The sequence below is a fragment of the Triticum urartu genome, chromosome 1A (assembly GCF_056163025.1).
Source record: "Triticum urartu cultivar PI428250 chromosome 1A, HENAU_Tu73, whole genome shotgun sequence".
NCBI classification, from domain to species: domain Eukaryota; kingdom Viridiplantae; phylum Streptophyta; class Magnoliopsida; order Poales; family Poaceae; genus Triticum; species Triticum urartu.
Window position 1 is genome coordinate 31374456 of NC_141873.1, and position 71469 is coordinate 31445924.

Below are 71469 nucleotides of genomic sequence, written 5' to 3' on the forward strand. Positions count from 1 at the left end.
TACTAAGATTTATTGACTCGGTAATTAATAAATGTTATTACAAACAATGATATTTTTCTATTTTTAAAAAGAAACAAACCAATTCTAGAATATAATGTTGATTTCAGACATGTAACTTTGAGCACATCGAGAACAAATTATCTTAACAATGGTTTGTCAATCTTAGCCTACATATATTCTTTTGCTTTAGAGATTTTAAAGCTAAGTTAGGCTTTAGCTGACCTCATAGAATCTAGGAAAATAAATTTCCCCAATGTAATTATATGGGTCAAGCTGCTACTTTAACCGGTGCTGATTGATCATTATTATTTTATAGGTACTAATTGATCTTCAAAGGTGCAATATATCAGGTTTCAAGTTTCAGGATTAACTTGATCTATTTCAGTTTCAATATTGGTATATCTGTTACCAGAACTATTTGTCTTTATACCATATCCTAGTGTTTTCATGTTTCACTTCCACATTGAGTTATATGATTTATCTATTCACATCTTCTTAATTTCCTCCCATAAAATATTGCGGTCATGAATAATTTTTGGTATTGCTAGAATTTTGTATTATAGATCAACCTGCAATTATCATGTTATGATGTAGTTTGATTACCTATTTTGTAGTGAGTTGAAGGAAGCTATGCATCAAAAGAAGACCCTTCGACAAATATCTTTTTGGCCACATAGAGGGGGACATAACAAACTTGGATTATCATATGTGCTAATATCAAAGAGAAGACCGCTAGAAACATATTAACTCTTAAAAGAAAAATGAAATAAGATTCTAGATCCCAAAAGATAAATGAACTAAGGTACATTACCAGAACACATCGATCTAATTTCAGTTCTAAGCACATCAATCTAACTCCGGATGGATCTTCGCTCAAGGATCCCGTATCCATGTTTTGTCCCTAGAACTTGATTTTTTTGGAAAAGGAGGATAACCCCCGGCCTCTGCATCAATATGATGCATACAACCATTTTATTCAAATGAAATAATAAAGTAAAATCAAGTCTGCAATCCAGTACAGCTCGCGGAAGGAGCAAAAAACAACCTCAAAACTAAAAAAATAGCAAGCGACAACCATCAAATCATAGGACTCAGTGACTAAACACATATCCTATTAGTGGACCTCCATCCAAATCGGTTGAATATATCCCGTGCTACAGTCTCCCACCAGTTGCACCCAGTAACCAAAAGCTCCCTGCAGTCCGTATGAGTGAGTAACAACCACGTATGGATCCAAGCAGTAGCTCTAAAGATGACCTGCAAAAAATTAATAAAGTTTTTTTAATTAAAGATCATATCATTTCTGCAGTTCCATATAGCCTAGAGTAATGCGCATATTCCTATCCGGATACGTCCCACAGTAATATGGGCTCCACACCAGTAAGCCACGTCCCAAACAACATTGCAATGCTAGTGGGAGGGTTAATATTGAAGGATATATGAATCGAGTGCCATAGGATATTGGCTAGGGGCTAGTCAAGGAAGAGATGTTGTATTATCTCATCCTGGGCACAAAAATAACATTGAGGGCTGCCGACCCATCTTCGCTTCAAAAGATTATCCTTAGGGCGTGTTCGGTACTCCTCCAACTCCCAACTCCTCAAACTCCCAGCCAGGAGTCCAACCGAACGGCTCCACTCCAGGATTTAGATGAGAGAAGCTGGCTAAAAACATAGTACAAATTTTGTGGAGTCGTGGAGTTGGGAAATCACAGCTCCTCCAAAACTGAGAAGTCAGAGTTGAGAGATAATTACTAGTCCCTGCCACCGCCAAGTGAATCATTCTATTACCGGTTCGCTGCCAGTGTCACGAGTCGTCCCTCCCCACCATTCCCCTCCTGTCCGCCACCAGGCCTTTGGCCCAGTCCATCTTTTCCCAACCCTTTGGATTAACAGCCTGCTCTTGCTGGGCCACAAAGGGGCAATTTTATGCGCTTCAGGTTCGCTCCTTGTGCAACCGAGAAGCGGTGACACCGAACGGACTAGGATCGATGGTGAGAAGCTGGCACTGGATTCATAGCGTTGGAGTTGAGGATTTTCGGCCATGGAGGGCTCCCGAACACGACCTAGTGAGAATCAATTTCTTGTGTACAAACCACATGAAAATCTTTATTTTTGGTGGCACTTTAATTTTCCATATATGGTTTGATCTCAGGATTGGGCCGGAGTTAATTAAATCCAAGTACATAGATTTCACCGTAAATGCACCGTTCTTCGTTAACTTCCATTGAACTATGTCTGGCTGGTCTGAAAGTTGAACATCCATCAACCTTCGCACCAGATGCAACCAGGAGGTCCAGCATTCCCCCACAAGGGACCTCCTGAATTGAATATTCAACAGAGACGATTGTAATACTGTAGCAATATAAGCCTCCTTATGTTGCATAATATTATATAATGTGGGATATTGAAGAGCTAGAGGAACATCTCCTAGCGAAGTATCCTCCTAGAATCTGGTAGTTCTACCGTCTCCAACAATGAATTTCACTCTGCGGAAAAAAAGTGTCTTTCGTTCTCATCAGCCCTTTCCAAAACGGCGATCCGGTAGGCCTTATGGTGACCTAAGCTAGGGATTTAGTTTGGAGGTATTTGTTACGAAGGATCTGTGCCCACATACCATACGACTCGGTAGATAGCGTAAATAACCATTTGCTAAGTAGGCATTTGTGTTTGATTTCCAAATTCTCAATCCCTAGCCCGCGTTGGTCTTCGGGCCTGCAAATGATGTCCCACCTTGTTAATATATATTTCGTCTTAGCCTCATCACTTTGCCAGAAGAATCGGGATCGATAAAAATCTAACCTTTTCTGTACCCCTACATGCACTTCAAAGAAAGATAGAAGGAACATAGGCATACTAATTAATACCGAGTTTATTAACACGAGCTGACCTTCGTAATACATAAGCTTGCCCTTCCAACAGCTTAGTTTTTTTCAAAGTGATCCTCAATACATTTTCATTCTTTATTGGAAAGATTCTGATGGTGAATCAGAATCCCTAGGCATCGAAATGGCAAAGAACCCATTTCACACCGAACAATTGTCTATAAGCATCGTGTTCCTCTTTAGCTCGTCCAAAGCAGAACAATTCACCCATATGAAAATTTATTTTTAGACCTGATAATTGTTCGAAAAGGCAAATGATCTGTTTCATATTCCTAGCCTTCGCGAGGTCATGCTCCATAAAGATGATAGTGTCATTGGCGTATTGTAAAATGGATACCCCCCATCAACTAGATGAGGGAAGAGTCCACCTATCCGCCCTTTATCATTGGCCCTACCTATCAGGACTGCCAACATATCTACCATAATGTTGAACAAAACCGAAGACATCAGATCCCCTTGTCTTAAGCCTTTGTAGATTTGGAAATAATGACCTATGTCATCATTCACTTTAATCCCCATGCTACCTTTTTCAGTAAAGGAGTCTACTTGTCTCCGCCAGAATTCAACAAACCCCTTCATTCGCATAGCCTATTGGAGAAAGGGCCATTTGACCTTATCATAGGATTTTTCGAAATTCACCTTGAATATAACCCCATCTAACTTCTTGGAATGGATTTCATGCAGTCTTTCGTGTAAGACAACAACCCCCACTAGGATGTGTCTCTCGGGCATGAAAGCAGTCTGACTCGCATGCACCACCGAATGGGCAATCTGCGTCAACCTATTTGTGCCGACTTCAGTGAAAATTTTGAAACTCACATTCAAAAGACAAATAGGCCTAAACTGCTTGATGCGCACTGCTTCCTCCTTCTTTGGTAACAGTGTAATCGTACCAAAGTTAAGGTGAAAAAGCTGAAGATGACCATAGAACAAATCATGGAACATTGGTAAGAGGTCACCCTTAATAATGTGCCAACAGTTCTTATAAAATTCTGCTGGGAACCCATCTGGGCTGGGTGCCTTATTGTGCTTCATTTGTGTAACCGCCTCAAACACCTCTTTCTCAGTAAACGGTGCAGATAAAATCTCATTTTCATCTGTCTGAAGTTGTGGTATGTCTCCAACCGTGAGCTCATCGAGCGACACAAAGTTGTCCTCGGGAGGTCCGAAGAGGGTTTTGTAGTAATTTGAAATGTACAGCTTCAGGTTCTCATGCCCAACTACCGTACCTTCATCTTGTTCTAGCTAAATGGTTTTTTCTTTCTTTCTATGTTTCCCATTAGCTATCATGCGGAAAAACTGAGTATTGTCATCCGCTTGGACCACTTTAAGCACCTTAGCTCTTAGGTTCCATTTCATTTCCTCTTCTTTTAGAAGAACTCGAAGTTTATGTTCGGCCTCAGTTTTCGCCTCATGCTCAACAATGTTGAGCAATCTCGATTCAGCTTTCAAGTCAAGATCATTGATCATCTGAATAAGTCTCTCCTTTTGATGCTTGTATATCCCGCTTTTGTTTCTAGCTCAACCCCTCAGGAATTGCCTGAGGTGTCTAATTTATTCTGCCATCGATCAACAGGAGAGTGTCCACCAACCTCCTTGGACCACTCTCTTGCGATGATGTCTAAGAAATCCTCCCTCTCGAACCAACTAAGTTCGAAGGATAAGGTATTCTTATTGCCAACATGTGTTACTTCTCCTGAATCAACCAATAAAGGCGTGTGATCTAGATAATGTGCAACATCCGCACAGTGACAAGAGGGAACTTTTTTTTCCAATCGACACTGGTAAGGACACGATCTAACTTCTCATAGGTCAAATTTGGTAGCATGTTCACCCACGTGAACTGTCTACCCGTAAGTTCAATATCTCTCAAATTCAGACTCACAATAATTGCATTAAACATAAATGATCATCTTCCATCGAAGTTGTCATTATTTTTTTCTTCCCTTCTCCTGATAATATTGAAATCCCCTCCCACTAGGATCGGGGGCCTCTCATCCCCGCAGACCCTTACAAGTTCTGCTAGGAAATCAGGTTTAAGTTCTGGTTGCGCCGCTTTATAAACAGTCACTAAGGCCCATCGAAACCCATCAATTTTCGATTTGACTCAAAACTTGACTGTAAAATCTCCTTAAACGATGTTCAAGACCTCTAAAGTCTCGCATTCAAGTTTGTATTCAAGTGACACTTCCGCAAGAAATCTTCTTTTAGCCAAGTCAGCCAGACCTCTGCTATTCCAAAAGATTCCTTTCATTTGTCATCATGGCATTTTTTCTTGACTTTCACACTCGCGCTTCTACGCACTGCCGAAGTAGGATAAACCTTCCTCTTCCAGAAACATTTTGGTTTGTCCGGCCCCTAACCAATGTTCAAAAAATCTGATGCAGTTTGAGAAGAGCTATTCGGCTGCAAGGGAGCCATATACTCCTTGTGCCCCGATTCAACAATCTCATCTTCTCGTCCCGAATCGGGCACAAGATCCTCGCAGAGACTCTCCCATCTTCTCGTCCCTGGAACTTGATGATAGACACTAATGACCTTGGACAAAGAAGCACACGATACGGTAAAAAGCGGAGTTGGGACCAGAAGCACAGGGCCTCTAGCATAGACAGCTCTTACATAGCCGGCACAAACATGCCTAGGATTGAGCTGCAAACATTTGTCTTGTGTCGCGCTAAAAGGAATCAAGGAAAGCAAGATGAGTCCGAGGTAGCCAGAAAACAAAAGAATACCCCTCGACCAGTATATGTTTGGCCTTGCCGCGGCCAGTGGTGTTGCCGCGGCCAGTGGTGCTGCCTTCGATCGTCTAGACCAGTTGGAGCTGCCATGGACTCCATACTTGTGGAAGAACGTTGGAGCTATTGATAAATCATATCAAACAGTTGAACAGGACAAGAGAAATCATTCGAGGTAAAGCATACAAGTTTTTTTTAATGCGCAAACAGGACCAGAGAAACCATTCGAGGCAATGCATACAATTTTTTTTCATGCGTCCATGTATCAAGGAAAAATGCATGCGTTTATATAGCAAGGCATCAACCCATGTCGTAGTTAGTTTTTTTAAAACGTAGTGCATGATATATATAGCAAGGCTATTCTATGCAGTACATGCATACGCGTCTGACGTAGCATTTTTCTTTCTAGGGAATCCTATGTAGTTTTTATATTTTTACCGCACTTCTTTTTGGACGTAGAGCTTCATCTTATCATTATAAGGAAGTGCAGAAACGTGTTATTATTATAAGGGCAATTCTGGGTAATTTTTGCACTTCAAAAATTATCTAATGGCTATAGTTTTTTAGTCTATTAAATCAACAGTTAGATGTTTCTATTTTTTGTGAAATTTTCTGGTCTATTTTTTTCTGGAGAGGTCGTCAGGTACTTCTAATATGTAATAGATATATGACAATATTATTGCTGGAGCTAGGGTAAGAATGTATCGGGGGTGCTCCCTCTCCCATGACCCCTTGTAGTCTTAATTAAGCTTTATTGAGAACACGCAGGAGATCCGTGTGCCCATATATTAAGACAGAGAGAAAAAGGTCACACACTTACAAGATTTGGTCCGGGTGGCGTGCACCTGTGTTTGGATTTTTGGCCGAGAAAAACAGATTTCGGCCGAATTTCGGCCATCTCGGCCTAGGGAGAAAAGTCTCTTTCAGCCGAAATTGGTCAAAATTGACAAATTTTGATCAAATTTTAGTCAAACATCAGTCAAATATTGGTCAAATTTCAACCGAAATTTTTGAAAACGGCTGAAATTCGGCCATCTCGGCCTGGGGCGAAAAAAATCTCAAACCGAAATCCAAAACCTAGGCGTGCACAGGCAGCCCCTAGACCTAGGCACCACCGAAGGAAAACTAGCTATGGATTACTCATTTCAGACTACCATTACCCACCTTTACCTTCTCATGACATATGCTACAGTTTTTTTTCAAATACAACAGAAGGTAGGGAAGATTTATCCTGGAAAACCCTCTGTTTTTTTGCGGGGTAACCCTCTAGTTCCTTTCAAGCCATATGCATTGGAGAGCACAAAGGATGACTGAGTTTACCCCTTTTCGCACCTTGGGGGCATAGCATGCTGCAACCCGGTCCACCAATTGAAGATTTGAGCGTCAGGTTCCGGGGAGAGCGGTTGGAAGCCAATCCATCGAAGGGTGCGAGTCCACACCTCTCGTGCAAAAATACATTGAAGGGGGAGGTGTTCAATGGTTTCGTCCACTTAGCAGCAAAGGGGGCAAGATGCCTGGTTGTGAAAAAATAATAGCTATTGGTTATAATAGGCTGGCTACATAGCACATTTTAATTAGGGATGAATTTGGATTTGGAATTTTATGACAATGGAAGTCACGTGTTCTGTGTCTATTTTAGACCTGGGTTGGCTCAGGTCCAGTAGATACAATGGAGCTAGCCATTGCTGACTGTTCAAACGTTTTGAGTTGAGTAATATATTATTTCACACGCAAAAAAATGCTGGCTCTTCATTGTCCATTTTCTATGGCGAAGTTTAGTTAATTTCCTGGATCAATAATTCCATGCGTATCATTGCCACCTGCTGACAGAAGTAAGCGGGGTATTGATATCAGCAAAGTTTCTCCCGATCAGTTTTCAAAGGATGATGATAAGAGCCTAATGAAACTTTTTCTTTGGACGGCAGCATAATGAAACTTGCTGATCTCTACTTCTCCCTAAGAATTAGTTACTAGCTGCAAGAGTCAACAACTTAAGAGGTCACACACTCAATGGATTAGACCGTTTCAATTGCTTTCATAATCTATTTCCCACACATTAGAACATATTTTGTGTCGCTCTCTGATTGAGCAGCTACAGTTTGCTACATATGAGCAGTATATGTATATTACATACTAATTTGATACATGCAACTGCAAGCAAGAAGAGTTGCGTTGGGATTTTGCTTCTTGATCATGTACACTTGTTTAGTAAACTTTAGTAGTTTAAGTTTTTTTAAGAGAACTTTAGAAGTTCAAGTTAGTAATTGTAGAACTGCTCCTTGTTGGAGATGACACAACATGACGGAATCATTCATATCTTAAGAAAAAAATCAAAAACCAGGGATGCTAATTTGCACTTGTCAACAGATCGATGTGCTCATGTTATCCCCATAAAGCTTAATATAATCTTGTGGAGCAAGTCCTTAGTGTTGCTTCATACAGGGATGCAGGACATAATTACTACTATGTACTCTTGATAGTGTAGTTCACTTGTATGACATCCCAAGTTATAAAAATACGAGTAAGATGATCGTGTTGTTTTCGCTACCCTCCTAGGTTAATATGAAGGTGTTCTTTTCTAGGAGGCGGTGATTTTTTGCTGTAAATATGGAGAAAACTCGCAATTTCAAGGTAAAAAAGAAATCCACATCCCACCATGTAAAGAGAAGCATGTTATTCTAGCTCATAGTGTCATCATTGCCCGATAGTGGATAGTGGAGTTAGTCTATGCCATCAGTGAGCAACAGCTGCTTCCTGAATCTCATTGCATATAAAGATTTACAAGTTGGCCACTATGATACAGTAGTACACGGTAAAATTCAGCGTCACCGCATATTAATATTTCAAAATTACTACTACTAATTAATTGGAATAATTTGACAAAATTAGCCAATCCTTGATATGTTCTGACCATGTCTCAATTCTCGTATAGAGTACCTCACCTTTATTCTATCGTTGTTGACGAACTATAATCAACGCTAAATGGCAGAAGATGTCTAGTCCCCAGACGGTTTCAAAATAGATATCCTTTTAGAGGTTGGCACACAACTAAACTGAGACAGAGAGAGAGAGAATCAATCAATTAACCTTCAATTCTTTTCATGTTGGTTTCCTTTTTCTCACAAATATATTAAATTGCCTCTTTTTCCTGCAACACATTTTAAGTTCCATAGCATAACAATGTTTTGTTCTATAGTGTTTCCTATGTGCATGCAATTTGGACTATTTTTGGGGACCTCAAAATGCAAAATAGTTTTAAAAACCATGTTGTAATTCATGGAAAATGGTTTCAAGAAACTTTATTGTTTGTTGTAACTAGTATCATACTTTACGACTCAAGTTGGGCCAAACATATTTCATGGTTCGAAGTTCGATAATTCAAGATTTAAATTGTCATAGAAAATAACCATATACTAAAATAGGCAACGTAACCTAGAGAACCAATTGAAAAAAAAACTACAAACTCCATATAGTTCGTACTTTTCCTAAATAATTTAGTTTAACCACTTGACCAAAGGTTTTTTTTGTAAATAATAACCAAAACTCTAGGTCAATTAGCTATGGTTAGCCCCCCCCCCCCCCCAAAAAAAAGAGAAAATTAGTTATACTTATGTGTCTTGCAACTATATTCAAATGGGTTGGAACTATTAATATTTGGTTCACCTCATTATGACATTATAGTTGTATTAATGTTTGCATGGAATTGCTTTACTTGTTTACCATCTAATTACTACTTACTGGAATGTACTTAAGTATTATATGCTAAAGGACGCTAGTCAAATATCAATGGAATGCAATATACTTTGGATGTAAATTGGAAAGATTACTTGGGTATGTTGATAATTGAAAGGGACTAGGTCATGGATTAAGTTATAGCCCTTATAATGAAATGCATGATTAGCGGAGTTTAGACATGATCAGGATATATTGCTTAGAGGTGTGTGTGTGTCCCATGGACTACACAATTTGGATCCTTTAAATGTATCATTGTTGTATAGTTTGATCTGGACTCTGCCTAAAAACTACTCTATGAGGCTAGGATATCTTAATTGTATAAGACGAATACTCTTTAAAATGTCAGTATAAGAAAATTCTTAATGTAGTCTCTTAGTGCGCAACACCACAGAAAACGTCGAAGAATAGATGGTAGACCACAAACCATTTTTTCCCTACACCCATGTTAAGCACAATATGTATTGTCGGGTGTTCAATATGTTGGAAGCAAAAGTACATGGGCAAGCATATGCATCTTTCTGCATATGTCACATGCATGAAGAAGCACCTGGGCAAAATACTACTAGAGATGTGGTATTTGGTTGAACTCCGCCATCAAATATCATGTTGCTACGCTTGCTTTTTCTTTCGTAGGTTATTCCCTGCTTAATTTCAAAGTGTTTTGTAGGGTCATGTATCTAATTTTTAATATATAAATCTCAAGATATCACGATAGAAGACCAATCCCACCAAGGGAGCAACAAGTTTCTCTAATTTACTTTAAAAGAATGTAAGGTTCCATTTTACGTCAATTGTTCTCCCTACGACCTCTTCGTCCGTCCTCCCATCCACCACCGATTTTTTTGGTTTTCCATCCCCTTCTAGTTTTCATCAAATCAATCTTTGGTGACCCAATAAATAAAATCAATCTATGATATACAATAAATTCACGGTCCATAAACAAATTATTTCTTATGCAGATACCGGTCAGACATCTTTTGTAGCTAATAAATAACAATAAAATCATAGTCCCTAAACAAATGAATAGCAGATCAATCACAGGCAGATACCTATTTTATCAGTTTAAGCAATGGCATAAAATTTGTGCTTTTATAATGAAAGCATAATTTATTTGGTCTACCTGGTTTGCATCAAGATTTGTCTTGTATGGTCCTCTTATTGCGATAAAAAATATTTAGCCCCCCTCCCACCGGGTAACACAGGACCACATACCTAGTTCTACTAAAAAATAGGATACCAGCTAGATTTGATAAATATTTTGAATTTAAATTTATTTTGAAGAGCAAGAACATTCTAAAAGAGGCAACATAGCATGGCGCGCCAAGAGAAAAAACAGAAGCTCAATATATATTCTTGAATTGTGAACTATTATAGCTTAGATGGTTAGGTTCCTTGTGATGAAACTAGACCAACTAGGTTCCTAGACTTGGCACAGGTGGTCACATATTTCCTGGATTTATTACAATTTTCTCATCTCTTGGAGGTGCTCATAAAGGTAGGGAGTGTGTGTACATTCATAAGGATGAGTGTGTAGGTAAGCATCTTCATTTGTACTGTGTTTCTTAAAGAAAAAATCTTCAATTGATTAGATTTAGTGTGTTGTGCAGAAGGGGTTTACATTTTGGGTTTACATAAGCAGACCAGGCAAAAAGCCCACAGATTTGATCGACTAGGCTGGAAGACTCAAAACTTACGTCATGCCAAAGGTTATGCCTAACTTAGAGGCTGTTTGGTTTGTGACTAACTTAGCCAAAGATTGCCACAACTAAGATTAGGCAAGTTTGACCAACTTAGATGAGTGTTTGATTCAAGCCACACCTTAGGCAAGCCATACTTGGGCCCCACATGGCATACACATAAAAAGTGTGGTAAGATTTCCTTATGCTTGCCAACTTGTGGCTCTTATTTTGATGAACTAACCTTAAGCAAGCTTGACAAAAATGTGTGGCAAAGTATGGCAATGCTAGTCCTAGAACCAAACATCCCCTTGCTTTCTTGTATGCCCTACGTTCCGTGCATGCATGGAATGCATCATATATGCGTTACATGTATATGCTCTTTCCATGTTGACTTCCTGTATGCCCAAGTTTGAATACTTTCTTTCGTTATTAATCAATTATTCTGCGAAATCATTGGTACCTGTTTTTTTTTTTTTGCAAAAATCATTGGTGCCTGCTGACGCCAGTGACAAATTGATAAGAGCAAGATACTTCTCAATCAGCTATCCATCAAAGGATAATGATAACTGATAAGAGCATAATGCTATCTACTTCCGTATGTTGCGTCCCCAGTTATTTAATTTTCACCTGTCGCAATTGCTCACAAGTTTCTTGTTGCGATGAATATAGCCAACAACTTAACACGTCATATGTCCAATTGATTTGTGATATGCTGCAGCTTTTTCTTTCTTTCTTTCCAACATATTAGAATATGTTTTGTGTCGACCTCTGCAACTCTGCTTGAGCAGCTGCAGTTTGTGTCGACCTCTGCAACGTATAGGTAGTCCGTTCGTGTATATATAATACTTCCTTCGTTTACAGTTATAATATGTTTCAGAAAAAATCTGATTCGGATGCATATATGCGCATTTTAATGTGTATGTTCACTCATTTCAGTCTGTATATTGTTCATATTAAAATATCCAAAACGCCTTATAATTGTGAACAGAGGGAGTACTAATTATACATGCACTTGCAAGCAAGAAGAGTTGCGTTGGAATTTTGCCTCTCAGTTATCAGCACTTGTTTAGTGTAAAGATTCGATCACTTTAGAAGCAACAGCCAGTAGTACTGCTCCTTCTTGAAGGTGACACACAGGATCACGCACGCGAGTAATGGTATAGCTACACGGAATCAATCATTGAGCAATATATTCGTGTGTTATTAGAAAAACTAGGGGTGCTAGTTTGCATTTGTCAGTAGTCAGTACATCGATGTGCTCATGTTAGACTCATCAAGGTCACGTGAGAAAATACCATTTTGTGTGTATTACAAAATTTTTATTCAGTGGCCGAGTTTTCATTGCGTATATATCCAATCTTACAAAACATTAAAACAGATATCGTCATGTCAAGGGAAGCAGTGTTTTTTCATTATGTTTTACTAGGTATTAATGGTGGATACCAATATACCATTGGCCAGCAATAGTTGATTCCTGAATCTCAAAGCACATCAAGGTTTACAAGTTGCCAAGTTGGCCATTTTGAAACAGAAGTACACCGTCAAATACATCATCGTCACACATCAATATTTCAAAACTAGGTAGACTAATTTTCAGAAACCCTATACTACCTCAATATCCCATCACTTTACAACGGTGAAACATCCCCCCCCCCCCCCCCCACCCCGCCCACCCTCCAACGGCATGCATAGCGTCGTGAGGTTGGGGGAGGCTGACTATTTTCTGGTTATTCTTTTAGGTGTGTTTTTGTTGTTCGTCTCGGCTCTGACAGTGATAATATCAGCTTATCAGTTGTCCTTCTTTTCCTTAGATATGGTGACCTTGCTGCTAGGCGCCGATCGAGATGTGAAATTTATGTCGTGTCAATTTGAGGTTCTAGGTCACGTGTTCTGGTAAACCATGGTAATACTTTTCTTCAGCTTATTTAGACTTGATGATCTATGGCATGGATCCCAGTTTCCGAGAGCGGGGAGATGATCCTCAAGCTCGGATGATGCGCCCCCTTGAACATGTGCATAGGGTATTTTCTGGTCCCGCCAGACTCTTCTCCTTGTTGATTTAAACAGACCTACTGTCATATTCCGGCTAGAGTGTGAATTCAAGAAGGTTTGTTACGTTGATAATTAAAGATTTCAACTAGTTTGATTGGACTTAGTTTCGTGTTTTTGCATGTTTTTTGTGGGTCTCCGTGTGGAAATTATTTCGTTTGTCTTATAGATAGATGATTTAGTAGCTCTTGTAATTATATTGTCAATCGGTGTTTTGCCTGGTTTATCAGTTTAATAGAACCATAAAAGCTTTGATAAAAACCAAACCAATATTCTAACCCAATTCCATCTCCTACTTGCATAGTCTTTCCGTTTTTGTCTCAATTCTCAACACACTACACAAGATTGTGTTGTTGTGATGAGCCTTAATCTGTAAACCATTGCAAATTTCTGGTTGCATGGTCTATCTATTTCAATATATAAGGCATTTTAGGATCGTGACAAAAACTAAGAGTGTGAGCAAGAATGTATATATAATATTGTCCGTCAGTTACTTGTCATTGGCATCAACACCTGGTGACTCCCTACGTACGTAGTTACAATGAGTACTTGGCACCGGCGATGCGGAGCTAGTGCCACAAACTTACAGTCATGGTGTGCCATCAGCTTGTGCTAGTAAGAGATGGTAGTGAATTCCCCTCGAACTTCTTTTGTACAAAAATCGTGAGGGGTGTTCTTGTAAGGTTTGAATTTGGTTAAATATGTAGCATTTGGACTTCACAAAAAAAAGTTAATGGTCATGCTTTTTTTCTCTCATTAAGGCAATAAGTTAGCTTTTTTACCTCCTGAAAGCAAAGTGTAAAACATAACACATGTTAAGTACATATTTTTACATGGTGGCCACAATGACTTAAAATGCATGCAATATTGCATGGAAAGTAGTTTTAGAAGATTTGAGGAGGAATTCATCTTGTGATACAAGCAATGAGTAAGATTCCATCACGATAGTAGCAAGCATTCAGTGGATCCGGCTCATTGAGCTCCAAAATTAAAAACACTTGAAATCACCATAAAAGTTCCAAAGAAATTAACAAAACATTATATTTGTATGTGGATGTACATGTCTATGCAGAATACCATTTAGAAATGCCTTACTTTTTGGGCTTGATCTATAATAGCAAAAATGGTAGTTATATATATTATCCATCGTATTATTTTTCTTTCTTTCGTGGCCCACAATAAAAAAATATTAGTACACCTTTATTGGTGCATAGTTTGCGTATATAGTACTTAGATGTTAATTTATTTGTCAGATATTTCTTTCAAAAGGGTTCACAAGAGACAAAAATCCATTTGGGTTTTCCAGGTAATGTGTATTTACTACATCAAATTAAACAATATATTATTAAAGGAAGGAAATATTAACGTATTTTTATCATTAAAAATAGTTAGAGAACGGTGAATTTCTTATATTATCTACAATCAAAAATAGTTCTAAACATGCAACATAATTTTGAACATTTCTTCAATTCACTAGTCGAAGTAAGGAAGACATGAATAACTTTGAAGCATTTTTTTCCTTTAAGAACAGAGCACCAGCTAGATTTAATATGTATTTCAAACTAATATTTTTTTGGAAGAATAAAAATGGGGCACCAGCTATATTTAATATGTATTTCAAACTAAGATTTTTGGAAGAAAAAATAACTTTGAAGCTTTTTTATTTGAAAAATGGAGCACCAGCTAGATTTAATATATATTTAAAACTAATATTTCTCAGATTATCTGTAGAAAAATATTCTAAACATGCAATCTGCTTTTGCATATTTCTTCAGTTCACTAGTGGGAGTAAAGAAGACCCAAACAACTTTGAAGCATTTTTATTTCAATGGAGCACCAACTAGATTTAATATTTATTTCAAACTAATATTTTTGGAAGAATAAAAACATTATAGATTATGCAACATTACATGCACCAGGTTAAAAACCATAAGCCATATATAAACTGCACTCTAATTAAGTAATTACATTGGGTTTGTTGTGAAAAAAATGGAAAGCGGTATAAATTTATGAAATGCTATGGGATTACTACGCGGAAGACTAGTTGTCATATTAATGGATGAGTTTTTGTAGGTACCCAATCTGTAGCATCTGATGTATTCACATTTTTACTGTTCAATTTTCTGAAAACTTTAAGGCGTGAACCCACCCTAAATAACTAGGTTATGGTTTGCAGGGTCGTTTGTCTTCCTAAATACGGGGAATCTATATTCTCTTTAATATGTAAAGCATCTATTACACAAGAAGGGCGAAAAATCAAACAAGTATGATTATTTTTGTTCCATGCAAAAGTATTAGGGATAATGAATTTTTCTTGTCATTTTTTCATAAAAGTATATGGTAATATTTTTTATGGTTTCTTAACCAGTTCGTAGAATTTCCTTTATAAATGAAAATTTCCACCTAATTCGAAAGACCTCAAGTGCAAAGCAGTTTTAGACAAGGATTGAGCTCGTGTTAACTGCTATCAGAAATTTCAATGCTTAATGTCAAGAGATCACTAGCTTTATGTTCATGTTCAAAAATAAAATAATTTAGGGTTAAAATTGATCTTTTTTCTAAAATTAGCTGAGTATACTGGATACTCAACTTTTAGTGTTATTCCGGTAGTGATTGCTGTGAGAGAATAAGAATATACTAGTAGACAAAACCATCAGCTTGTGTTATTAGGACGGACATGGTCTACTACTGTCGGTTCAACTCGGCTTTGGCTTCCTCTCTGCTGGAAGTGGTTCGACCCCTTCCCCGGGGCTCGGGGGTAGTTGGAGGGGCTTATGGCTCTAGGAGAAAGCCTTGGTTCGATGGGAATGGAAGGATACTGGCGACGATGCTCTTGGAGCTACCGCCGAAGGGTTCCTTCTCTCTGCTAGATCATGGCTTGTTGGTTTGATAGTTGTCGTGCTGGTGGTTGGTGTGGCCGAACTTTTCCCCAGGTTTGGTGTGGGTGGCTCTGGGCGAAAGTTTCGGTCTTAGATGGGGGGTCGATGCAGGTGGCGGCGACACCTTTGGGTGTAACTATCCTTGTTGAAGGCGTCTTCGAAGAGCTCGCCCACACATCTTCGGGTTGTGGTCATGTTAGTGGTCGAGTTCGAGTTGGCCGATGTCATCATGGTTGTGGGGGTTTTGCACGGTTGTCCCTTAATCATCATACGGTGTATGATTTTCAGCCTGGCTTCCCTTATAAACTAGGCCACTTTGTTTTTGGTTTTTCTATCTTAATGAAATTGGCAGTGATCCTGGCTTGCATGTCAAAGAAAAAGAAGAGAGAAAACATAACATCCTTACTTGCACCAAATGGAAAACCCACGAGCTCCATGTGTATTTTACAATGACAAAATAATTACATTGGGCCACTTGACCAAAGGTTTTTTCATCAATAATAATAACAGCAAAACCCAAGGTAATTAGTTTTGGTGGGCCTCCAAGCCACCAAATTGAGCAGACTGTCATCTCAAAAGGAAATGATCTATGTGCGTCATGACTTTCCATTAGGCACTCAACTAGGTACTACAAAATGTGGATTAATGTCTTCATCCAAGAAGAAAAAAAGAGAAAAGAGAACCTAAAGTGGTAAGTACACACACATGATATTAACTGTACTGTCTGGCAAAAACCGGCAATAGAGGGAGAGGGGCTAGTAGCCGACGCAGTCCACCGGCATGGTGCCGGCATCCAAGAACTGGTGGAACGTGTACCCAGCGGCTGCGGCGTCATGGCCGCACTCGCCGTGATCGACGTCGCTGCCACCCACATCGTCACACGGCGGTTGGTTCAGGTCGAGCCATAGCCCGGGCTTGATGCCGCCTCCGCTGCCAACAACCACAACGGCGTTGCTGCTGTCGTCAAGGTTGTTGACCGTTTTCGCCGGCGGCCCGGCCGTGACGCCATGGCCTCCTGCAACCATGGCACGGTGACGCCTCATGTGGCCGCCGAGCGCCTGACCGACAGCGAACTCAAGGCCGCAGATGGAGCAGCCGTGCATCTTGGGCTTGAAGTCGCCGTCGCCATCAAGCCGCGGCTTCTTGTGGCTAGCGCGGTGGCCGCCCAGCGCTTGGAACGACGGGAACACGCGGTCGCACGTCTTGCACATGAACGCCCGCTCCGGGGCGCGGTCACCGCGCCCGGTCACACTCACACCTACCGACGATGGCATCGGCATGGGCATCGCCTGCTCGCGCGACACGAGCAGCAGCACGCGCGCCATCTCCCTCTCCTCGAACGCAAATCTCTTCATCATTGCTTGCTAATCACTGAAGAAGAAGCTGAGATGGACAGATGGAAGAAGAAGAAGAAGCAGCTGGGATTGGCAATGGACAGGTGGATGAAGAAGAAGCGCATCGAACTTCGTCTGTATTTATAGACGAGGAATTAGGCCATAAAGTAACCAGCAAGTAGCAACGCAGCAGTGACTCTAACCATCTCTGCATGAGTTTCTGATTAAACAAACAGCACAAGCTACCCCTACAACAAGACCAAGAAGCAGCTGCCGCCTTCTGCAGGAGCACGTAACGCGGCGCCATGGAACCATGCATGATGCATCTCTTCTCTTCTCTTGGGCTAGCTAATGGATAAATATGCAGCAGCTAGCAGTAGCAGATCGTGCATGATGATGATGATGCATGATGCAGGCGGCCAATTAGATTCTGGGTCAACTGTTCCCTCTTCTAGAAACATGTCCCGTTCCAGAGAAACCGAGAAAACAAATTCACTATCCAATATGAATTTGGATAGACACCACTTGCAGATTCTTGCCAAGATTCAGTGAAGCCTGGCACAACAACAATGAAACTTCATTTCACAAAATGGAAGATGATACTACTGGAAACTCATGCATTTTAACTGGAACTTGGTGGGCCCACCAAACTACCTAAGTATACGTTGCACGGTAATTGCTATCTGAGCCCAGGCTCATCTGCTCCCCATGAATAGATCCTGCAGAGCTTACTTGTGTGAGCTCCATGAGTTTGGCCGTGACTCATGAATGACTAGACCAACATCGCAATCTGGAAAGACAATTATGCTTGATGAATAATTAGTTGCTGCTTGATGAATGATGAGCTCATGAAACGCCTCATCGCTGTCCCAAGTAGCCACATGAAACAGTATCTTGAATCTGATACGTAGCTTGTGCACTCACTCAGTCGCCAACTGTGCTGGCTGGCAGTATCAAGAAAAGGCCTCTTCCAGCTTGTGGCTTCATCCAGCCGAAAAGCCACCTTAGTTAAAACTGGCGTTAAACAACCATCGGAGTAGTAGTAATACCTAGCCGGATATATATCTATATCTATATATATATATATATATATATATATATATATATATATATATAGGTAAAATGTTTGTATATATCCCAAACCGCCGTCCTATATATATATAGGGTGGGTCTATTATAATAACACCCCTTAAGAGTCTTATTCTAATAACACCTAGCTTATTCTGATAACACTTGAGCACCGCTGGTCAATGATAACCGGACCGCACAGAAACCCTCCGAAAAACTGTAGTTGCTATAAACCCACCCCACCTTCTACCACGCACGAACCCCACCCCGGTTAACCACCTTCTTTCCCCCACCTACCTTCCTTGCTCTCTCCTCTCCCGATCTGGATCAGGAGCTGGTCGGCGCCGCCCAACCTGCCCTCCCCAGCTAGCCGGCCGCCTTCTCTCCCTCCTACCGTCGCTTCCTCTCCTAGCCTCCCTCCCTACTCCCAACCTCCACCGGCCACCACACGATTCACACCCCCTGATCCCGCGGGCCGCGGCACCCATTCTATTGCCTCTAGGCCCCTGGCCTCCTTCCTCCCAACGCCGGAGCGCCCCTGTCTTCTTCCTCCTGGCGCAAGAGGTGCCGCGCGCGACCGTGCTCCGTGTGTCCCCCGCAGCTCCTCCATCCCCTGTCCCGACCCCAGATCCGGCGAGGAACCACCGCGCGGTGCCTTAGCCGTCGCCGTCGAGCTGCTCTGGATCGGGCAACAGGGGAGCCCCCGTGTGGCCATGCTCTGGATCCCCTGTCTTCCTCACCGGATCCGGCCTTCGCCAGCAACATCGACACTCAGGAGGTCCCGCCACCGCATCCCCGACCCGCCACTTTGCCTCCGCGACACGACCCGCTGCCGCGCTCCTCACCTCTGCTTCCTCTCGTCTGTGGTGGAGCGAAGAACCCCTGGATCCGTCAAGCTCGGCTCCCTCTTCCAGCCACGCGACCCCGCACCTCCCAGCATGGACGCGTCCCATGGCACTCACCCATGCGGGATCCCCCTCCTTGGACTCCGGCAGTCCCCTTCCCTGTTCTTCGTTGACGGCAAGCAGTGCAGGTTGCTCTTCATTGCAGGTCGGTTGGATCGTTGCTGCAGTACCCAAATCGCTGGTGTTTTCGCTGCTGCTTGCACACATCACCGGAGGTTCACCAGAGCACCCCCTCGCAGCTCTCTCCTTCCCCAACATGCAGTTCACCGGCGACGGCCTTCAGTTTGTTTTGGTTGCTGTCGATGCCATCGCCACAGTAGTACAGTGTGCTCATGATGGTCTTGTGTGTATGTGTGTGTTTTGCATGGTACCCAGCCAGAGGCCTATGTTCCTATACAAATGCAAAAATAGCATAAAAATGAAGTGCACTGCTGTTGTATCCAAGTTTCAGTTCCCCTCGATATACATTGGACATACAAAATAACTGTGTCGAGAGATTCACTTTTGTCCACAGAGGTTCAGTTTCTATTGCGTGAGAGGTTCACTTCATGCCTTTTTGTTTTCTTGAGGTTTGCTCAACTGTACTATGCGTTCCTTTTCGTTTTGAAAAAATAACAAAAAGAATCACGCGCAGTCCTCTATCATGACATTGCAGTGCGCTTTCCCGTCTGATGCAGCACACTAATAGGGTCCACTTAACCCTATGAATCAAGTTAGAAAAGGACAAGAAAAATCATGCTAGAAAAAGACAAGAAAAATCATGCGATGCACTTAGACTTGTGTCTAGGTTCATTTTTCGCTTGATGTGGTTCACTTAACCTCTTCTCTACAGTACACTCTTATTCATAAAAAAATAGAAAGAAAAAGACAACAAAAAACTCATGCGGTTCACTTACGCCCAATGTGGAGTAGAGAAAAAATGTTACCGAAACGATAAAAAAAGTAATGAGGTTCACTTCTCCATACTTTTGCATTTTACTTACGCCCAACGTGAAGTGCGGTCCACTTGCTCGCCTGAGAAAATTTACGTCTTAATAAAAGAAATCATGAAGTTCGCTTGCCCGTTTGATGCAGTGCGGTTTTCAGTTTAAAAGCAGTGCAGTTTTCTTCCTTGTCTTCAAAAATTTACATCCCACAAAATAGAAATCATGCAGTCTGCTAGTCCATCTAATGCAGTGCGGTTTTCACTCTAAAGGCAGTGCGGTTTCTTCCTCGTCTTCAAAAATTGACGTCCCACAAAACAGAAACCATGCAGTTCTCTTACCCGTCTCATGCAGTGCGGCTTTTCATCGGTTGCAGTACGGTTTTCAGTCAGATGAAGTACGCACGTCGATTTGGGTGTCGTGAAAAACAGAATGTCCCCATTTCGGTAATTCGAAATTCCTCTTAAACCGTAAAGAATTAGAGAGAGTGTTCTACATGAAAAAGTTGCGCCTCGTTGATATCTTTCCAAGGGCGTATCGTTTGAATCATTCCGACTAGCGGTTTGTAAAAAATTCACGAAAAACGGCCGCTGCCACTCGTCGTCCGCCGCACGATTTTCAAAATTAACTTAAAACTGTAAGGAATCTCAAAAACAATTCAACATATGAAAGTTGCGCCTCGTCCATAGCTTTTCAACAGTATACTACACGCCTCGTTTCGACAAACGGTTAAAAAACTGGAGCGAAAACAGTACCGAAAATTTGAATTTTTTTGAAAAACAGAATTCTGTGATTTAGTAAATTTGAAATTGCTCTTAAACCATAACGAATTAGAGAAAACAATAGTTATGAAAAAGATGCGCCTCGACGATATCTATCCAACGGTGTATCATTTGCCTCATTCCGACGAGCGGTTTAGAAAAAAACGCGAAAAAATGCTTGCTGCCACTCTTTGTGGGCCGCACCGTTTTCGAAACTGCTCTTAAACCGCGGGGAATCTCGAAAAGTGTTCAACATGGCGAAGTTGCGCCTAATCCGTAGATTTCCAACGGTATATTACACGCCTCGTTCCGATAAACGGTTAAAAAATTAGAGCGAAAATAGTACCGAAAAAACACTACACGCAGTTTTTTCCGACACGAAGTTCACTAGTCTCTGTAATGCAGTGCTCTTGCTAAAGAAAGTGCAGTGCCCTCGTGTTGAGCATGCAGTGCGGAAGTGTTATCAGAATAACTATTCTGATAATATTATCAGAATAGACAGGCTATATATATATTATCTGGCCCGTACCAAGCAGCACATCTTAACCTAATTTTATGTGCTTTCAACAAGTTGTCTGTGCTCAAAATTAACTTCTGCAAGAGCATTTCCGTAAAGTAAATTCTACGTGAGTTTTTTTTTCTTGGTGTAGACTCTTTCCCTGCAAATTCAGAACTTGTCCCTTCAAGTATCCGAGTTTTCCTATCCACTTCAAGAAACTCAGGGATGCTGACGAAAAAGAGACTGGATAGCTTTGAGAAGCGCCTAAGTGTATGTACTTCCTAAGAAAAGCATCTCTTAGTTGGAGACGCTTGGTGTTAATAAATCCCATACTCATCAGCCTTCCTATGTAGTATTGTACATTATATATCTTTTTTCGAGATGCCAAGTGGTACATAAAAAGCTCGATCACTCCTTAATAAATGGCATGCATAAATGATATACTCCTTATTTCAAAATATAAGGTGTATTTTTTTAGTATTACATCTTGTCAAACATACAAAGGTTTGACTTCTGAAGAAATGCATACACCTTATATTTGGAAAGGTGGAGACTATATATAAACTCGCAGATTGGAGCATATTATGTAGGCACCGATATCATGTTGGCTTGAGAAGGCTGCTTTGCGAGTGATTTCCAGGCTCCTCAATACTCAGTATAAAGTACCTAAAAATAAAACTCTGACCGCGATTTCACGACTCAATGGCAAGCCAGGGGATTCCCACTTCTGGGTCGGCTTAAGAAAATGAAATCCACGCCATTCTGAAATGACTCCTTTCATATCCATAGTGAACCCAAATTAATTTGGTTTTGGATTGACTTGGTTGGGATACACTCCACTTTCTAGACAATATTTACACCTTCTCAACCTGGTGAGAAAAAATACACGTAACTATGGCACACGCCATAAGCACTGCTCCCTGAGTAGTTCCATCAAACCTTTGCTCCATTTATACAATCTGGTCACAGGATTGCTCTAGTGCATTTAACCGTGAACAACACCAATGTAATCTTCGTCAAAACGGGGCTTTCTACACGAAATTACTCTGGCATGCCGAGAAAGTTTCCAGAGTTCTATTTCCCATGAACAAGGTTTTTTTTAAGGTACAGGTAGGGCATTAGCCACCATCTTTGCATGGCATCGACGTCACTTAGTCTGTTAGACAGTTCATGCATCATGCAGCTTTGCATTGGTTTGGTAATTGGTAGCATGTGTGATGTGTGAGCCTCTGGACCATATCCAGCTAAATTTCGTGTTTTGACCCTTTTCTAAAAGTTGATCGAGATCTGACCCTACTTTGTAAAAGTTTCGGGATCTGGCGCTTTTGCTACCGTCAAGGTCCATATGGCGGTAGGGTTGCATGCCCTATCGTAATTTTTTTCTAAGTATGAAACACAGTGTGTACTCGCACCTACCGCCGGACACCTTAACCGTAGGGTTGTACAGCCTACCACCAGTCTGTTTGGCGGTAGGGGTGTTTCCTACCATCAGGGTCCCTGACGGTAGGCTGTTACACCCTAACGCCATGGACCTTGGCGGTAGCAAAAGGTTCAGATCCCGAAATGTTTATAAACTAGGGTCAGATCTTGATCAACTTTGAGAAAAGGGTCAAAACACGAAATTTTGCTACCCATATCCATCTCAATCCAAACCTGCAGCTGAGTTGAGCCTGATCTAGCTCCCTTCCACGTTAGCAGCCAGCAGTTTATTAATCACCTGGAGCATGCTTGAACAGCTTCAGTTTTCTGCATACGTATGTACACCACCATTATTAATCATATGTGTAAAGCTGCAAGGAGAGTTGCAATGCAAATTTGCTTCTTGATTAACACTTGTTTAACCTTGAGCAAGGAGGGATACTTATTTGCATGCACACATGAGAAGCACTACGTACTATGGGCTAAACTAAACTAGCTAGGGAAATTCAGGCCTCAAGATTCGATCGCTTTAGTATAGTAAGTAACAGTTCTACGCGCTTCTCCTTGATGATGGAATCACCGAGGCATCAATTCTTGTGTTAGAAATATTAATTAGGGATGCTTTCCATTTGTCAACATTTGTGTGCTCATGACAACCTCATCAAGCATTACATGATTAAGGGAATACCAGCTTTCTTTACTAGTACATGCAACTACCTAGCGACAGGAGAAGGCTAGGATAACTACTACACTTGTAAGGCACCCGGTATCGAATTATTTTTAGGAATCTGTCAAAACCCTCCTTATGGAATATCAATTCTTCATATCCCACAATGTGTCCATTCCTGGCTAACATGGAGAGAAAATGTGGGTTATCTTGCAAAATGAAATAGAATAAAGTCAGAAAGTATTTTTTAAGAGACTATGTCTCCACTATATATGTATATGAAATCAAACAAAAAATTAAGGTTAAAAACCTTAATCCCGTGATACCAGACACATTTAAAAAAATGATCTACTAATATCCACGATAAAGAAACTAGTGAATCATTTATTTCTTTAAACTGGTGTCGTCACTGAATAGCGTCTCCGTAAAATGGTGTAAAGAGATGGCCTAAGGTCAAATATATATCCTCCCATGATATATACTAATCCTACATAACTAATAATTGTAATTAATTCATGAAGCTTTAGCGAATTATCTAACCATTAATATGTTTTGAAATATGTATTAACTCTCATTCACATTATTCAACACAATTTTATTCTTGAGACAAGCAATGCATAAGCCATGCGTCATTGTAGAACTATCCATAGAATGCAAATTGTAGTCATATGTACAGGAATATCTAGGTGTATAATTATGTGAAGAATTCGGCTTGTAACAACAGTTGGCAAGTCAAGATATCCTTGCTACTACAAAAAGCATTTAATATAGAATAATAGCTAATGGGTGCTACATCAAAGTAACTTGTTAAAATAAGGAGAAGAACACCAATGCAAAGTTCTCATCATCAAAAACAGTTTAATATGTATATTCTTTAAGTAATATAGTACCAGCTAGCCAGCCCTGATAGTGTACTAAATTTCCATTTTGATACGCATTTCAAAGTTCAACAAGTTTATCCTAAAACTCAAACTATGGTGCTAGGTCCAACTTGAACCTAAACTATGAAACAATACAGATTACCCTAAACTTTCTAAAACTGTTCCATTCCAACCTAACTTTGTTTGGGTAGTATTTTGGAATTTTGGGGTATCAAATAATGTGAAAACAATTCATAAATTTAACGAATTCGATGAGATCTAGGAATTGCGAGTAGTAGTTTATCTAAAAAATATGACCTTTTATGTCATGTGCAGAAACGACGAGAGATATAGGTTCCTCTTATTTTATGTAGAATATGACTTTTAATTTTTTTTGAATGATTTTTCACATGCTCCCAATTCCTAGATTTGCCTTGTTTCATGTTTTTAATTCATTTTCTTGGAAATCCTAATGTGTAGCTTCGTCCAAAAATAGTCCTAAAATCCAAAGATATTTAGGACATACAGAATTAATGATAAATATGGAAAGCTGGAAGCCCGAACAACTAACATGATTATTTGTTTTCCATACAAATTCACGAGATAATAAGTTTTTCTTGATTTTTTTAGATGGCACAATATCCATATATTTTTTATCAAGTTCTGCAAATGATCATGTCATAACATTTCTTTAACATACAGAACCTGTCACCCTTTTTAGAAGACCACAAATACAAGCAACTCTTCAAAATGGGGTCCAAGTGTTCCTGTTAAATTGTTTTAGTATCATAGGGTTTATTTTAGATAGTGTTATAGTTCACGAATATGGACCACACGATAGTTTATGGTTCATAGTGGAAACTATTCAGATCTTTTTGGTAATCATGAACACCATACTAAAAGAGGCAACTAATAAACCACAAGCTTCATATTTACTTTACTCCAATTATATACTTACATTGAGCCACTTGACCAAAGGATTTTTTCAATACCCAGAAAATCTGCGGTAAGTAGCTCTAGCGAGCAACCAAAGCCACCAAATTAATGAAGCACAAAATTAATCACCCCAAAGAAACTATTTATGTTCCATGGCATGCCCTCAATTCGGCACGCATCTACCGCCCTTTCATGTCCTTTTAATTATTTCTCATGAAATTCCTAACGTGCACAATCTTTCCAAACTATTTCCAAAGAAATTTATGACATTGAGAATTAATACTAAAATTGAAACCATGGGGAGAAACAACCAACTAGTATGATCATTTGTGTCCCATGCAAATAAACGTGATAAATGAACTTCCCTTAATTAATTTCTTCACATGACTTAAATAGTTATATTTTAGGTTGGATTTCTGTAGCTTATCATGCCATAGAGTTTCCTAAATATGTGAATTATTTTACCCTTTTTTGGAAGGCCAAAAATACAAGGCACTCTTCATAACCATGTTTTAGTTCATTTTAATCAGCTTTTGAATTTTCAGGGTTTTACTGTGGATAGTTTCAGAGCTCGTGGTTCAATTTGAAGTGTTGGACCACATGAAAATTTATGTTTCAAAGTGGGCATTTATAAGAAAATAGTTTGGTAATATTGAGCACATACTAAGAGAGTCAAGACAACATTGAGCTACTTGGCCAAAGAATATTTTTTTGTCAATATTAACCGGACAAATAATAACCGAAAAACCTGAGGTAAATAGCTCTGGTGAGCCTCCAAAACTACCAAATTAAGCACAAAATTAATTATCTCAAAGAGATGATTTATGTGCTATGGCATGCCTCCCATTAGGCACCCATCTAGTGCTACAAAATATGGATTTATCCTTCATGAAAAAAGATTAAAACAATTTACTACCAAAGTACACAAAATCAACATGAAAAAATCAACTAACTAAAAGAGATCCTAAAAGTGGAAAGTAATTTAGGGCATAGAGAATTAATTCTAAAAAGGAAAACATGAAAAATCAACCAACTAATATGATCATTTGTGTTCCATGTAAACACACAACTAAACACAATAGGTAATTGAAAATTTCTTGATTGCTTCACATGACATAAATAGTTATATTTTTGGACGAATTTGTGCTGACTGTCAAGTCAGAGTGTTTCCTGAATATATGGAACCTTTCGCCTTTTTTGAAATGCCTCAAATGCAAGACACTCTTCAATACTAGGTCTGAGTTCATGTTAAATGGTTTTAGAGTTTTCTGGGTTTAATGTGGTGGACAGTTGCATAGGTCACGGTCCAATTTGGAACGCACGATAATTTATGGTTCAAAGCGGACAATTTAAAAATATCAAAAAAAGGTAATAATGAACACCTACTAAAAGAGGGAAGATGACATGGGGCATGAATTGATAAATCACGAGATCCATATATACTTTACTACAATTGGATAATTACATGTTGAGCCACTTGACCAAAGGTTTTTTTGTCAATAATAACCGGGCAAATAATAACCGGAAAACCTGAGGGAAATAGCTCTGGTGAGCCTCCAAGCCACCAAATTAAGCACAAAATTAATCATCTCAAAGAAATGATTTATGTGCCATGGCATGCCTTTCACTGGGCACTCGTCTACTGCTACAAAATATGGATTTATCCATGCATGAAAAAGGAATAGAAAAGGGGTAAAAAAGAAGTTACTGCCAAAGTACACACAGGAAAATATTGTACTATCCGGCAAAAACCCGGCAACGGAGTGGGAGATGGGGTAGCTAGACGCAGTCCACCGCCATGGTGCCGGTATCCAGGAACTGGTGGAACGTGTACCCGCCGGCAGCTGCGTCGTGGCCGCACTCGTCGTCGCTCTCGCTGCTGGTGCCATACTCATCGCAAGGTGGATGGTTCAAGTCGAGCCACAGCCCACGCTTCATGCCGACAACGGCGTCGTCGCTGCTGTCGCCGTGCTTCTTGATCGCTGCTGTCGGCGGCGTAATAGCCATGACGCCACCACCTCCGCCTACGGCCATGGCACGGTGGCGCCGCATGTGGCCACCGAGCGCCTGTCCGATGGCGAACTCCAGCCCGCAGACGGAGCATCCGTGCAACTTGGGCTTGAGGTTGCCCCCGTCGTCCAGCCGTGGCTTCTTGTGGCTGGCCCGGTGCCCACCCAGCGCCTGGAACGACGGGAACACGCGGTCGCACGTCTTGCACACGAACACCCGCTCCGGGGCGCGGTCACCGCGCACCGCCATCGGCATCGGCATGGGCATCGCCTGCTCCCGCGACACGAGCAGCAGCATGCGCGCCATCTCCTTCTCCTCAAAAGCATACCTCTTTGTCATTGCTCTGGACCCAATTGATCAATCTCTGAAACTCTAAAGATGATGATGATGAAGATGAAGAAGCTGATGAAGAAGAAGTGCATCAAGCCGCAGCTGTATTTATAGGCCATTTGCACCATAAAACAAATAAGCCAGTAGTAGCTAGGCAGTAGTGACACTTAATCTAGTATATGTTTCTCCAGTTAAAGAAATGCACAACTTGGCCCTAGAGATAGATGAAGAGGGAAGCAACGGCGTCGAGTATCTCCTCGAAGCCGCTGCTCACCTCAGATGCAATGCAAGTGGTTCGAAATCAAGCCACTCTAGAGCCTCATGCAACGCGTCGTGAGCTCAGTGCATCCCTTGGATTAACAGAAAATATATGTAGCATGATGATGCACATACCTGTGCACGGCCGCTTCAGTAGTTCAGTTCAGATCAACCAAAGGCGCTTATTCAGGTTTGACCTGTGCACATGACTCATGAGGGCCTTAATATATTCTCAAGGTCAACTGTTTCCTCCTCTAGTGTCCTGTCTTGTTTTGGAGAGACTGAAAATTTCAATAGCAGAATCTTTGAAATGTGGCAGGATAGCATATCAACAAGTGCACTTCATATCAGAAAGGAAAAAAAGGATCAGTTGAGAACTGAGATGAGATTATGACATGCTACTTTGTGTCAAAACTTTTTATTCCTTTTTTTGTAGATTATGACGACACGGTACTTTGTGTCAACGAAGATCCCATTTTCCTTTTCCTGGGATAAATTGTGGTCCACTGAATCCTGCAGAGTTTACTTCTGTCAGTCCCATCAGTTTTGGTCGTGACTACCTAGGCTGATTGGTATGGCAACCTAGAATTGCAATTAAATTAGTATCACACCGAAGATCGCTGAAGATCGCCTGCTTAATGATGCTCTTATCAAACGTCTCATGCCTGCTCCAAATGGCACATGAAACAGTATCTCTAGATCTCTTCTAATTTTCCTTATTTTTTCGTTAGGGGCATCTAATACCTTTTGCACTTGCAATGCTGGTACAGTATCATAGATGGCTCTTCCAGTCAAAAGTAGCCAGGCTAAACTACCATCAAGTAGTGGCATCTGAGACTGGACATTAAACAAATCCAACTCTTCATGTTAAAATTAGCGGTTATCACCGATGATTGGTTCTCGGGGTTGCTTCCGTCCACACCGCACTAGCTGATTGGACTGAACTGATCAATGATTGCTGCTTGATGTCAGCAATAAAGTAGCTTGGCTTAGTTGTGCATCCTCTACTTTCTAGTTTTCTAATTGCAACTTGTGTTAAATAGTGTCTTCTGTTGCTACTTCAGGACTTGAGAGTTTGTGGCGTCTCGGTTTGTTCCACACAGTGGAAGTGTTTGATGGGCATCAAATGGAATCTTGCCCCTGTTCACATTTCAGAGATAAGAAATGAAATTACTAAATGAAGATTCTATGTCATGGATCTCATCAGACTCTTGGTTATGTGATGTTTAAACCCTTTTTGAGAGTAATTAGTACTTAAGACTAAATTAAGAGTCTAGGAAATCCATCATGTACCTGCTTCTCAGTACTTGAGATTCTCCAAATAAGTAGTGGCACTGCTAGTAGTACACAGATGACAACGCACATTTTTTCGAATCCGTTCGCTGCGTCTCATAATGCTGGATGCAATGCAAAAGAATTCGCAAAGGCCAGTAGGCAAGATGGTCCTTTGTGCACCCTCAAGTAACATGATCCTTCGGTGCCGACGGTACGCTCAAGCCAGTATTATAAAAGGAGCAATTATTCTCTGCTCGCCAACTGTCCAGTTGATATAGAAGATTCAGATAACTTGCTGAGCACACATTTGCCTGAGGAACAGAAATGGCCAATTTGCAGTTTGCTGAGCACACATCTAGATGCTGCCGATGATTGGCGTTTCGAGGCTGGAGTTCTATTCGCCCCAGCAACTTACGCTCATTGGTTTAGTAATAATAATCACCCTGACAGCACATAACATGTTAACATAAGTTACTTCTTTGTCCCTCTCAAGTCAGAATCTGAACTTGGAGCTTGCGCTGCATCTGCCGTTCCCCGCATAATTGAGCAAAGATACAAGTTTGCTTCCCTCTCAGCATAAACAACAAGAACAAGCCCCGCTATTTGCCGCATAAAATGCTCAAAAGTAGAAGTTTGCTTCTTGGTTTGCCTCAAGATTCAGCAACATCTGAGATTCTCAAACCCCTGTATCATCATGTCAAACCTACGCAGATTGCTAACTGGCACACGGCTTTGGTGCCCAATGCTCAGAATTGCTTGTGTTGACTTGCTTCCTATGCTAGTTATACTTATCTGATGTCTTGGTACCAAAGAATCAAAGCAAATGTTTGGTACCTTTGTGGTAATTGTTTTCTCACTTTGTCTAGCATGCCGGGCACAACATACATCACTAAAATATAAATTGAAGAAGCAATGTCAGCCATCATTTCTGAAGGAAAAAAAACTAGAAAGGCCGGTAAGAGCGATCGAGGCGTCGAGCGGTTCCAGTTTTCTGCATCTACTTTCTGAGTAAGCAATGTGCTGACCACCGATGCATAAGAATCTTCAAGGGAAGGGGCACTACTTTAGATGCTGCTGACTGATTCCAAAGGTTAGCTAGTACACAATATGATATTAGGCGTGCGTCACCGCTTGAGATTGCAGTTTGGGGTCGCGAAGGGGCAGAATATTCCTTGATGATTCAGGGGGCAGAATTAGCACCACTAATTGCAACCCCTTGCTACATAAGAGCCAGCATCCTAATTTTATGAAGAAATGAGAGAAGAGGAATCGGGACAGCTATACTTCTCATTGATTTTCTCCAAATCTTGAAAACTTGAATTGGACTGGCAAATCAGAAAACAATGACCTGCTATAGGCTAGGCAGTAGTGCCCTGTTTAGAACCCTAAGATACTGTTTTGTTGATTCAGTTAGCTTGCCACGTTCTATCCACTTCAATTATGTGGTGCAGCTCTAATCTGCACCAACTACAATTAGAAAAAAAAACAAGGTGGGGTTCAAAAGCAACTATGAATTGTATAGTTGGAGCTAGTAGTGCTGTGATGCAACTAAGCATCAGTGCAATTGTTTTTATCCGTTGAAAGAGAAATATCTGATTAGCACAGCACACGGGATAACAAAGATGCGTGACTTTTTTAGTAGAATCAGTCGTAAGCAAGGATTCCAAAACCGGATACCAGAAAATACCGGTTAAATATGGGCAGTAACTAGTTTTTCTTTTACGGACAGTTCCATCCAGCAATCAAATTTAAACTCAAATATATGGATTTTTTTTTTGCCGTACTGCTCAGAATTCAATTCCAAATATCTTTTTTGGGGTGTGTTTGTTGCAACTGGTGCATCTGATCTCGGTTTCCCTATCAAGTAGTGTTCGGGATTTCCAAAATAAATTCAAGTCATACACACATCCAGTGCTAACAAGGAAAACATGCCACATTCATTGCCCGATTTGGATTAGCTATTCACACGAGGTTTGCCTTTTTGTTTTGTTTCTCGAGCTATATTTGGAGTTGAGATTTGGAATCTTGTAACACAGTAGAAATATTCCTTTTCTACATCCACAAAATTTTAAGAATTTTTGAACAATTCTAAATAGGGCAACCAAGGTCGGGTGCACCACGGGGCGCCCGATGCACCAAATATGATCCTTATAAGGAAAGGATGATGATCCTTTCTTTCGATAGGATTAGGATCCATCTCACCTCATTGCAACATAGTGGGGTTATGTGCGCCATTTGCGAGGCGCCAAAATCCTCATAGGTTAACCGAAACCACCTACCAAAGAAATAATGGAAAGTGATATTTTTTTTCTTTGTTCTGCCAATGGATAAAGAAGGCAATTGAAAGTTGACAAACACAAATCATCGTCATGAACAACCCGTTGCTCTCATGAGTGACAAACTGGGTGAAGAAAAACTTGCTTTTTGAGAAAGAGTTAAGTCATTGTCAGAGAAAAGAGCAGCAGCGGGTTGCTGCGTTCGGGGCTGGAACTCACACTGTTAGAACCTCCCTGCCTGGGAGAAGGAGAGAGAGCACTTTGCTTCTGCCTGGATTTTCTAGGGTTCTTGTCGCCATCTCCACGTAGGTCGCCACCGGTGTGATGCAGACGGCACTGCATGTTGGAGTATCAGGCATAGTTAGTGCAATGCACCTAGATATCCATACATGTCATCACACACATACAAAAGCAAGTGGTCAGTAGTGATTGATTCAGTCAGCATCCAGTAGTAGTAAGCACATTTATGTTGACATCCTAATGCTTTGTAAGATCTCACGGTCTTATATTTTTTGTTTGGTTTCTCCATTTGAGTTGACAAGCCAATACTATCTCTAGTAATTTTTTCAGATGTATCTTCAAAACCGAATGCTAGTTAGCACAGGAACGAAATAATGGTTAGAACAACATATTTCAGATACTGCAATTTGTTCCTGGTATTAATAAGCTGTAATAGCAAATACAGTGCACATAGATTGAGTACTGGACTGCCTAATTCATCACGCAGCCAAACTTTTCCACGCATAAAAGAATATGACGCAGTCAAAATTTGATAAGGGTAAATGGAAGATACAACATGTGTCTACTGACATACAAGATTGCTCTGTAAAATGTCTCGTGATCATCCTATTGAGGAATCATTTCCTCTCCTTTAGAGGAGAAAATTCTTGGTGCGGCTCGAACGAAGGGGCACTACCAATCAAAAAGTAACTGGTCCACCGTGATCATTTGGCCTTGTTGGGGCATTCTGATGAGAGATGACCAGCTATGCCGCATTCATAGCACGTCCGTCTCTTCTTTTTCTTTGGAGGCGCCGAGCTTGTGTCGTCACTAGGTTTATTTTCACCAGAAACAGCTGAAGGTTCCATACTTGAGCCACCAACAGGTTTAACTGCTTCCTCGGGATTAATCTCAGTGGCCTTTTTGTTGGGGCAAGCTGACGAGAGATGACCGGAGACGCCACATTCATAGCATGTCCGTCTCTTCTTCGACGCTGTCGAGGCAGATTCAGTATTGGCCTTATTTTCATCAGCTATGACTTCAGGAGCACTTTTATTTGGGCAAGCAGATGATAGATGACCAGGAATGCCACATTCATAGCATGTCCGTCTCTTCTTCGACGCTGTTGTGGCAGATTCGGTATTGGCCTTAGTTTCATCAGCTATGACTTCAGGAGCACTTTTATTTGGGCAAGCAGATGATAGATGACCAGGAATGCCACATTCATAGCATGTCCGTCTCTTCTTCGATGATGTTGTGGCTGAGTCAATATTGGCCTTAGTTTCATCAGCTATGACTTCAGAAGCCTTTTTGTTGGGGCAAGCTGACGATATATGGCCAGGAACGCCACATTCATAACACGTGCGTCTCTTCTTCGACAATGCTTCAGCTGAATCAGTATTATCCTTATTTTCACTGGATATGACTTCAGAAACCTTCTTATTAGGGCAAGCAAAAGAGAGATGGCCAGGAGTGCCACATTCATAACATGTACGGATGTTGTTCTTTGATGAGTCTGAAGTTGCTTTGTCATCTGGTTTCTGGTTTTCTTTCTTTGGAACAGCACATCTGATTCTGGCTGGTCTCCCCTTAATCACGTTCTGGTCAAGCTTCAGACCAATAGCAAGAGATGTGCTATCAGAAAAATCAACATGTGCAAAGCCTTTGAATTCACCTGTCTCCTTGTCTGTTCCAAAACGGATGGATGAGATCTTGCAATCAGAAAAGAACTTCCTCAGATCATCCTCTGTTACGTCCCAAGCTAGGTTTCCAACATATGTCCTATTGTATCCCTCTATCATCTTTGGGGCAAAATCTTCCTTCTCATGGTTAGATTTGACCTTTTCGCGGTTAGCCTTGTAAGGCTGGACTTTCAAAAGGAATCCTCCCCTGTGATTGTTTAACAAAAATGACGTCACTTATGAATCACAACTGAAACAAACAAGGGGTAACATTAAGGAGATGTGCTTACATATCTGCACCATCAAGGGCCAATGCCCTTTTTGCGGCGGCATCAGTCTGCACAAGAAAACTCTGTCAGGTTTCAACTTCCAAACAACTCTAAAAGCATGCTGCTGATGAGTCATGTGAATTACTCTACTCGTGATAACAGATTAAGAGCATCTTGTGGTGGTACAAGCTGACTCCGATGGACTAAAATGAAACTAAAAAAATGTAGATAAGAGCACTGTTCAAAAGTTGTACCACAAGATTCAAGCTACAGGCAGATCCTCCAAACGACGACAATGACTGAAACACACTGCTGATAAGTCATGTGCTCTACCAAGCAGATTAAGAGCATCTTATGTTGGTATCGAGCCAACTCCAATTTATTACAAAAAATTAAATGGTCGATGAGAGTTCTGCTCAAACATTGTAGTAACATAAGACGGAAGGGTACACCACCGCTTACCACCAAAAGACCTTAAAGATGAATGCACTAGAGGTTTGGAAATAAAACCAACAATTTCTACACAAGTCAGACTGCCATACATACACAGTTAATTGAATCAAAACGCCAATGTCATCAAACCTTAAACATTCAGTACACTAAGAAGATGTCTTAGATTGTTCAATATACTTGTAAATTGAACATGCCTGCATGAACATGAACACAACACTAGAACAAAGGGTACTACGTTTCGAAGCTGACCTTGAATGTGAGAATGGCAATACCCCTGAACTTCCCGGTGTCAGGAAAAGTCATGCAGTCCAGTGCAGTGATACTGCCACATCCTTCAAAGAAACTTCTAATGTCATCCTCAGATGAATAGTACGGGATGCCACCAACATACACCTTCTTTATACTTTGCTCACTGAAACAAGGAAGCAAATTATTAAACAGCTGCCAACATCCTATAAGAACCTTATCTCCACCCTGTGTACTGCACTCCTTAACAAATCAATAAACATACGACCAGAAAGCAATAAAATTGCCATATCATTTCACAAAGAAACTTCCAGACCAAACAGTTTTTTCGTGGAAGAACAAAGCTCACAACAAAGTCTGATGAGCAAACAATTTCTGATGTACTGTACAGTTACAGCACTATTTGAGTCAACATACATCACTATTTGAGTCAACAGCAAAGCTAGACAGTCCAAGTCCGAGCAACTTCTAACTATGCAATAAGTCCCATCCTGCTATGCTATTCTTAGTCACTAACTCACTGTGTTATTTTAATCCCTCTAATTATTTGCAGAAACAGTGTCTTGTCTTACATGCCTCTGTTATGTGATATCGTCTGTCCTCATACCTATCTAATGAGAAAGAAGGTACTCAAGAACTCTGCCCTTTACAGTTTTAACTCACCTATCTTGCGACACAATTGGATTGTCAGATACACCTGCCTGGCCAGGCTCTTCTGACTTGATTTTCTTCACCTCTTCTGACTTAATTTCCTTCGCCTCTCCTTCCATCTTTGTGGCGTCTAGATTGTGTTCACTGAAACAAGTACAAAAAACATTACATAACAAATGTTAATGCAAGGACCAGACAGGTAAACACCACCGTCTTACACCTCATCGAGATTCAGCATGCCAAAAACAACCCTAGAAAGCAATTAAAGTGCCACTTCACAAAATGAAGTGTTATCTTCCAGCATGGAAGGCAAGCAAAAGGTGTTTTTCTCAGATCAAACCCAAACTAGATAACCAGATAGTTGCTTACGTACTACAGCTCTTCCAACATGATGAAGTTACCAAACTAGATGGATGAAGGCATTTACAATGTTATGACTACTTCTGAATGATAAAACTAAGCAATGGCATCTTAACATCAAGAGTTCAACACAGTTCCTATCTACATGGCATGAACCTAACAGCAAAAGAGGTACTCGAGCACAAATGCACCAATTTGTCGAAGCGCCAACTCACCTATCATCTGACACAGCTGCATCAGCGCCGGCCACCTCCACGTCCTGCTTCTCCGCCTCATCATCAGACTTCTTGTTAGCCGCGGCCTCCGCCTCCATCAGCCTCCTGACCCTCCTCTTCTCCTTCTTCTCCTTCCTCCTCTCCTCCCTCCGCCGCATCACCTCCGCCCTCTGCGCCAGGGCGGCCTCGTCCACCACCGCCGGCTCCTCAAGGTCGTCACCACCATCCACTTCCAGGCCCTGCTTCCCCGGCTCTCCGTCAGACTTCTTGCTCGCCGCCGCCTCGGCCTCCGCCAACTTCCTGGCCCGCATCTTCTCCTTCTTCTTCTTCCTCTTCTCCTTCTCCTCCTTCCTCCTCTCCTTCCTCCGCCGCTCCAGCTCCGCCTTCGACGCAGGGTCCGCCTCGTCCACGGCCGGCTCCTCCAGGCCCTCCGCCTTCTCCTCCGGGCCCTCCGCCTCCACCGCCGGAGCGGGTGATTTCTCCGGAGACGCCTTGTTGTTCTTGGCGCTCTTGGTCCGGGGAGGGCGGGGCCCTGGGCGCTTGGGCCGGGGCCGCTTGGAGGCCACCAGCCGCACCTTTATCTTCTTCGCCTCCGCGGCAGCCTCCCCCTCGGCGCCCCCGCCGGGGAGGAGCGCGTGGAGCTTCTGCTTCAGCTTCTTGCGCGCGAGCACCATGGCGGCGGCGGCGGCGGACTGGAGAGAAAGACAGAGAGAGGGGAGAGGAAGAGAGGACGGGACGAGACGGCGAGGTTTATAGTGGGCCGGGCTGATGTGGGCCTTACATTGATCGAACGTGCGGTTCGGCCCATCAAGGGACGACCCGGCCCGGCCCGACGGGGGATCGATCTCTGCTCTTCTCTTACCCTAGGCCGCCGCCGCAACCCTAGCGAGAGAGCGCGATGGCCGGGGGCAAGATGGCGGCGGCGACGGCGGCGAAGTGGGCGGAGGGGTACCCGTGGAAGGAGAAGCTGGCCAAGTACAAGGGGGAGCTGAGCAAGGGGGTGTGGGGGTACTGGGAGCTCGGGGCGTGGAAGCCGCTGGGGATCAGCGGCCGGCAGCGCGCGCGGCTCCGCAAGGAGGTGCTCCTCGCCGGCGAGGACTGGACCTACGACCCGCCCCGCGGCGAGATGCGCACCAAGCGCAAGGGCCACAAGGTCGACCGCATCGCCGCCGAGAAGTAATGAGCCTCCCCCATTTCCCTCCACCCCTCCCAATCTGCGCCATTTCTCTTCTCGATGCCTGGTTAACTTGGTTTGGTTTGGTTTGTTTCCGCAGGCGTGCCAACACCGTTGAGCTGATGAAGAAGATGCCCCAGATGCTCCTCGACTACAAGGTTCGCCTCCTCGCCTCGCCCTTCTGTGCTTCATGTTGTCTCAGTTTGCCATCCGGTGTGCCTGCGCATTGCAATTGTGTAGCAATCCTTGCCGTGTATAATCAATGCCGTGCTGAGCAATCCTTGTATAGTTGTATGTAACCATGTGTTTCCTGGCTGGTATCAGTAGCTTGAGTGTGCTGTTTCAATCATCAGGGTTTATTTGCTCGACGCAAGTCACATTATCAGTGTTTTAGTTATCACTGCTTAATCTGTTGTAAGCATAGCCATAACTGGAGTCATGCGCACTGCAGACTTTGCTTACATATAAGCCACGAGACATTAAGGCCCTGTTCGGCAACCCTCCGCTCCTTCAGCGCGGAGCGGAGCGCACGGGGTGGCCCTTGAGCGACTCTGAAAATTTGAACTGGATGCTGCTCCGCTCCAGAGCGGAGTTGGAGCGGGGAGAGAGTCCCAACAGGCTCTAAGTACAAGGGATTTCAAGCCAACTAGTGTTATGATCTTTCTCGGCACTTGCTCGTGGATCTTCCTTGAAAATTTACACTTAAGCCCCATTTCTCCCAAATGCAGCAGCATGAGATACTTAGGCTGCAGCTGGGCTTTCAGTTGCTGGCATACCATTCAAATCAGCTTGATTCATCATTGGAGGCTTAGCTAAACTTCTAAAGAGTTTGCTCCCTGGTCTTATGAGTTCACAAGTGTTTGCACTATACATTTTGTGCAACAATGTGTAAAGCCCAGTAAGCGCTTGCCTGCAAGATGAGACAACCTATTCTGGTCAGCTGCTAGAATGGCTATGGAGCACTGGAATTAAATATCTGTGCTGGTAATTAAATTTCTTGATAATTGCTAGTTATAGTTCATCTTATCATTGAACATGGATCAATTATTAAGGGCTCGATTTGGGAGAAATATATTTTCTTGTGAAAACTATGCTGCCAGTTTAGTTGAGTTCTTACTGAAGACAGCATACCTTGTACTTTAAGGCTACATGTTGTGCACTTGTGATCATTGTGTTCACCATGGCAATGATTAATGTGATTGCGTACAACTTCTCTGTGCCTTGAAAGGAAGCATCTAACTGGTTCTTCTTTTGTCTGTGTTTGCACAAATTGTTATTTCTGCAGAAACGCAGATGGGATAAAAAGATGAAAGAGGAGGAGGCGGCAGCAGCAAAGGCTACTTAGGGACTGGCCTGCTGGTGATTCTACCGTTTGTTGTGGCAATCGGGAAGGAACTCTTAATATAAACATATTCTGCGCACAATGAAACTAGTCTCCCTTTTTTGTTTGATGAGGCCAAGCTGTTGATTAAGTATGCTGCTCTTCCTGAATAAGGTCGAAGGGAGTATAATGTAGGAATTTCATAGGCTTATTGGCTTTTGCAGTCTTTTTCGCCTTGCTGCTTTCCAACTCTAGTGCCACCTGCCACACTTTGTAATGCATTTTTTTATAACATCGGTCATATAATCAGGATTCTAGCCTGGTCCCAACCTGCATTGAACCCAACTTGTTTGCTGAAACAGATCAAAATTATGAGTGTGTGTTAGTTATTCTCATGTATCATTGGCACTGCAGGGTTTCTTTTTGTGTGGCAGAAAGGGTCATTCAAGTAAATATATGCCATAGTATAATATGAGAACTGGATTATAGACACCATATAGAATTTTTCCTTTTTTCTTTTGAGATCTGGGAGGAAATGTGCCAGTATATCTAGGCACCATAGAATAGAGTGATGTATAGGGCATATTTAAAACTATTATTGCACACAAGAATGACTCCTCGGTTCTTTATGTTGCTGCACTGGGAGTTGTTGCAGCTGCTAATAATAGACATAGCCTGGGTATGTGTCATATACACACACATTTGGGTTGTGTGGCAGGAAAATCATCAGGCGTCCACAGTGGTCGCACCCGGTTGCATGCATCAAGTCATGAGCCAGGAGGCCCCTCTCAGCTAGGCCCGCTTGAGATTTAACACCCACAATTGCGTTGCATTGCATCTAGTGCTCAAGATTCTATCGCACCATGTTTGATTGCATGCATCATATTGTGTGTGGTCATCTTTTCTCAAGAGTGGTGAGCTTACCAACAAATAACAGCACAACACTTCGATCAAATAGCAAGGCGTTACTCGCCATCTTGTCCAAGCTAACCGTTTGCATAAAAAACACTTGCCTGAAAAAAATAGAATTGTCTCGATGGATCTGTTGGGGATGCTGTGAATCACTTTGTGACCTACAAAAGGAAGGAACATTGCAAACTTGCTCTTCCACATCTGTGACATTGCTCAGGTTGACGTTACCGAACCTCGCCAAATAGAGCGAAACCACACATCTAGTTGGAGTGGCAGATCTAGCAAAAAAGTGTTTGCATATCCAACATCTGATTCAAGTACGAAGTCCCATTATGTACGGGTGTCGAGCATGCAAAAACATCCACATTTAAACAACTCTAAAGATTGCTTACAAGCATACAAAAAAGGAGGAAACATTATGCAACATTGCTATGCAAGTGGCGCAACAGCACATGTGGATGCCACGGGCCCTCAACATCACATGTTTTCTGCATGACCCTAACGGCGTTTTGCTTTGCATCCAACAACAAAGAAAATTCTAAAAGATATACAGTATAGAGAAAAGAGAACCTTTCATCCTCGGTATTCCCAGAGTGCTTTCCGCTTTTGGTGTCACAAGTCGATATATTTATTTCATTATATCGTGATAGTTTACTTGTCTTTCTCCAAGCTGAAGCAAGAGGAACTTCAAAATTACAGTACAACCAGACTGGTTGTAACAAGTCGCAAGAAAGAAGGAAGAAAATTTGTTATGCCACAAGCTCAACCTAGCTTGTCGATTATCAGTCTCAACCTCAGGTTACACTTCTTTGTAGGACTACTAAACCTCCCTCAGCTTACACTTTTGGAAGCACTGTCGTGTCATATGGGGTTGATGGTTTAACCTACAAAAACAAAGATAATAACTCCGGTGTAAGAACAATCAATTCCCAGAGTGATCGAAGAGTATTTCATAGTCTTAACAGGATTTGCCTAGATACGAATGTATCTAGACACATTTTAGTGTTAGGTACATCTGTATCTAGACAAATCTAAGACAACTAATTTGGGACGGAGGTAATAGATGACATAACATGGCAGAACAAGCAAAAGGGCATACCGCAAGAAACCGTGTGAGCAAACTTGCGCTGCTGGGGTTGAAGCCCTCGACGGGCTTTCCTTCCATGCGTGATGCATGCAACTGTTTCCTCACTGTAGAAGCCAGTGACTGAAACAACAAGTTCCATAGATAGATCACAGGTTTAGATGAAGTTAAGCAACGAGCCAAATGGAGCACAAAGACTATGCTTTTGAATGAAAAATGGAAAATATTGGATGAAGTAAATATATCATGCACAGACCTTGCCCAGCTCCACTCCCCACTGGTCAAACGAGTTGATTCCCCATATGAAACCCTGAACTGCGATCCGGTGCTCATAGATGGATAAAAGCTGAAAGGTACAAACTGTATTAGTACATTTACAAAAACAGTGAAAAGGGGATTTTGACAGCACCGTGCAATCTTGGAAAGGGCAAACAGTGACAAGAGTGCATAGTGACAGGATTGCTGATCCAAATCTCATGAAATAATTCATGATATAGGCTTCATGAAGGCGGAACAAAAACTGCCACTTCAATCACCTTGCACAGCAAGATCATAAGCAAGAAAAAATGAGGAGGCAGCGCAAAGTTTGTGGTGGAAAACATGTGCAGCTTCCACCAGCATAATCTGCCCAACAGATACCAGGACATCTCAAATTTGCTTTCTTAAGTTCTAATATTTAATCAGGGAAAGAAACCAATCAACACAACCATGATACCCATTGTGAACAGCAAAATCCTAATCTTATGTTATTATTTTTAAATGATGCATGATTCATACAACATAATCAGAATCTTGCCACTGAAAAAGAAGAGGATGTACTATACTGAATTCAGGGCTGAACAGCCTGCAACTTCAGATGAGTAGAGAGAATATTATCTGCATACCTGTCCAATCTCATAGGCAGATAATGAAGACAGCAAGAAACTCAGTGATGGCCGGTTGCCCTGAAAAGTCTGAAGACACCAAAACAACAAGAATGCTCAATCAGAAAGGCAACATTTATGGTGACAAGCTTGATGCAGTGGAATAACCATGTTCGAAATAAGTGAATAATCATCACCTTATGAGAGATAAGATTTTCGGGAACTTTCTCGCTCTGTAATTGTTCAGGAGTCTGAAAAGATGAATTCAACTCTAATAAGAAACCAATATAGTTCATGAAAAGCATGTTCTCCAAAATGTTGTTGAGCTATTTACCTTTCCATAAGCAAGTGCGTCAGGCTGAGCAAAGAAATTGGACATCAACTCATCATGATTGCTGACAGTTTCCCCTGATAAAAATGCACCATAGAAGTCTTTGAAAGGGCATTTGAAGAACCACAAGCCTAAGAGGCTGCATCTTAAGTTTTCAAGTCCAAAAGAGATATTTCAATGACATACCTTTCAAGTAAACAGGCTGCTGGCTTTTTATGACGCCAATGAAATCACAAGGAATAACTCTTCCCTGGAAGTTTAGGTACAACCATTATCAACAAAGGTGCATATCCATTGAAATATATGGTTGCCAGAACTTATAACACATGAAAGTAATCAAGTAGACAAGAGACAGATGTAAGAGGTGCTAAAATGTAACACACATAAATCATTAAGGTAACCGTGAGCATATGAAATCCTAATCCATATGGCATTATCAAATTTGATACTTTAACAGATGAAGTAATTAAGGTCATGACTTCCTGGAAATACTAATTGTGCTATGCAATATCTCCTTGTACAGTTTAGTTGATACAAATCTTCCTGGAAATACTAACTATGATATGCAATATCTCCCTATATAGTTTAGTTGATACAAATTGCAAACCGCTACAGCACTTGGCAACATTACTAGCGAATGTGAAGCTAGTATTTACCTGATGGATTAATTGATAGAAGCTGTGTTGCCCGTTTGTTCCAGGTTCACCAAAATCAATTTCACCAGCCTCATATGGAAGTCGAACACCATCAATGGAGACACCCTTTCCATTACTCTCCATGCTAAGCTATACAACATAAATATGCATATGTTATTATGATAAAAAAAGAACAAAAGACAATCTCCATGATGGCAGCTGTTAAAAAGCAAAGCTAGTAATGTACCTGCTGAATATGTGGTGCTAGTTTCTCAAGTGCTTGAGAGTACGGCAATATTGCCTAGAAATAATAATTAGAGAAAATTGAAGTACTCAGATGGAGAATTAGATATAAATTGTAATAGGAAATAACGAGACAATGGGACTGAGTAGCTCACCCTAGCCGGATATCCGAGAAATGAAACATTCCACACACTCAACAAACCAAGGAGTACCTAAACAAAAAGAAAGACCCTGTTACAAGAATGGTTAATGGTGCATCACTGATCGCCATATACAACTCACTTACAGGTATATTTTTCTCAAATGAAGATGTGTGGAAGTGGTTGTCAATGCTGGAAGCACCCTCCAGAAATCTTCAGAAAGAAAAGAAACCAGAGCAGGATCAATTATCATCTCTGTTTACAATGCGAATGAACATTTCCAGACTTCGGCATTGGCATTGGCATTGTCATCCACATTTTGACGGTAAAAATGTTAAACACGGATTATTTACTTATAAACCCTCTTTGGAGCTTTGAGGGGCTTGATGTATCCTAAAACCCACCAAATCTAACCTTGAAAGGACGAGGACAGGAGTTTGACCTTTCTAATTAAGTGTGGGTTTATGGCTTTATGTTACCTGGATAAGTTGTCCCGGAGTTCAAATCATCTAACATGTGTTTACTTTGCATGGTTGTGCACTAAACTATTCAAGATCCTCCAAGCAGTAGATGCTCATAGTGTTCCAGCAGAATTTAACTTGTCCTATCTTTCCATTTCTACTTGTGATTAACACAAAAATATCACGTCTTACACAAATTTCCATAATACTATGAAAGAATAGTGCAGCTATCTTGATAAGTTTTGCTGGGAAAGGTATCAGGCCCAGTTATTTTTTTTCTCGTCAGAAATGTCGTATCTTTTTTATACCCACAAGTATTGGTCAATGGTGATGAACACAGATGTGTAGTATCCTTTTTGTAAAGCACCCGTAATACTGTGACAGCTGTCGTGAATGATTATGCATATATGAAGTACTTGCTCTAGTCTGAAACAGCAAAAGTTCATCCTGATTTAAGCAGAGATAATTCTTAAGGGAAATGTTTTATTTTCTAATGAGAAAAAGTGTTACAATCATGCATTGGAGATTTGGAATTTATCTCAAGTAAGAACGGCTTGATAGTATTTAGGCAATGACACCAGGCCAATGGGTCATGATACTCACTTATTGACCAGACAAGTGAGATGGGCATCTCTGAGGTTACTTTTCTTAGAATTGTTTACTGCCATGATTCCCCATCCACTAAAGCACAAACTCGTTTGGCAGTCATGAAATTGAACCGATGTTCTAAAATTGAAACAACTATTGTCCTTTATATTTCTATTGCCTATTGCCAAAACATGAATTTCACTTCAGGGTGTAATTATAGGTTAAGATGGAGTAACATACTTCTGAACAATTGGAAATCCATACTGAAGAGACAAGGGCAGAACACCGACAGCACTGCAAACTGCAATATTTGACTAGAGTTATGATGCAGAACATAAGATATATTAGTATTAGTAACTTTAATGAAAAGAGCAGTTCTCACCACTATAGCGGCCGCCAACCCAGTCCCAAAATGCAAAAGCATTGTTAGGGTCAATTCCGAACTCCTTGACAAGCTTTTTCAAAAGAAAAAGGTACAGTTAGAAAATTATCACATTAGGATCAGGGTTCTTGACGAAGAATATGGCATGGGGAATGCTCTAACAACTTAGCCAAACATGGAAAACGCAGCAGCAGAACTGCAGATATGTGAAAACAGAATATGATCATGTGAAAATTGGCTGGAAAACTTAAAAGGTCGAAAAGTACCTTAAGATTAGTACTGACAGCAATCATGTGTTTGGAAACAGCCTGAGGTCTGAATTAACAAATTTCACATCAATCACTGAGCAATAAGGGTTCACGGCAGGGCTAAAGATGTTTAAGGTATTAAACAGACTTACCCAAGAGCAGAGACAATCCACTCCTTGATAGTTCGAGCATTCAACATTGTTTCAGCTGTCGTGAAGGTCTTTGAGACAACCACAACTGCACATTTGTTCGACAAGAACGATCAGAACTTCTGATGATATTTGTAGAAGCAGAGAGAGTATCTGTGCTGAGAGTTAATACTAGTGAAACATGATGATTACCAAGAGTAGTTGCAGGGTCTAAATCTTTGATGCTCCGTGCAACATCAACTGGATCAACATTTGCAAGACTGCAGTATAACCACAATTGAGCACATATTACTAGATGAAGAGCATATCGATTGCATGAACGGTACGAGAAGTGAAAATATAGCCACTCAATCACAATATTCAAGAAGGGACAACTAGAAAGATTCATGAATGGTACAGAAAGTCAAAAACATAGCCGCTCGATCACATTTTATTTTACTTTTAGCATCTATAGGAAGTGCCAGCACAAAAGGTATGACAGGTGCCGGCAAAAGAAAAACAGAGAGATGCCCCAGTTACACACTTACAATCTCAGTTGTCGGCCTTTGGCACATTCTGCTGCTTCTGGGTCTGAAAAGTAGTAACATTTTCATGGCATATCAGATCAGAATCTGGCAGTAAATAATCTTCAGTTTAGAAGACATAGAGAAGGAGTGGATGACATATTCCTTTACCAGTCTGGAGAGCCGTATGCACAAACAGAGGTCCAAGGAAGCTACCACCAATCCCAACTGAGACAACATTTGTCAACGGTTTCCCAGTTGCCCCAACCTGCATTCCAAGAAGTAGCAGTGATCAATTTTTACCGTTTCTGCTAAATTTGACAGGTTAAGAAGTTTGTCTGAAGAAAATTTACCCATGAGCCACTTCTGAAAGTCTCAGAAAACTGCTTGATTTTATCCTTAACAGCCCAAACTTCGGGGACCACGTTCACCCCGTCACTGTTTATGACTGCGTCTCTTGGAGCCCTGAGAGCCACATGGAGCACTGATCTGTTCTCCGTGGTATTTATCTGACAGACAGATCAATCAAGTCAACTGAGACATGTATACGGTAATACCAGCCACCCCAAATTGTTTGTTACTATGAAGTGGATACATTACAGTAGAGAAGTTGCCATGGCTCATAACTACTTTTCCCAATATTAATATTCGTCTGAATGACATGTACAGATAACAAGTAGTATATGCCGAATAGGCACATGCGATGTGATGGAATAACTGAAGAACGGTTGCAGGGCACGACACTGACCTTCTCGCCTTTAAACATCTTGTCAATCTTCTCCTTGAGCTTTGCGGTCTGCAATAATAAATCCAGTACATCCCAAATTACTCTCCCCACTTACAAAGACAGAAAAAGAAAAAGAAATTAATCGAAACAAGCGTCTCACCTCTGCCAGCTTGAAGAGCTTGTCGACGGTCTCCGTGGTGGCCTGCTGCCTCGAGTAGTCCAGGAAGACGCCTTCGAACTCCCTGGCAAAATCCAATCCAACGAACGGACCATCAATATCTCAGACACGCGGGAAAGAAGATCGGAAAACAAAGAGGGGCGGGTGCTTACGCCGTCATTGCCTTGCATCGGTCGGCGTCCGTCATGAGATCGCGCAGGTGCGTCTTGTGGATCGCGCCGACGTGCGCCTGCGGTCACGAAACACACACACACACACACACACACACGGTGAGATCCTGCCAATCCAATCGGAAGCACACACAAGAGCGGGGAAGAGTGGGGAGAAATCCGCGGGTGACGGGCGGAGGCAACCCGCACCTGGAGGGCCTTCCACTGGTCGGTGTCGGAGATGAGCGCCGGCGACGCCATGGCCGGGCGGACCTGGCGGAATTGAGGCGGAGGATAAGCTGCCTTTAATCCCAGCAAAAAATAGTAATAAAGGCGGACGGATGGATTGGGGAGGAAGAGATAGAAGAGGAGCAATTGGTTCGGATCGCGGTAGGTGCGTACCCCTGGAGGATGTCGACGGACGGCGGGCTGCCGGAGAACGGGGCGCGGTCGCGGAGGAGATGACGGATCGGTGGTGGAAGAGAATAGAAGCGGGGAGGAGGAGGGGGAGGAGGAGGGCGTGTAATATAATCGGGGTGGGCCGTGTCCGTGCCGTATTTGCGGGGCCCGCCTGCCAGAGAACGGCTGGCCAACAGTCCTTCAATAAATAAAAAGGGTTAAAAATCGATGCGGACACCGAGAGGGGCTACTTTCTTGTCTTGTCTTGGGACAAGAGAAAAGGGAGACCAAACCGGGGGCTGCGTCACGTCGTCAGCTTTGCGCTGCCACGTCACGTGTGGACGGTTTTGGACGGGTCACCGTTGAGGGCTCGTACTCTTTTTTTTTAAACATCCATTCTATACATCTTCAATCATGAGACTGCAACGAAAAGCATCTGACGAGGACATGACTACCTTGGATACGATCAAAAATATTGCATACATACATATTTGTCAGGTGATTTCTAATGCAAACTATTCAATAATCTATCTATGTTATCCAGAACAAAAATACTTCACACACTTTTGTGTTTTGTCTAATTATTACAGGTGTATGGGACATTTGTACAATCCACATATGAAGATAAGGGAAAAGGAGAAGTTTAGGTTGTGTTCAAAAAGTCCTCTCACGTCACTTTTGGACCAAGAGAAGATAGAGTCCAAGTCTCTCACGTTCTGAATTCAGATTCGGACTGCACAGACATACCTGACTCAAAACGCCAACAACTTTTTCATACAGACTTCGAATTGGGTGATTCTTTTTTTGTTGGAAACTAGATTTCGTGCTCTTTCCAACCCAATTGGATTCACCTTCAAATTCGTCCGGAGCGTTGAGTTACGGACGAAACAATCTGACGTTGCACCAGAATCCGAGTCAAACTACAAGCCCAAAGGTGTTGCATCACCTCCACTTGGGCCCATGAGCCTTGTACGACCTAGGGTTAGTTTTAGGCTGCCTTGGGACGTCCTCCCACCTCCTTGGCCGCCACCCCTTGCTCCTATATAAGTAGATCCATCTAGTAGCTTTTTCCTTGGGATTTGTTTAGTTAAAAGTTAGCCATTGCAACTTCGTGTACTTCGTTTGTGTCCAACGACCAGACCAAGACCGCTTCCGAATCCCCACCATTATCAATACTTCATATATATTTGCGATATTCAGATTGCTTTATCATATTCTTGTTCGTTCTTCGATTGCTTGCAGGAATAGACCTTCGTGGTCAGGCTGACCGTGCTTCCAGCATCGTCAGTAACCTTAGGAGATTGGTTTAGCGATTGCTAAGGCGCAACGTCGTGCACGTTTGTAGTCGGATCGTCAAAGTCGTCTCCACCAAATCATCTCATCGAAAGATCGGGACCCTCGCCTCTATTAAGTGGTATCAGTTTTCAGGTTGCTCGGTGAGAATTTCCAGTTTTCCTAGATTAGATTTATTTTCTTACCTATTGCCCAAGAAAAAGCCACAAAAAAGAGTTAGATCTATTCATCATTGGTCCAAGCCAGTCTGAGCCTTTGCAATTTTCTTTTCATTGCTTGCATAGTTGAATTATCGGTTGCATCGTCGTGTCGAGTTGCTGGTCTTAGTGTCTAGTTCGTTGAGAGTTTCGAGTTCTGTTCACATTAGTCACGCCACCGCTGCATCATTATCTCTTCCGCTGTCCACCACCCATCCATCAATTTCCACCACGTGCTACCCACCATTCATTGTCATAATAATAGTTGAGATCGTTGACATCTTCACTTGATCCAATCTGCATCTTATCTAGTTTGTTTTGGAAAGAGAGAGAAAAAAAAGAGAGAAAAAACGAGAGAAAAAAAGAGAAAAAAAGGAGAGAAAGAAAAAAAAGTGTGAGGAAAAAAAGAGAGAAGAAAAAAAACAAAATTCGGATCTTTTTATATTCAATCTCGTAGTTGAATTCAGATTGAAATCTGTTTTGTGCACTGTTCAGTAAAACAGGCATAACTTCCTCATACGAAGTCCGTTTTGCCTCCACGAGTACTCAAACGAAAGCTAGCGACGAGCCGCATCTAAATAGTTGAAGAAGCAAGTTCAATATTTGGCACCTCAAAATCGGCTTGTAAATAGGTATTTTTGACCTCCGAAGTTCATGAACACAGCTTATTCCAATTTTTTAGGACAGTTTTCAAAATTTTTGACTCCTCATATCAACTCGGAATTGAGTGATTCCTTTTGTGTTTGAAAGCTTGAGTCAATACCATTCTTGAAAAAAAATCAAAAAAATCGGCACAAAATTTTTCAGAGGAAAGTTGGAGACAAAGTTATTGATATATCCTGCTTGGTTGTTGTTTCACATCATTATCTTTATTGCCGTTGTGATCTACACTTATATCTTGCTGTCTAGAGCTACTTAGTATCCTTCATTGATGCTAGTTGTGCTACGACGTGACCTCATTAGTGTTCTAGGCTCGCGTCTCTAGTTCGGTCTAGCCTAGGACCAACACAATACCGTCGTTGAGCGTTTATTCAATATTGCATCTCTGAATTGATTATTACTAATCTTTTGCTACCATATATGTTGGGGAACGTAGCATAAATTCAAAATTTTCCTACGTGTCACCAAGATCAATCTATGTAGTCATCTAGCAACGAGGGAGGAGTGGATCTACATACCCTTGTAGATTGCGCGCGGAAGCATTCAAGAGAACGGGGTTGATGGAGTCGTACTCGTCGTGATCCAAATCACCGATGATCCTAGCGTCGAACGGACGACACCTCCGCGTTCAACACACGTACGGAGCAGCGACGTCTCCTCCTTCTTGATCCAGCAAGGGGGGAGGAGAGGTTGATGGAGATCCAACAATACGACGGCGTGGTGGTGGAAGTAGCGGGATTCCAACAGGGCTTCGCCAAGCGTTGCGGGAGGAGGGAGATGTGTCATGGGAGGGAGAGGGAGGCGCCAGGGCTTAGGTTGGGCTGCCCTCCCTTCCCCCACTATATATAGGGCCAAGGGAGAGGGGGGGCGCAGCCTTGGCCCTTCCTCCAAGGAAGGGTGCGGCCAAGGGAGGAGTCCCTCCTCCCCAAGGCACCTCGGAGGTGCCTTCCCCCTTTAGGACTCTTCCTTTCCTTGACTCTTGGCGCATGGGCCTCTTGGGGCTGGTGCCCTTGGCCCATATAGGCCAAGGCGCACCCCCTACAGCCCATGTGGCCCCCCAGGGCAGGTGGCCCCACCCGGTGGACCCCCGGGACCCTTCCGGTGGTCCCGGTACAATACCGGTGACCCCGAAACTTGTCCCGATGCCCGAAATAGCACTTCCTATATATAATTCTTTACCTCCGGACCATTTCGGAACTCCTCGTGACGTCCGGGATCTCATCCGGGACTCCGAACAACTTTCGGGTTACCGCATACTAATATCTCTATAACCCTAGCGTCACCGAACCTTAAGTGTGTAGACCCTACGGGTTCGGGAGACATGCAGACATGACCGAGATGACTCTCCGGTCAATAACCAACAGCGGGATCTGGATACCCATGTTGGCTCCCACATGTTCCACGATGATCTCATCGGATGAACCACGATGTCAAGGACTTAATCAATCCCGTATACAATTCCCTTTGTCTAGCGGTACGATACTTGCCCGAGATTCGATCGTCGGTATCCCGACACCTTGTTCAATCTCGTTACCGGCAAGTCTCTTTACTTGTTTCGTAACACATCATCCCGTGATCAACTCCTTGATCACATTTGTGCACATTATGATGATGTCCTACCGAGTGGGCCCAGAGATACCTCTCCGTCACACGGAGTGACAAATCCCAGTCTTGATTCGTGCCAACCCAACAGACACTTTCGGAGATACCTGTAGTGTACCTTTATAGCCACCCAGTTACGTTGTGACATTTGGCACACCCAAAGCACTCCTACGGTATCTGGGAGTTGCACAATCTCATGGTCTAAGGAAATGATACTTGACATTAGAAAAGCTTTAGCATACGAACTACATGATCTTGTGCTAGGCTTAGGATTGGGTCTTTGTCCATCACATCATTCTCCTAATGATGTGATCCCGTTATCAATGACATCCAATGTCCATGGTAAGGAAACCGTAACCATCTATTGATCAACGAGCTAGTCAACTAGAGGCTTACTAGGGACATGGTGTTGTCTATGTATCCACACATGTATCTGAGTTTCCTATCAATACAATTCTAGCATGGATAATAAACGATTATCATGAACAAGGAAATATAATAATAACTAATTTATTATTGCCTCTAGGGCATATTTCCAACAGTCTCCCACTTGCACTAGAGTCAATAATCCAGTTCACATCGATATGTGATTAACACTCAAGGTCACATCCCCATGTGACTAACACCCAAAGAGTTTACTAGAGTCAATAATCTAGTTCACATTACCATGTGATTAACACTCGATGAGTTCTGGATTTGATCATGTTATGCTTGTGAGAGATGTTATAGTCAACGGGTCTGAATCTTTCAGATCCGTATGTACTTCGCAAATCTCTATGTCATCTTGTAGATGCAGCTACTACGCTATATTTGGAGCCATTTCAAATAACTGTTCTACATGGAGCTATTCTAAGTTGTTGCTCCATTATACGTATCCGGTATCTCTACTCAGAGCTATCCGGATATGTGTTAAGCTTGCATCGACGTAACTCTTTACGTCGAACTCTTTATCACCTCCATAATCGAGAAAATTCCTTAGTCCACTAGTTACTAAGGATAACTTTGACCGCTGTCCTGTGATCCATTCTTAGATCACTCTTGTACCCCTTGACTGACTCATGGCAAGGCACATTTCAGGTGCGGTACACAGCATAGCATACTGTAGAGCCTATGTCTTAAGCATAGGGGACGACCTTCGTCCTTTCTCTCTTTTCTGCTGTGGTCGAGCTTTAAGTCTTAACTTCATACCTTACAACTCAGGCAAGAACTCCTTCTTTGACTGATCCATCTTGAACACCTTCAAGATCATGTCAAGGTATGTGCTCATTTGAAAGTACCATTAAGCGTTTTGATCTATCCTTATAGATCTTGATGCTCAATGTTCAAGTAGCTTAATCCAGGCTTTCCATTGAAAAACACTTTCCAAATAACCCTATATGCTTTCCAGAAATTCTACGTCATTTCTGATCCATAATATGTCAACAACATATACTCATCAGAAATTCTATAGTGCTCCCACTCACTTCTTTGGAAATACAAGTTTCTCATAAACTTTATATAGACTCTTAGCATCGCTACGGGTGAGAAAGTCTCATCGTAGTCAACTCCTTGAACTTGTCGGAAAACATCTTAACGACAAGTCGAGCTTTCTTAATGGTGATACTTGCCATCATTGTCCGTCTTCCTTTTAAAAATCCATCTGTACTCAACAGCCTTACGACCATCGAGTAGTTCTTCCAAAGTCTACACTTTGTTTTCATATATGGATCCTCTCTCGGATTATATGGCCTCGAGCCATTTTGGAATCCAGGCCCACCATCGCTTCTCCATAGCTCGTAGGTTCATTGTTGTCTAGCAACATGACTTCCAAGACAGGATTACGTACCACTCTAAAGTAGTACGCATCCTTGTCATCCTACGAGGTTTGGTAGTGACTTGATCTGAAGTTTCATGATCACTATCATAAGCTTCCACTTCAATTGGTGTAGGTGGCACAGGAACAACTTCCTGTGCCTTGCCACACACTAGTTGAAGAGACGGTTCAATAACCTCATCAAGTCTCCACCATCCTCCCACTCAATTCTTTCGAGAGAAACTTTTCCTCGAGAAAGGACCCGATTCTAGAAACAATCCCTTATTGCTTTCGGATCTGAGACAGGAGGTATACCCAACTGTTTTGGGTGTCCTATGAAGATGTATTTATCCGCTTTGGGTTCGAGCTTATCAGCCTGAAACTTTTTCACATAAGCATCGCAGCCCCAAACTTCTAAAAAATGACAGCTTAGGTTTCTCTAAACCATAGTTCATACGGTGTCATCTCATCGGAATTACGTGGTGTCCTATTTAAAGTGAATGTGGTTGTCTTTAATGCCTAACCCATAAACTATCGTGGTAATTCGATAAGAGACATCATGGTATGCATCATATCCAATAGGGTGCAGTTATGATGTTCGGACACACCATCACACTATGGTGTTCCAGGCTGTATTAGTTGTGAAACAATTTCCACAATGTCTTAATTCTGTGCCAAACTCGTAATTCAGATATTCATCTCTATGATCATATCATAGATCTTTTATCCTCTTGTCACGACGATCTTTCAACTTCACCCTGAAATTACTTGAACCTTTCAATAATTCAGACTCGTGATTCATCAAGTAAATATACTCAACATCTACTCAAATCATCTGTGAAGTAAGAACATAACGATATCCACTACACGCCTCAGCACTCATTGGACTGCACACATCAAAATGTATTACTTCCAACAAGTTGCTTTCTAGTTCCATTTTACTGAAAACGAGGCTTTCAGTCATCTTGCCCATGTGGTATGATTTGCATCTCTCAAGTGATTCAAAATCAAGTGAGTCCAAACGATCCATCTGTATAGAGTTTCTTCATGCATATCTACCAACAAACATGGTTCGCATGTCTCAATCCTTTCAAAAATGAGTGAGTCCAAAGATCCATCAACATGGAGCTTCTTCATGCGTTTTATACCGATATGACTTAAGTGGTAGTGCCACAAGTAGGTGGTACTATCATTACTATCTTATATCTTTTGGCATGAACATGTGTATCACTATGATCGAGATTCAATGAACCATTCATTTCAGGTGCAAGACCATTGAAGGTATTATTCAAATAAACAAAGTAATCGTTATTCTCCTTAAATGAATAACCGTATTGCGATAGACATAATCCAATCATGTCTATGCTCAACGCAAACACCAATCTCGATGGTAGAGGAAGCGTGCGATGCTTGATCATATCAACATTGGAAACACTTCCAACACATATCGTCAGCTCACCTTTAGCTAGTCTCCGTTTATTCCGTAGCTTTTATTTCGAGTTACTAACACTTAGCAACCGAACCGGTATCTAATACCCTGGTGCTACTAGGAGTACTAGTAAAGTACACATCAACACAATGTATATCCAATATACTTCTATCGACCTTGCTAGCCTTCTTATCTACCAAGTATCTAGGGTAATTCTGCTCCAGTGGCTGTTCCCTTTATTACAGAAGCACTTAGTCTCGGGTTTGGGTTCAACCTTGGGTTTCTTCACTAGAGCAGCAGCTGATTTGCCGTTTAATGAAGCATCCCTTTTTGCCCTTGCCCTTCTTGAAACTAGTGGTTTCACCAACCATCAACAATTGATGCTCCTTCTTGATCTCTACTTTTGTGGTGTCAAACATCGCGAATATCTCAAGGATCATCATATGTCCCTGATATATTATAGTTCATCACGAAGCTCAAGCAGCTTGGTGGTGATGACTTCGGAGAACCATCACTATTTCATCTGGAAGATCAACTCCCACTCGATTCAAGCGATTGTTGTACTCAGACAATCTGAGCACAAGTTCAACAATTGAGCTTTTCTCCCTTAGTTTGCAGGCTAAGAAAATCGTCGGAGGTCTTATACCTCTTGACGTGGGCACGAGCCTGAAATCCCAATTTCAGCCCTCGAAACATCTCATATGTTTCGCGACGTTTCAAAACGTCTTCGGTGCCTCAACTCTAAGCCGTTTAACTGAACTATCACGTAGTTATCAAAATGTGTATGTCAGATGTTCGCAACATCCATAGACAACGTTCGAGGTTCAGCACACTGAGCGGTGCATTAAGGACATAAGCCTTCTATGAAGCAATGAGAACAAACCTCAGTTTACGGACCTAGTCCGCATAATTACTACTATCAACTTTCAACTAAATTTTCTCTAGGAACATATCTAAACAGTAGAACTGAAGCGCGAGCTACGACATAATTTGCGAAGACCTTTTGACTATGTTCAGGATAATTAAGTTCATCTTGTGAACTCCCACTCAGATAGACATCCCTCTAGTCATCTAAGTGATTACATGATCCGAGTCAACTAGGCCGTGTCCGATCATCACGTGAGACGGACTAGTCATCATCGGTGAACATCTTCATGTTGATCGTATCTACCATACGACTCATGCTCGACCTTTCGGTCTCTTGTGTTCCGAGGCCATGTCTGTACATGCTAGGCTCGTCAAGTCAACCTAAGTGTTTCGCGTGTGTAAATCTGTCTTACCCCCGTTGTATGTGAACGTTAGAATCTAACACCCGATCATCACGTGGTGCTTCGAAACAACGAACTGTCGCAACGGTGCACAGTTAGGGGGAACACTTTCTTGAAATTATTATGAGGGATCATCTTATTTACTACCGTCGTTCTAAGCAAATAAGATGTATAAACATGATAAACATCACATGCAATCAAATAGTGACATGATATGGCCAATATCATATTGCTCCTTTAGATCTCCATCTTCGGGGCTCCATGATCATCAACGTCACCGGCATGACACCATGATCTCCATCATCATGATCTCCATCATCGTGTCTTCTTGATGTTGTCTCGTCATCTATTACTTTTACTACTATAGCTAACGGTTAGCAATAAAGTAAAGTAATTACATGACGTTTATGTTGACAAGCAGGTCATAAATAAATTAAGACAACTCCTATGGCTCCTGCCGGTTGTCATACTCATCGACATGCAAGTCGTGATTCCTATTACAAGAACATAATCAATCTCATACATCACATATATCATTCATCACATCCTTTGGCCATATCACATCACATAGCATACCCTGCAAAAACAAGTTAGACGTCCTCTAATTGTTGTTTGCATGTTTTACGTGGCTGCTATGGGTTTCTAGCAAGAACGTTTCTTACCTACGCAAAAACCACAACGTGATATGCCAATTGCTATTTACCCTTCATAAGGACCCTTTTCATCGAATCCGATCCGACTAAAGTGGGAGAGACAGACACCCGCTAGCCACCTTATGCAACTAGTGCATGTCAGTCGGTGGAACCAGTCTCATGTAAGAGTACGTGTAAGGTCGGTCCGGGCCGCTTCATCCCACAATACCGCCGAATCAAGATTGGACTAGTAACGGTAAGCATATTGAACAAAATCAACGCCCACACCTACTTTGTGTTCTACTCGTGCATAGAAACTACGCATAGACCTAGCTCATGATGCCACTGTTGGGGAACGTAGCATAAATTCAAAATTTTCCTACGTGTCACCAAGATCAATCTATGGAGTCATCTAGCAACGAGGGAGGAGTGGATCTACATACCCTTGTAGATCGCGCGCGGAAGCATTCAAGAGAACGGGGTTGATGGAGTCGTACTCGTCGTGATCCAAATCACCGATGATCCTAGCGCCGAACGGACGGTACCTCCGCATTCAACACACGTACAGAGCAGCGACGTCTCCTCCTTCTTGATCCAGCAAGGGGGGAGGAGAGGTTGATGGAGATCCAACAATACGACGGCGTGGTGGTGGAAGTAGCGGGATTCCAACAGGGCTTCGCCAAGCGCTGCGGGAGGAGGGAGATGTGTCATGGGAGGGAGAGGGAGGCGCCAGGGCTTAGGTTGGGCTGCCCTCCCTTCCCCCACTATATATATAGGGCCAAGGGAGAGGGGGGCGCAGCCTTGGCCCTTCCTCCAAGGAAGGGTGCGGCCAAGGGAGGAGTCCCTCCTCCCCAAGGCACCTCGGAGGTGCCTTCCCCCTTTAGGACTCTTCCTTTCCTTGACTCTTGGCGCATGGGCCTCTTGGGGCTGGTGGCCTTGGCCCATATAGGCCAAGGCGCACCCCCTACAGCCCATGTGGCCCCCCAGGGCAGGTGGCCCCACCCGGTGGACCCCCGGGACCCTTCCGGTGGTCCCGGTACAATACCGGTGACCCCGAAACTTGTCCCGATGCCCGAAATAGCACTTCCTATATATAATTCTTTACCTCCGGACCATTTAGGAACTCCTCGTGACATCCGGGATCTCATCCGGGACTCCGAACAACTTTCGGGTTACCGCATACTAATATCTCTATAACCCTAGCGTCACCGAACCTTAAGTGTGTAGACCCTACGGGTTCGGGAGACATGCAGACATGACCGAGATGACTCTCCGGTCAATAACCAACAGCGGGATCTGGATACCCATGTTGGCTCCCACATGTTCCACGATGATCTCATCGGATGAACCACGATGTCAAGGACTTAATCAATCCCGTATACAATTCCCTTTGTCTAGCGGTACGATACTTGCCCGAGATTCGATCGTCGGTATCCCGACACCTTGTTCAATCTCGTTACCGGCAAGTCTCTTTACTCGTTTCGTAACACATAATCCCGTGATCAACTCCTTGATCACATTGTGCACATTATGATGATGTCCTACCGAGTGGGCCCAGAGATACCTCTCCGTCACACGGAGTGACAAATCCCAGTCTTGATTCGTGCCAACCCAACAGACACTTTCGGAGATACCTGTAGTGTACCTTTATAGCCACCCAGTTACGTTGTGACGTTTGGCACACCCAAAGCACTCCTACGGTATCTGGGAGTTGCACAATCTCATGGTCTAAGGAAATGATACTTGACATTAGAAAAGCTTTAGCATACGAACTACATGATCTTGTGCTAGGCTTAGGATTGGGTCTTTGTCCATCACATCATTCTCCTAATGATGTGATCCCGTTATCAATGACATCCAATGTCCATGGTAAGGAAACCGTAACCATCTATTGATCAACGAGCTAGTCAACTAGAGGCTTACTAGGGACATGGTGTTGTCTATGTATCCACACATGTATCTGAGTTTCCTATCAATACAATTCTAGCATGGATAATAAACGATTATCATGAACAAGGAAATATAATAATAACTAATTTATTATTGCCTCTAGGGCATATTTCCAACAATATATAGCCAACCCATCTCCACATATTTCTACACCGTGTATACGCACGTTCCCCTGGTAATCGCTTTACACAATCTTCGGAGTTATTTGACACCGCTGGTTGCCTCTCACCACCTGCCGCATGGTAAGAACTTATAAGATATTGATATTTGCTTTACTGTGGGCACTTTACAACCACATCCTAGTAGTTCATAGGAACATTATTCTCGAATTTTTGTTCTTGTTTCTACTAATCATGACAGGTTCCAGAGATAGAAGTTTTTGGACGACGGACACATCTTCACCATCACGAGAGTTGGGACAACACACACAAGCATATGGTCGGGTTATCTCTTTACCATCATTTGAGGATAGATTTAATCCTGCTATTTATCTAGCTTGGGAGCTTGAAGTAGAACAAGTTTTTAGTCACCATGATTTTTCTGAACTTGAGAGAGTACGAGCTACCATTAGAGCATTTACTGGTTTTGCTTCTGTTTGGTGGAGTGTACATTGTAAGAAAAACATTGATAACCAACCCACAATTTGGAAAGTTTTGAAAGCTGTAATGAGACAACAATTTTTTCCTCCTTACTATCGTCGTGAATTGCGTCGCAAATTGGAGCAATTAAAACAAGGCAGTAACACTGTTCATGCTTACTACCAAGAGTTCAAATCTTATATGCATCATTGTGACATAGAAGAATCTGAGGATGATACAATGAATAGATTTTTTGGTGGTTTGAACCATGATATTCAGGCAAGATTTCAGTATATTCCTCGTTGCATTACTGGTATGTATGTCCGTGCTTGTACCTTTGAGAGACAGATACAGGAGGATGCATTGGGTGACTACAACAACTATTATTCCAGTTCATGCTCACCACCGCCGGTTGGTTACTCCACTATTGCACCTACTAGAGCAGCCCCACCTCGGATTGTGAGCGCAATATCATCTCAAGAGTATGGTACATTGTCAACATCCGTACCTACATCAGCTACATCTCTGCGAGGTAACAGTAAAGGTATTGATGATATAACTTCACATGAGAATGAAGCATGCCTAGTTAACTTGAATGCATCATGTGTTGAGTTACCTGTTGATTTGAGCACACCACCATTTTAGAGACTCTTGTTACTGTCATGAATGCGTCATGTGATCAAACAACTGAAATATCAATAATTTTGAGTGCACCCATTGAATTAACTGTTGATGCAAAAGAACCAATGTTTAATCATTTTGATATGACCTCTAATCTTGATGATGATTCTGTGTCCAATGACTTATTGCATGTTTGCATATTTAAGCATGTTGTAGCATGTAAATTTGATGCAAGTAAGGTTTATTCATCGAAGTTAGGATGGTTTAATGATGAACATTGTCAATCTTTTGAAGTGAATAAGAGCTTCACTTATATGTGCAAACTAAGTTCCAATATTTTCATGCCTTCTACTTCTTGTGATAATTTTTTGGCTTTAGATTTTATGAATAATGAAAGTTACTCATGTATACATGTGACATATGTGCAAAAATTAAGGGAAGTTAAAATGGATGACATATACATATACAACATGTACACCTTGTCTCTTTTGTTAGCCACATTTTAGATTAAGCAATGCCGAGGACGGCTTTGTTTTCAAAAAGGGGAGGATGATGAGGACATGACTACCTTGGATACGACCAAAAATATTGCATACATGCATATTTGTCAGGTGATTTCTAATGCAAACTATTCAATAATCTATTTATGTTATCCAGAACAAAAATACTTCACACACTTTTGTGTTTTGTCTAATTACAGGTGTATGGGACATTTGTACAATCCACATATGAAGATAAGGGAAAAGGAGAAGTTTAGTTTGTGTTCAAAAAGTCCTCTCACGTCACTTTTGGACCAAGAGAAGATAGAGTCCAAGTCTCTCACGTTCTGAATTCAGATTCGGACTGCACAGACATACCTGACTCAAAACGCCAATAACTTTTTCATACAGACTTCGAATTGGGTGATTCTTTTTTTGTTGGAAACTAGATTTCGTGCTCTTTCCAACCCAATTGGATTCACCTTCAAATTCGTCCGGAGCGTTGAGTTACGGACGAAACAATCTGACGTTGCACCAGAATCCGAGTCAAACTACAAGCCCAAAGGTGTTGCATCACCTCCACTTGGGCCCATGAGCCTTGTACGACCTAGGGTTAGTTTTAGGCTGCCTTGGGACGTCCTCCCACCTCCTTGGCCGCCACCCCTTGCTCCTATATAAGTAGATCCATCTAGTAGCTTTTTCCTTGGGATTTGTTTAGTTAAAAGTTAGCCATTGCAACTTCGTGTACTTCGTTTGTGTCCAACGACCAGACCAAGACCGCTTCCGAATCCCCACCATTATCAATACTTCATATATATTTGTGATATTCAGATTGCTTTATCATATTCTTGCTCGTTCTTCGATTGCTTGCAGGAATAGACCTTCGTGGTCAGGCTGACCGTGCTTCCAGCTTCGTCAGTAACCTCAGGAGATTGGTTTAGCGGTTGCTAAGGCGCAACGTCGTGCATGTTTGTAGTCGGATCATCAAAGTCGTCTCCACCAAATCGATAGTTATCATCTCATCGAAAGATCGGGACCCTCGCCTCTATCAGCATCAGAAATAATACAAACTACATCCAGATTCGTAGACCACCTAGCGACGACTACGAGCACCGAAGCGAGCCGAAGGCGCACCGCCGTCATCGCCCCTATCTCATCAGAGCCGGGGCAAAACTTGTTGTAGTAGACGGTCGAGAATTCGTCGTGCTAAGGCCTCGAAGGATCAGCGCACCAGAACAACAACTGCCGCCGGTAAAGTGTAGCATAGAACGGAAGGATCCAACATGAAGACACACGAACGTACAAGAACGACAAGCAGATCCGAGCAAATCCGTCAAGGAGAGATCTGCCGGAGACACACCTTTGCACGCCCACCGATGATGCTAGACGTACCACCAAAACGGGGGCTAGGCGGGGAGAACCGTATTTCCGTCTTCAGGTAGCTGATGTCGTCTCGCCTTCCTGAGCAGGACACAAACCCTAACAAATCTCGAAGGCATATGTAAAAACGGGGCCCTCCCACCGATAAGGGCCGGGATCCACCACGCCTCCGTGAGCCATCGGAGAGGAGGCAGGCTGATACGTCTCCAAGCCAAAAGAGCCACGAGGCGGCGACAAGGGTGGAGGGCGTGCCCTATTGGGGGGGGGGCTACCTTGTGGCCCCCTCGGGACTCCTCTGACCTACCTCTTCGTCCTATATATTCGCATATATTTCAAAACCCTCAGAGGGAGCCACGAAAATACTTTTCCGCTGCTGCAGCCTTCTGTTCCTGTGAGATCCCATCTTGGGGCCTTTTCCGGCATCCTACCGGAGGGGGATTCGATCACGAAGGGCATCTACATCAACCCTATTTGCCCTTTCGATGAAGCATGAGTAGTTTACCTCAGACCTACGGGCCCATAGCTATTAGCTAGATGGCTTCTTCTCTCTCTTTGATTCTCAATACCATGTTCTCCTTGATGTTCTTGGAGATCTATCCGATGTAATATTTTTTTGCGGTGTGTTTGTCGAGATCCGATGAATTGTGGATTTATGATCAGATTATCTATGAATATTATTTGAATTCTTATATGCATGATTTGATATCTTTGTATTTCTCTTCAAATTATCGGTTTGGTTTGGCCAACTAGATTGGTATTTCTTGCAATGAGAGAGATGCTTAGTTTTAGGTTCAATCTTGCGGTGTCCTCACCCAATGACAAGGTAGGAGTAACGAGGCATGTATTTGTATTGTTGCCATCAAGGATAAAAAGATGAGGTTTTCATCATATTGCTTGAGTTTATCCTTCTACATCATGTCATCTTTCTTAAGGTGTTACTTCGTTCTTTATAAACTTAATACTCTAGATGCATGCTGGATAGCGGTTGATATGTGGAGTAATAGTAGTAGATGCAGACAGGAGTCGGTCTACTTGACATGGATGTGATGCCTATACGCATAATCATTGTCTTGGATATCGTCATAACTTTGCGCTTTTCTATCAATTGCTCGACAGTAAATTGTTCACCCACCGTATTATTTGCCTTCATGAGAGAAGCCTCTAGTGAAACCTATGGCCCCCGGGTCTATTTTTCATCATATTTGTTTCTGATCTACTATTTTGCAATCTTTTATTTTCAGATCTATAAACCAAAAAACCCAAAATATTTTATTTTTTGTTTAGTTTTATCTATCTCTATCAGATCTCACCTTTGCAATTGACCATGAAGAGATTGACAACCCCTTTATTGCGTTGGGTGCAAGTGTTTGATTGTTTGTGCAGGTGCATAGACCGGGGACTTGCTTGTGAAGGAAATATGCCCTAGAGGAAATAATAAAGTTGTTATTTATATTTCCTTATATCATGATAAATGTTTACTATTTATGCTAGAATTGTATTAACTAGAAACTTAGTACATGTGTGAATACATAGACAAACAGAGTGTCCCTAGTATGCCTCTACTTGACTAGCTCGTTAATCAAAGATGGTTAAGTTTTCTAACCATGGATATGTGTTGTCATTTGATGAACGGGATCACATCATTAGAGAATGATGTGATGGACAAGACCCATCCTTAGCTTAGCATAATGATCGTTCAGTTTTATTGCTACTGCGCTTTCTTCATGACTATACATGTTCCTCTGACTATGAGATTATACAACTCCCGAATACCGGAGGAACACCTTGTGTGCTATCAAACGTCACAACGTAACTGGGTGATTATAAAGATGCTCTACAGGTGTCTCTGATGGTGTTTGTTGAGTTGGCATAGATCGAGATTAGGATTTGTCACTCCGTGTATCGGAGAGGTATCTCTGGGCCCTCTCGATAATGCACATCCTTCTAAGCCTTGCAAGCATTGTGACTAATGAGTTAGTTGCGAGATGATGCATTACGGAACGAGTAAAGAGACTTGCCGTTAACGAGATTGAACTTGGTATGAGGATACCGACGATCGAATCTCGGGCAAGTAACATACCGATGACAAAGGGAACAACGTATGTTGTTATGCGGTTTGACCGATAAAGATCTTCGTAAAACATGTATGGGCCAATATGAGCATCCAGGTTCCGCTATTGGTTATTGACCGGAGATGTGTCTCGGTCGTGTCTACATAGTTCTCGAATCCATAGGGTCCGCACGCTTAATGTTCTGTGACGATTTGTATTATGAGTTATGTGATTTGATGACCGAAGTTTGTTCTGAGTCCCGGATGAGATCGGGGACATGACAAGGAGTCTCGAAATGGTCGAGATGTAAAGATCGATATATTGGAAGGCTATATTCGGACATCGGAAAGATTCCGAGTGATTCGGGTATTTTTTGGAGTACCGGAAAGTTACGGGAATTCGTATTGGGCCTTAATGGGCTATGCGGAAAAGGAGAGAATGACCTAAAGGGTGGCCGCGCCCCTTCCCCATGGACTGGTCCGAATTGGACTAGGGAAAGGGGGCACCTCCTCCCTTCCCTTTTTCCTATTCCATGTAGGAGGTGGAATCCTACTAGGACTAGGGAGTCCTAATAGGACTCCACACTTTGGGCGCGCCTTATGAGGGCCGGCCTCCTCCTCCCTCCATCCTTTATATACGTGGCCAAGGGGCACCCCATAGACACACAAGTTGATCATTGATCTCTTAGCCTTATGCGGTGCCCCCCTCCACCATAATCCATCTCGATCATATCGTAGCGGTGCTTAGGCGAAGCCCTGTTCCGGTAGCATCATCATCACCGTCATCACGCTGTCGTGCCGACGAAGCTCTCCCTCAACACTCTGCTGGATCGTGAGTTCATGGGACGTCACCGAGCCGAACGTGTGCAGATCACGGAGGTGTCGTATTTTCGGTACTAGGATCGGTCGATCGTGAAGACGTACGACTACATCAACCGCATTATCATAACGCTTCTGCTTATGGTCTACGAGGGTATGTAGATAATAATCTCACCTCTCGTTGCTATGCATCACCATGATCTTGCGTGTACATAGGAAATTTTTTGAAATTACTGCGTTCCCCAACAGCTCATACCTCCTATTGGATTGATACCCTGGTTCTCTAATTGAGGGAAATATTTATCTCTACTTTGCTGCACCACCCTTTCATCTTCAAAAGGAAAAACCAACGCAAGCTCAAGAAATAGCACGGGCCGATGCTTGCAAAGAAACCCTAATTGGGGAGGAGGTGGCTGGGTTACGAGCGTAAGAGTCAGACTGAAAATCGCGTTAAGGGCTTGTTCAAGCTTCATGAGAGCACCTTCAATATGACCGGGAAAATTTGACCCCTAAATGTCTTCGAACGCGACGAAACAAACCCACAAAACAACGTCAACCAGCTTTTCATTTGCCCTTTCGAACAATCACACTTATATTCGTACAAATACATGCACGCCCACCGTATATAAAAAAATCATCCTCAATTTGACAAAAACAAAATAAACCATAATTCAACAATTCATTGCGTGCCAACAGAAATAGATAGGCGATACAAGAATGAATCAAACACCTCCATTGTTGCACTTGCCGATCCTCTTCTTCAGGTTGATCAATCAACCACTTGTTGCCTTCATCATCCAAGAGGCTATACTCCTCCATTTCTCTCGCAAGCCTTTCTTTCCCTTAAGCTCAATCCTTGCAATGTCGCCTCCTTTTCGAGCTCCCATTTTGCATATGTCTCTTGTTTCTTCAAGTCTATGTTCTTCCTCTCAATGTTCAACTTCTCTTTTACCCTTTCCCCATCAAACTCCATCATCTCTCCTTGCACATCTATGAAGAACTTGTGCCTCTCCTCCTTCTTCACCTTGGCAGAAAAATGCCGATCCATGCGATGAATATTTTGCTCGCCGCACCATCACGTGCAACCCTCTTCTTCTCCCTCACGTTTCCCATCACTGTTGATTCCATCTTCGGCATGGTGGATTGTACATTTGCCCCTGTCATCCAATGCAATAGATTGATTGGAGCTAGTGCCATCATTTTTCTTTAACTTTTTGGTGCTATTTTGGAGCTCCTTAATGATGGTTTGCCACTTTGTTTTCTCATTCAATTTCAACCAACAATATGACAAAGTGAATGGCTTCTTCTTGGTTTGTTGGTATAAACTCGCCGCCAAAATTGCATGGCTTTGTACTCCAATGCACTTTGGTTCTGGTCGATTACTTACCGTAACTGATAGGTCCCAAACGTATCTATTTTTTCGAAACACGTTTGCTCTTGATTTGGACTCTAATTTGCATGATTTGAATGAAACTAACCCGTACTGACGCTGTTTTCAGTAGAATTGCGATGGTGTTATTTTTGTACAAAAATAAAAGTTCTCGGATTGAGCTGAAAATTTATGGAGATTATTTCCAGAATATATAAAAAATAACGGCGAAGAGAACTACTGGAGGGGGGCCACCCAGGAGCCACGAGCTTAGGGGGTGCCCACCCCCCAGGGCGCGCTCTATGAGCTCATGGGCCCCTCGAGCCTCCGTTTGCCTTAATTCCAACGCTATAAGTACCGTCTCATGGAGAGAAAAATTAGAGAGAAAGTTACATCGCGTTTTATGATATGGAGAGGGGCTGTTAAACTTTCTTCTTTCTAAAAACTGGAGGCGGCTACTTTCTTGTCTTGGGAGAAAAGAAAAAAAGGAACAAAGGAAACCAAACTAAATCGGGGCTGCTGCCTGGTGGACGATGGGCATGCGACTGCCAGCAGGAAAAGCATATACGCTTAGAGTATCTCTAGCACTGCCTGGTGAAGTGCATTTTTCCGACCCTTTTATGGGATAGTTCAAAAAGACGGCCTGATCAGGTCCGCTAAAAAGGGCCTGGCCCGTAAATTGTTTAGGGGAGGCCCATAAACCGCTCGCGATTCCGGTATGTATGTCGGCTGCAGGTCGATTTAGGGTTCGCTTCCCGTTTCTCCCCCATCCACCTCCGCCATGAAACCTCTCCTCCGACGAGAAATCCCTAGAACTCCAGCTACGATTTGCGGACCTTAAGACATGTGGTGGGCAGGCACTCCCGTCAAGCCAAAGACTCCAAACCGAAGACATTAGTCTGAGGAAGACCCCGACTTTGAAGACAAGTTCAGGGGCTACTGATGGTGTCCTAGACTAAGGGGTAACAACCTAGTTGGCCCACAGTCCCATCTCATAAGGTCCGAGCTAGCTTATGGTTCGCCCATCTCATAAGGAAAGACTCCGAAAGCCCCGAACCCAGACATGATCAAGACGGTCTCTGTCAAAGATTTGACATGTACTTCAAGGACTACTTCACCTGTCAGCATGTTTATTCCTAGTTGGCGACCGACCATGTGTATGCCTAGATACCTCCGGTTCCTATATAAACCATGGGGTTCAGTCCATGGAGACAGAATGACTACCTACCTTAGGGTTTAGACACAATATACAATCTCAAGGTAGATCATCATGTACTCGATACTCCATCATCAATACAATCAAAGCGGATGTAGGGTTTTACTTCTTTGAGAGAGCCTGAAGCTGGGTAAATACTGTGTCCCTTGTCTTTTGTTCACCATCGATCCTAAATGCATAGTTCAGGACCCCCTACCCGAGATCCGCCGGTTTTAGTACCGACAATAATCACCCCCTAATAAAAACCAAAGAAAGTAGTACAAAGCGTTGTACCGTGTTCATCCTAAAAAATCTAGTAGTACAAAGCGTAGTACAACACGTGTCAGCTATACTGACACCAAAGTACTTCAAATGCATGGGAGCAGGGATAGCTTAGTACTCCCTCCGTCCGGGTTTATTAGCCCCCCTCTCATTTTGGGCTAAAATTTGACCAATAAATTTAAGTAATAAAATATAAACTATATGTCAAAAAAATGATAGTTTAGTAAGAAGCAACATAGGGTGGTGGTTAAAATTTACTTATTTGGTAAGAAGCACTTGCCTGATGTTTCTGTTGCTGGATAGACATGAATTTTCTGAACCACAATTGTCTGTTGTGATACCAATAAAACTTCAGTGGATATATATGTTGTGTTCATGGGACTCTATCTAATGTAAACACCTGGACTGGACGCTACCGCTGAACCTGATGGCTGCTGCAACATTAACCATTCCATCACCTGATGTTCTGAATAATTCAATCATCTAATGCCCTGAATAAATCGTTGCTTATTCTGACATCCGTAATGCTGAATAACTCCATCATCCAATGCAACATGAACCATTTGTAATACTGAACCCGATCCAATTGTTCTGAACTTGAACCAATCCCATTGCTGTTAAAACCTGGATTAAATTATTTAGCAATGCATTGTCCAGTCCTTCGTGTATTACTTGCGCGTTATGTGTAGCTCCTGTAATGCAATAATTTACACGCCACTCTGCCTTCAAATATAGGTGTGGTGGTTCAGTAAGGTTTGGGTACCAGCCTGGGCCTGGCTGGTTGTTCATTTCATCCGTTGTTGCAACCGATCTAATCGCCGTCGATCAGTTTGTTACCATGGGAAAAAAAACAGACCAGAAAATCCTGCTATACTGGAGTAGAGTTGTGCACTCCACATGGATAACTGCTTTGGGCAATTATGGTTAACCACAAACAGATAAGAAGAAAATGGAGAATTTTTTAGGAGTATAACTGAAAGAAGCGTTTTGAGAATGCTGAAACGCTGTACTGGGTCGAGGGAATGATGAACTTTGTTGATAAGAGAAGAACTGCAGTTGGAATAGTGATTTTTCATATAACAAGAAACATGCTCATATATGCATCCAGCGGCTGGATGAACCGACACTGCTGGTAGAATTCAATCTTATATGACGGATCCGTCTGACAGGTATTAAACTTCAAATTAAACAATGGTAGGGAGAAAGAGGAAAATTAAGAACACGAGGCAACAGAAAGTCTCAAACAACAAAACAAATATGAAATTATAATTGTTTTTTACCTAATATAATGTCAAATATGTAAGTACAAAAATAGACACCAAAGATGTGGCTCATGCATTTCGTGGGCTGCTGTGCTAGTTTAGGACAAATAAGCATACACCCACGCTCATGAATCATGACACATTATCGTTACATTCAGACACCCCTATTGGCTGTATAGAAATGAACTCGCGTTTTTTTAACACAAACAGATATACGAGCATAATCAAGTTCACACACAAAGCAGAATCATAGTAGAGCTTGAATGAATGGATGAAGCAATCCTTGATGACCACATTGTAAGGTTGAAATCAAGGAACCATAGATTCACTCCTGATTAGCATAATTCCCATATTCCATTGGTATCAATGAAGTTTGGATGTGCTTCTATGGCTTGTATCACTTGATCTGGTAGCCTGACACCATCATTGAACACCATTTCCTTCAACTTAGGAAGGTTGTTGATTCCCGACAGAGACACTATCCCGTCGATGAGCCAGGTGATGTTTTCAAGCTTAGGAGCTTCTCCAAGTTCAAAGTTGATGTCGGTGATGCCGCCCCCCTCAACGACAAGATACTTGAGATTTTGGAACCCATTAGTCTGGATTATAAGCTTTCCCTCAGTGTGTAAATTAACATGCTGGAGCCTGAGGCCGCGTAGGTTGGGCAAATCTGCGAGGGATTCCATATCATTGTGGTCTAACGAGGTGTTATGAAGAGTTACCTCAGCAAGTTTGTGGCAGCCTCTTGCGAACAATGGGAGAAAATGCCCATACATCGTGACTCCACTGATGCTCAGGATTTCGAGAAGCTTGGGTGTGTTTTTACAGTGTGCACTGATAGCATCGGCTGCAGGTACGTCAGGAGGAGTAGCAGCCTGCCTGGTAGGCGGAGGCTTGATCTCGATTGACAAAGACCGAAGGCACTCATTCAGATCGCTAATCCCTTGGAGTAAGTTCTCAAGTTGAGCTTTCCAATCATAAATGGTCACACCAAGAACCCTTAGTTGCCATAGCTGGCCAATCTCTCTCAGCTCTGTAGCATGATGTTTCGAAGCCTGTACATGGGACAGCACTTCCAGGTCCATCATTTTTCTGACCTTGTGAGGCATCTGGACAGTGGAAAGTGTGCTAGCATCACCACCACCAGTGCCGGTGTGACCAGCCAGCAGACGCTTTAGCTTCAGTAGCATGAGCAGTTTTGTGGCGCAGGCATTCATAGGAGTGTGCCGGATGTCCAACACCTCCAGCTGCTGGAGCATGTTGATCTCCTTCGGCAGCTGAGTGACATCTGTGTTCCTTAGGCTCAGATACTTGAGCAGTATTAATGAGGTGCACACATTCCTGAGCCATCGTTGGTTATCCCTAAGGGATGGACAACCTTCCAGATCCAGGACCTTGACGAGATTTAACTGAGATGATGCTCGGGATGGTTGCTTCAAGAAGTTGAGGATGCTATCCGAGGGACGGAGCCGGATGTTGCTGAGAACGGAGAAGTGGCGAGCCAGGTGCCAAGATAGGCGTGTGTCCAGAATGTGTTCTTTCCTGGCCATCCTGGTGATGAAGTTGTACACTAGTGGATGCAACGTAATGCTCTTGACCTTCCCTGCAGTACCAATGTCGCAAGGACAGAGAAGCCATAGGTCGGCAAGTACCTCAAAACAATGCTCAGCCTGACTGACTGAACTGGGCCAGTCTTGTCTAGTTATCAGTCCTTCCGCAACCCACCGCCCAATTAACCTTGTCCGGTTTATCTTCTCGTCTTTATGGAAGATGGCTAGGTACAGCAAGCAGGTCTTGTATTCCCTAGGCAGATCATTGTACGAGAACTTGATCATCTTGTAGCCATTGGTCTCCACGGATCCTTCAAACACGAGGCTGTTGCTCAATTTGTCCAGTTCTTCTCTGCTCCTCATTGGATTGGCAAACAGAGCATGGATGAACATCTTTATGCAGAACTCATCCACCCTACATTTCTCCAAGATCTCATGGTAGATTTCAGCGCTGTACTTCTCGTCATCATTCACATGCCGATTTGTAAGTTGGAGTGCTGTTTCGCGATAGTATTCAATAGAAGAGTATATGATGGGTTCTGTCCCATAGCAAAACTCGTTGGCCCTCTGCATGTATTTTGTGGTAACTACCACTGCCATTGAACTGCAACCCAAATCTCGCAAGGCCTTTGAAGTCTCATCCCATTTGTAGCCAGAGGCATTGTGGAGAACGACCAGTGTCCTTGTACCCTGCAGATGCTCTCTAACCCTCCCCACGGTTTCTTGAATTAACAGATGCTCTTTGATCCTCTCCAGGACATGTTCAATCATCTCCCTGCAGTCCTCCTCGCCTGCCAACAGCTGGTCTTGGCCTGATTCTCCCATTGATTTATCTAGCTGATGAAGTGACACTGGCAGCAGCAGCTCCGGAGTGATCTGCACATGAATCTTCAACGTGATGTCTTTAATATTTTTCACGATATGATCCTCGCCGGCTTGCTTATTTGTGGCTACTTTTGCCTGTGTGGTGTGCTGCTTGGGAAGCAGCTCCTGTAGGATGGCTATGTATTGGCGATGCTCAACACCAATCCTGCAGGAACTCGATTCACCCGTTGATTCCAGATACCTTTTCATCTTATCCACTGTCTCGTCAAGGATCTTTTCCTGGGTTTGACTTTGATCCTCACCGGCAGTTGCATCCTGGAGCAGCACCCCCAAGATGCCACAGAGTACTGCTAAGGGTTCAACCGGGTAACCTTTATTACCAGCTTTCTCCAGGTACTCTTCGATCTTCTCCTCGATTTTCCTAATCTTCTTGTCGATAGCTTCCTCACCAAATTCTTCGACGGATTTGTTGGATTCCTCTTCAAGGTTCTCCAAGATATCACCAAGAAAATCCCAGGGTTCTTGCAGGCAAGACCGGTCATATAGAGAGAAGATGTGGTCGAATTTTTCCTTAACGGCAACATGAGATAAAGCTTCATTTGGTATTTCGTTTCCATCCTCTTCATCTGGTGCTGCAATGGCAATGGCTTGGAATGGACCATCCTCTTGTTGTTGTTCAAGCCAGCGGACTAGCTTTTCAGTGCACTTGTCAGAAATGCGAGGCTCGGAAAAGGCTTGCTCCCTTCGTGGATCATCGCTTATCATCCGGTAGTAGTCTTCTTCGAAGTCATGGTCTCCTTCGGCTACAACTGCCCTAGTAGCTTGGAACAATGTTGATGACGACGACGCCTCCATCAGCTTTTGGTCGAAGTCCAGCTTCGCCGGGACCTCAACGCCGTACCTGAGCCGCCGCTCCCCAACATCACGAGCCCGGGCTTTGAGGTCGCGCAGCTGGGTGGCTGCGAGGTGCTGAGCGAGCGTCTTCTTCACGAACCAAGGCACCCACCACACGTAACCCAGCAGTATTCCTCTGGCACGGTAGACTGCCGGATTGCCGCGCCGTAGGTAGACATCGATGCAGTTGCTGCAGTCATGAGCGAGGTCGCGGACCTGCTTCATCCACGTGCGGACCTGCTCGTCGTGCTCCCCGCTGCGGGGCGTCTTCCTGGCGAGGTGCAGGAGGAAGCTGTTCATGCTCTCCATCTCCTCTTTGATGAACTGCACATCGCCACGGACGCCGCCTAGTAACTTAGCCTCGTCATGGATGACGCCAAGCAGCGAGCGGACGGCGCCCCCGGCGAGCTCAGCCATCACTGGAACTCAACTCGATCGGAGAGTCTCCACCGGTGCGACCGTGATTATGCGCTGGCTTATCTTAGCATGGCGCATGCGCATATGTGGATCATGGATACCATACCTGACAGGATGCAGTGGGTGAGACACAAATTAATAGGATTCTTGTGATGTGGTGGACACAAAAATGAGCTAGCAAGTCTACATCAGTCTTTTCTATACCACTCCAGCTGCAGTTTTTTATCATCACAATACTTCATTACGTTGCATCAAGCAGAGCTTAAGAAAGTGTTAGGGAAGTCAAGCACTTTCATACCTTAGGTGGAAGTCAAGCGCTACAGCAAATTAATGCACATTGGAGACCTTCTCAAGAGCAGCTTTGCGTGGCCTTGAGGTCCATGACCCCCTTCTTAACAGTATCCTTCTCCCTCTGCTTCGAGGTTGTACTCCTTGAGGAGCAGCTCGCTCAGCTCGGGGAGGACCGGATGCCCAAGCCCAACGCCCCCCCTCTCTCTTTCTCTCAGTCTCTCAGGCCGGCCTGCTCGATAGATTCTTGTTTCTGATTTGCCTCTTCCACCTGTATATCACGGTGCAGTTAAGAGTAGCATTATCAGAGCAGCAGCCAGGGATCTGGAGAAGAAGATGGATGTAAAAATTAAGGAAATTACCCGGGAAATGAGGCAGCAGAATGATCCACCAACACCGATCCAAATGGCAGACTAGCTAAGGAAGAACAGCAAGAAGAAGAAGTATGCAGGAGAGGCTTAAGAATTAGGTGCAAGGAAAATGTAGTTACTCACTCCACCAGTGAGGAGTCAAGCGCTGCAGGAAATTTAATGCTCAGTGAGCCTTAAGTTTTCACAGACTCAGACTATGCTC

General features: G+C 42.6%; 6 protein-coding genes across 7 annotated transcripts in view; 1 reads left to right on the forward strand and 5 right to left on the reverse strand.

Moving 5' to 3' along the window:
• Nucleotides 1-16379: 16379 nt before the first annotated feature.
• LOC125544349 (uncharacterized) lies at nt 16380-17432 on the reverse strand. The gene has a single exon (XM_048708004.2). It carries the CDS (start codon nt 17317-17319, stop codon nt 16717-16719), a length of 603 nt encoding a protein of 200 aa, XP_048563961.2. The 5' UTR covers nt 17320-17432; the 3' UTR covers nt 16380-16716.
• A 9313-nt stretch (nt 17433-26745) lies between these two features.
• Nucleotides 26746-27764, reverse strand: LOC125544355 (uncharacterized). Its single transcript, XM_048708017.2, has one exon. It carries the CDS (start codon nt 27680-27682, stop codon nt 27113-27115), a length of 570 nt encoding a protein of 189 aa, XP_048563974.1. The 5' UTR covers nt 27683-27764; the 3' UTR covers nt 26746-27112.
• A 4356-nt stretch (nt 27765-32120) lies between these two features.
• Nucleotides 32121-36322, reverse strand: LOC125544363 (uncharacterized). Its single transcript, XM_048708028.2, has 5 exons — nt 35578-36322; nt 35015-35146; nt 34355-34517; nt 33674-33720; nt 32121-33591 (listed from the first exon to the last, which is right to left on the reverse strand). The coding sequence occupies exons 1-5, from the start codon at nt 36249-36251 to the stop codon at nt 32427-32429; spliced, it is 2181 nt and encodes a 726-aa protein (XP_048563985.2). The 5' UTR covers nt 36252-36322; the 3' UTR covers nt 32121-32426.
• Nucleotides 36323-36448: 126 nt separating this feature from the next.
• On the forward strand, nt 36449-38417 carry LOC125544379 (tyrosine sulfotransferase-like protein). The gene is made up of 3 exons (XM_048708048.2): nt 36449-36753; nt 36852-36909; nt 38037-38417. Exons 1-3 carry the CDS (start codon nt 36476-36478, stop codon nt 38094-38096), a joined length of 396 nt encoding a protein of 131 aa, XP_048564005.1. The 5' UTR covers nt 36449-36475; the 3' UTR covers nt 38097-38417.
• A 1171-nt stretch (nt 38418-39588) lies between these two features.
• On the reverse strand, nt 39589-46298 carry LOC125544371 (Sugar isomerase (SIS) family protein). Its single transcript, XM_048708036.2, has 24 exons — nt 46068-46298; nt 45876-45938; nt 45669-45745; nt 45499-45580; nt 45360-45407; nt 44965-45120; nt 44783-44879; nt 44636-44678; nt 44301-44368; nt 44112-44196; nt 43978-44026; nt 43712-43784; nt 43570-43630; nt 42427-42493; nt 42296-42352; nt 42145-42198; nt 41919-42047; nt 41449-41512; nt 41266-41339; nt 41129-41182; nt 40953-41021; nt 40325-40414; nt 40084-40191; nt 39589-39868 (listed from the first exon to the last, which is right to left on the reverse strand). Exons 2-24 carry the CDS (start codon nt 45924-45926, stop codon nt 39821-39823), a joined length of 1704 nt encoding a protein of 567 aa, XP_048563993.1. The 5' UTR covers nt 45927-45938; nt 46068-46298; the 3' UTR covers nt 39589-39820.
• A 20618-nt stretch (nt 46299-66916) lies between these two features.
• Nucleotides 66917-71469, reverse strand: part of LOC125544389 (disease resistance protein PIK6-NP-like) — a 6433-nt gene continuing 1880 nt past the window's right edge. For both annotated transcript variants that reach the window (XM_048708060.2, XM_048708069.2), the window contains exons 2-4: nt 71259-71469; nt 70907-71167; nt 66917-70714 (exon numbers count right to left, since the gene is read on the reverse strand). The exon at nt 71259-71469 is cut by the window's right edge and continues 1083 nt beyond it. In XM_048708060.2, the coding sequence (XP_048564017.2) occupies nt 67258-70608 (3351 nt within the window). In that variant the 5' untranslated portion in view covers nt 70609-70714; nt 70907-71167; nt 71259-71469 and the 3' untranslated portion in view covers nt 66917-67257. The remainder of the gene's footprint in view (nt 70715-70906; nt 71168-71258) is intronic.

Bases quoted from the DNA above. Each gene is read 5' to 3' on its own strand.
- LOC125544349 (XM_048708004.2), bottom strand. From the start codon at position 17,319: ATGATGAAGAGATTTGCGTTCGAGGAGAGGGAGATGGCGCGCGTGCTG.
- LOC125544379 (XM_048708048.2), top strand. From the start codon at position 36,476: ATGGCCGGGGGCAAGATGGCGGCGGCGACGGCGGCGAAGTGGGCGGAG. The intron at 36,754-36,851 runs GTAATGAGCCTC...TTGTTTCCGCAG, and splicing joins GACCGCATCGCCGCCGAGAA to GCGTGCCAACACCGTTGAGC. The intron at 36,910-38,036 runs GTTCGCCTCCTC...TTATTTCTGCAG, and splicing joins AGATGCTCCTCGACTACAAG to AAACGCAGATGGGATAAAAA.
- LOC125544355 (XM_048708017.2), bottom strand. From the start codon at position 27,682: ATGACAAAGAGGTATGCTTTTGAGGAGAAGGAGATGGCGCGCATGCTG.
- LOC125544363 (XM_048708028.2), bottom strand. From the start codon at position 36,251: ATGGTGCTCGCGCGCAAGAAGCTGAAGCAGAAGCTCCACGCGCTCCTC. The intron at 34,518-35,014 runs GTGAGTTAAAAC...TCCTTGTTTCAG, and splicing joins CCAATTGTGTCGCAAGATAG to TGAGCAAAGTATAAAGAAGG. The intron at 33,721-34,354 runs GTCAGCTTCGAA...TTTCTTGTGCAG, and splicing joins TTGCCATTCTCACATTCAAG to ACTGATGCCGCCGCAAAAAG.
- LOC125544371 (XM_048708036.2), bottom strand. From the start codon at position 45,926: ATGGCGTCGCCGGCGCTCATCTCCGACACCGACCAGTGGAAGGCCCTC. The intron at 44,880-44,964 runs GTAAATTTTCTT...CTTGGAATGCAG, and splicing joins CTTTCAGAAGTGGCTCATGG to GTTGGGGCAACTGGGAAACC. The intron at 40,192-40,324 runs GTCTGTGCATGA...TTGTTGTTTCAG, and splicing joins GGGGAGTGGAGCTGGGCAAG to TCACTGGCTTCTACAGTGAG.